General features: G+C 39.2%; 1 protein-coding gene across 3 annotated transcripts; it reads right to left on the bottom strand.

Annotated features, from left to right (window-relative positions):
- Window positions 1-16343: 16343 nt before the first annotated feature.
- On the bottom strand, window positions 16344-60943 carry LOC138114113 (vitellogenin-1-like). 3 transcript variants are annotated; one of them, XM_069023239.1, is made up of 35 exons: window positions 60743-60909; window positions 59296-59316; window positions 58919-59070; window positions 56228-56479; window positions 53913-54074; window positions 53070-53221; window positions 50234-50384; window positions 49976-50133; window positions 49712-49877; window positions 48502-48624; window positions 46719-46937; window positions 44439-44656; window positions 44261-44358; window positions 39822-39946; window positions 39634-39735; window positions 39430-39549; window positions 38988-39177; window positions 38806-38899; window positions 38508-38693; window positions 33312-33456; window positions 31556-31775; window positions 30493-30662; window positions 28906-29859; window positions 28767-28823; window positions 27724-27924; window positions 26513-26719; window positions 25207-25349; window positions 24545-24683; window positions 23232-23367; window positions 22342-22528; window positions 21844-21941; window positions 21165-21259; window positions 20900-21059; window positions 19566-19727; window positions 16344-16605 (listed from the first exon to the last, which is right to left on the bottom strand). In XM_069023239.1, exons 1-35 carry the CDS (start codon window positions 60789-60791, stop codon window positions 16487-16489), a joined length of 5931 nt encoding a protein of 1976 aa, XP_068879340.1. In that variant the 5' UTR covers window positions 60792-60909; the 3' UTR covers window positions 16344-16486. The 3 variants fall into 3 exon arrangements, with proteins under 3 accessions (XP_068879340.1, XP_068879342.1, XP_068879343.1); XM_069023241.1 differs by lacking the exon at window positions 58919-59070 and having other exon boundaries at window positions 60905-60943; XM_069023242.1 differs by lacking the exons at window positions 58919-59070; window positions 60743-60909 and adding an exon at window positions 60133-60200.
- Between the last annotated feature and the right edge of the window lie 11146 nt (window positions 60944-72089).

Here is a 72089-nt window from a genome sequence, read left to right as displayed (position 1 = left end):
ATGCTTGCAGTCAAGACATGTAACTCTTGATTGTCCTGATACTCCACAGGATCAGTAGGGCTTAAGGGTGGAATTCTTGGAAGCTGGTGTACTCAGAGCCACTTCAGTAGGCCAGGAGGAAATATCCTTTCCCCCACATAGGCACTTTGAGTGAGAGGTGGAAATCTTTGTATACCACAAGCTCCACCCAGGGAGGAGGACGAATGTAGCAGTGCCTCATGCTCCCTGATCTTGGGATGCTGACCTGCTGTCCAGAAAATCTCATCCCCATTTTAGGGAGGGTAAGATGTGTTAGAAAAGATAAGGGCAGGTGAGTTATAACATATTATTCCTTGTCAAATCATCTTTACTCTAAAATACTCGAGGATATTTATTCTAAAATCCTTTAGGTTATTCATTCCTGGATAGGGGATTGTCAATTTTGCTTTCCTTTTACTGCAACCTAATTAAATATTACTTGAAATGGGGGGTATGATGCCCCAATTAAATGGATGACTGCTGTATTGATAGAACATTTTTTAAATTTAGTGGAAAGGATTCCTGTTCCAGGTGCAGGCAGTACCATGGATACCAAGGATACCTACAGTCCCCAAAAGGAATGCCTAACGATAGTGAGGCTGCAGTAGTTACATTAATGTTACTATTACACATAACTTCTCTCTGACCCAGGAAATATAATAGCTTGTACCAAACTACTTCAGTGGAAGAGAAGAAAGTACGTCTGCACTGTGCCATGGAGGGGCAATGCAGAGACATTCAAGCTGCTGCAGAACTGAAATAATATAATTGCACTAGCACGTTGCAAATAAGGTCTGCCAAGAGGATTGGCATCATTATCTAACCTAGTGATTATGGAGCTTGGCCAAGAGTGAGGTATTCCTGGTCCCAGTCTCTATGTCCTTGATTATTTCTGGCTTGTATTTGTTTTTTAATCCAGATGCCATCTGATGTTAGACATTTGAACATCCCAGGGAGAGAAACTGGGTCCCAGGTCTCTTATACTCAAATCCAGGTTTGTCCTTCTTTGCAGGCTGTGCATTTTCCCCCAGGAAGTAGAAGCAGTAGTTTCAGCTCTCCTCAGCAGGGAAAAGCCTGGAATTCAGGTCTACCACTTCCTGAGCAAACACTCTATTCGGGTATTATGTAAAAGGCCATGTCTGTGAATAAAAACTTGGTATACATTAAGATTGCTCAAAGCATACCAAATAAATCAGGCTCTTCAGGAGGGACAGCTAGTTTGTAAATCCCAAGCAGCCTTTGTTGACAGAGAAGTGCTTAGATTGTCAGCTCAGCTTGGATTTTTCAGAAATCTAGTGCAAAATCCCTTTGTGTCTTCAGTTTTTATTACCCCCTGAGCTGTGAGGCGGAGTATTCGTGTTTGGCATTCAGGATGAGGTTCTTTGCCTGTCCTGTGCACCTATAGCAGCTGCACCCAGGGCCCCTTTCCTGTAAAAGGATTTGTGGCCAAAGAGCAGCAGTGCAGTGAGAGCAGGAGCAGTGCTGGACTGTTAGAGGGCACAAGCCTGGCAGAGGACAGCACCCAGTGAATCAAAATTCAGAACAGGAGACTGGTGAATGTATCAAGAGGGAAAGCACAAACAGATTCCCAGTCTGCTGACATGTTCAAAAGCTGCTTCTAAAAAAAAAAAAAAAAAAAAAGGAGAAAAAAGGTTATAGATAGAACAAAGAGGTTAATTTTAAAAGAACTGTATAAGCCCAAATTTTAATTCAGTTGTGAAAGGAAAGAGCCTTTTAATACACACTTGGGCAGTTAACGTCTCACCCTTGTTAGTTTCCCAAAAAGTGATGCTTTTTGCTTACAAACTGAGCACTAGGAGTAACTGTCCAGAGGCTGTGGCCCATACCTAAGCAGCCAGATAACTTAATAACAAGCAACAGCAAGTTCTTTTGTGCAGCTATGCTGCACTTGGCTAACTGCTCACGATGTCCTGGGAAATGATGTCTAATGCCAACAATATTTGTGTCTTGGTTCTTGTCTCAGACATGTGAAATTAGAAAGCCTGGGATGTCTGTCCTGGGTACTCAGAAATGTCTTACTACTCTGGCATCTTTTCTCAGACAGTATTAATTCTCCAACTGAGTTACACAATGGTTTACACATACTAAATCTATTTATGTGTTCATAGCATGAGGATTTCCAGGCCTTATTTACATATGTGGTTTATAAAACCTGAACATGATTTCCTGAATGCGTGCCAATGCCCTGTATCATCTCCTGATATGCTCTGAAAACCAACCTCCTAATGACTTTTAGCCTATTCCTGAGACTGCTTACGTTATTGTAAAGTTGTTGAGTTTAACAACTAACAGAACCAGCAGCTCACTACTGAGATTTCATTCCCTTGTGAGATGGTAAAGCAACTCTTTTTCTCAGCTGCATTAGTTGTCTCACTGCAGATAACTCAGCCCAGATTTGCATAGGTGTTGGATGTCACAGCTGCATGTCCCAGTGGCAACAAAAGGCACCCGGGAGTGCTCAGTGCTTGCTGAAAAATGACACTATTCGGATTTCAAATTTACCACTGCAAATTAGAGGAGTGGAAAGTATGAGGCAATGAAGGATAGGATTTATTTGCATTCTCCTGATTCCAGTATACTGGTGTGACTACTAAATATATTTTGAGATCCCCTGAGTCATAGTGAGAATGTAATATTTTTTTTTGTTTTAACAAAGAAAGGAAGAAAATGATGGATGAAATTGGATGTCACAAATTTTATTTAAACACGCTGTCATTGATTTGCATTTTATTTCTTGGTCCAACTGGAGTAGGAAAATCCTGCTTTTTCAGCTCTCCAAGTTCTATGATTACAAGAGAACCCCCTAAAGAGCTGATAAAACAAATGTGACAACTCAAGATAAATAATTGCTCCTGGCTAATTGTTTCCAAACTACAGATGCAGTCATATAGTCAAAAATCATCATTTCATGGAACATGGCCAGTTCATGGAACATCTGTTTCATATAGAAATGCTGTGATTCATTTTGTATTCCTGTCCATTATGTGCTCTTGGTGAATTTAGTGCAATTACGTGTAGAAAAAGGTTATTGCTTTTTTTGAGGAAGGCACTGTAAGCTGCCATTTTTCAGTGCTGTATTTCTGTGCTGTATTATTCCTCCCTACAAAAAGCAGACAGAAAGGTGTGTCAGAAAGACATTATCTTCAAAAACACATGAAAGGTGTCAGTCTGATTTCAACACAGTTTTGAGGAATTTATGATTGTTTTCTGTCACATTAACTGTTAACTCTCCTGTTTGGTAAAGACACATGTTGATAGTTAAAATCTTCAAATGAGAAATGGCAGGATTTTCTGAAGAAAATTGCTTGTGAGAAATTTTGCTGGGCTGTTCCTTCTAGTGCACCAAATAAACAAACTGCCGTACCAATAGAAGAGATTCTGCCCAAATTTGGCTCTCCACCCACGGGAACGGATGTGGAACTGAAGCCACAGTGATCCTGTCTGTTAATTTTTCTGGGTGTTTACTCTGTTATCTCACTTTCTTTCCTATAAAATGGGATATTAATCCTTCTTTCGTTCAGAGAATTAGTTGGGTTTTTGCAGTCCTTTGGTACTATTAATGTAGGATTTCCTCTGCAGTTTAACTCATCTCTCCCTCTTTGCACAGACACTCCTCACTACACCAGGAACCTTTCTTTTCAGAGTCAGATTTGCTGTTTTTCATTAGGAGCTGATGAATGTAAAGCTGAGATTTTCCCGAGAATCTGGAAGCGAAGCTGAAATCACTTCAGTGAGAAGTTAGCTGGCATGGTGAGTTTTATATCCCTAAATTAGCACTGGAGAGAAGGGGAAAACTTAAGAAGTAATTTCACAGTAAAGCCTCAGTGTGCTGGTGAGTAGGAAAATAAAGTATTCTTCATCCATGAATCATGCTCACTCCTGGGGAGGAGAGATAGATACTTATTGCTCTTGCCATTTACCCTCTAGCCAGCTGTCTGAAGAAGAGTCATGCACCTATAGCCACATGTTGAAAATATCTTCTCTGCTCTCTCAAGTTGTTATAATGGTTAGAACAGAGAGGAATTGTGAAGGACTTTCATTATTCTCCCCATTTAATTTTGCAGGATGCCCTTTGGTGCTTTGGCTCTGCAGTACAGCAGAGTCATTCTGATTGATGTATACATCTGGTGGACACCAAAATAAGGCTACCATTACTAAGAAATACTGACTTTGATGTCATGAATTACAAAAAGAAGAAAGAAAGCAGTAAGACCATTTTGAAAACATGAAGTAGCAATGCTTACTAATTTAGCAGATATAGCACAGAAGAAGAACACCTAAAAGCAAATAACCCCCCTCTAAAGTATGGGACTGTAGTGCTAGCAAGCACCAGTTCAGTCTTATCTCCTATGGATACAGTTGCATGCAACAGCAGGAGTGTTATTTTCTCCCTGCATGATACAAGTCACTTCCACAGGAGACAATATGCAATCCTAAGAGCTAAGTGCTAGGTGTTTCATATTTGCTGAATCTCTTGCTTTGAGTCATTGATTTCTTCACATCGAATCTCATCTCTGGCCCAGTTAGTGAGCCATTAAGTGAGGAGTCTACTGTGTTGATGAAATAATAATTCTGTTTACAGAGCACCTTCTCACCAAGGCACTGTAGGTGCAGCACAGTGGCTGCTTAATTCACACTCTTTTAATAATTAAAGCTTTTCTAACTAATGCCTTTGTGAAAAACTGAATTCTTGTGTGATCTTCGACCAGAAGCAATTGCTGAGAGGCTTCCTGGGGAGCAGTTCCTAGAAGGTTGCACATTTGTTTGGTGCCAGAGCATGCTTTCCTTTAGAATGAGGAAAACATTTCCTTCTTTTGATGAAGGTGCTCAGACCACACACTCAAGCACATCAGTTGAGAAGGACAATGCAGTTGTACTCTATTTCTGCCATACTTTTGTCCCCTTAGTGATCATCACCATACTCTGAATACATAAGTCATGTGACAATTCAAAGTCTTTTCTCACGTTCTAAAAAATTAAGATATGCTGAAATAATCCTTAAAGAATAAATTCTTCTGGTAGCAGAGAAAAAGACAAGCTTAGGAAAAGTAAAGGCTAGCATGTCTTGCTGCATCCAGCCCAATCAAGAATGGCAGGAATTTACCCATCCAGCTGAGGATTTCCCTAGAATGAACAAAATCTTGTTAAAATGTTTTTTTGGACAATCACATTCTAAAAAACTCCTTCTACTTTTTTTTTTTTTTTTTTTTTTTTTTTTTTTTTTTAAATTTTCATGTATAATTAAGGAAAGAACGAGAAGGAGTGAGGTGTGCTGGCTCTTAGATGATGTACTGTCTCATTGCCTAACATCTGCACACTGCTAGCTTAAATATAAGCATTCCCTCATGTTCCACTTAAGATTCATTAGGGGCACTTGCAAAACCTGTCTAGAGCTTTTCTTCCCTGGGCCACCAAAGCATATTTTGTATGCTGGGTGAATCTAATCCAGGAGAGTGTTAGTTACAAAGGCAAAGATTTTGCTTTAACCTGAAGGGCTTGTGCCTTCTCTTTTTCCCTTCTGTGGACATTCATGAAGTTTTTGTAAAAAGACACATTAGGGCTCGGTACATACCTTGCGTGGGTGTAAAAATGACACACAAAAAGAAGGATGTAAATGATCACTTGTCATAATCCTAAAGTGCACTCATTAGTGCTTTGCATCTCTAGACCTGCTCTTGGGCTAATACTGGGTGATTAATTAGTTGTAGTGGCTGGATACAGCTCTGGAGTGACCATCTACAGGGGGATAGCTGAGAAAGCAGCTGTGAAAAGTGGTGTCTCTCACATCTGACTGCCATGACCACCCTTTACCTGCGGGAAGGGCTCCCGGAAGCCGAAGCTCTTGTAGCACAGTTTAGACTTCAGATCACATTACTGCTTGCTTTTGAAGAACAGGAAGAAAACCTAGCAGGGAATAGATGAGAGTCCATGTTGGCAGGAATGAATTAATTTGCTTCTTACACTTGTGTGAACACTGGCTTCAGGAAGCAGTGTCTGTTCCCACTGCTGTGACATGTCCTTGGTGGCCATGTCAGGGGACCACTGACATACTCAACAGGTTACACTCATCAAGCTGAAATATCTTGAAAGTGCCCAGCTTTTATTTTTAATATTCTTGCATTTCTGTGCCTAAGTTTGGAGGGAGGGCTAAGGGACGGTGCAGAGAGAGTAATTTCAATTCTCATTGCATTAACCAAAACAACTTCTCTGAAGGTTATTGGCTGCTGTAGTAGATGAATAGTTCTGGTGGCATTAGCCCACCTGTGAGTAGCCTGTTTCCTGAAAGCTGCCATGTGTCCTGGTGTCTGGGTGCTGACAAAAGGCTGGAGCTTGTGTGGGTAGGGTCTCCAGACCCCCAGGAAGGGGGTGGTGGTTGAGAGCAAATGTCATCAGCCAAACTGCACCCAAGTGGCACCATTGCTGGTGTGAAGGCAAGGGAGCAGCTAACACAATCTCCTCAAACAATGCCTTTGAAAATATTTTCCTAAGATTTTTACTTTGCTTTTGCCACAAAAAGAACAGCTAGAGGATAGTTTGAGAGCTCTTTAAGATAAGTCCTTTTGTGCCTTTTCTACAGATGCAGGTAATTGCAGAGAGATTTGGGATCTGTCTAAGTCAGATCCTGCCCATTAAAAAATACATCTCAGTGTTGGATTTGACATACAGTGTTGACATCCTTCTTTCTATAGTAAGTCAGATGATATGTTTAGCAGACAGCTACTTTGACAACTTTCCTTCTGAGAAGCTGGAGGAAAATGCTGAAAATTTCTGTTGCTTTTGACATTTTATGTACTTCCTGGGCTAATCTTTGTAAAATTCTGATGTTGGTGGGTCACTTACTGATACCAGAGGCAAATGCAACTCCAGAGCCTGAATTTCATTGTAGTTAGGGAGCTGGACCTCCTGTTAACAAAAAATATTGCCTTGCTTACATTAAAGGGAAAACGGAGGCACCAGCTTCTGAACTTTGATACCAATTCTGCAGGATCTTTCTAAACCTATCATTTCTTTCCATTAGAAAAATCACCTGCACAAATCTTTCAAGAAATTATCAAACAAATACTGCTTCCTCTTCATAGTTTAAATTACGTCTTGAATGATTCCCTACACAGTGTTCTTTACTTTCTTCCTTTCACTTTGCTGCACCAGAAACTACCCTCTGTATCTCTAATAGTTGAATAGCTAAATGCCCATATTATGTGATAATGAATAACTCCACATACAGACCCTGAAGCCATTATGAAGAGTTATTGAACAAGACTTGAGCTGCCTATGTGCTCATTCAGAATGAGATAAAAGCCAGACAAGTGCCTTGTAGAGTGAGTCAGTCTGGATGTCTCATTGTATCACCCCTTACATTAATAAGAAACACTTAGAATGGGATCTCAACAATTTTCTGGAAGGTTTCTGACTAGTTACTGTGACTATATTTTTTCAGAATAATTCTCTTCCATAGGATGTACAATATCTAGTTTGTTTTCATTTACATTGGTTTGAAGAACATCAATACCTATACCACATTTTTACTTGAGTATTTGAGGAGGGTGTTTGGCTTGCTTGCAGTTATAAAGTTTTTTAGGAACACATGTAATGAAGTGTCAGTGTGTTTTGGGAGAGTTCCAACCATGAATATTTTTAGTGTGTCTGACATCAGCGTCTCTGGTAGAAGATACCATCACTGTATCTTTTCTGAAGGTACAGGTAGGCAAAGAGACTTCTTCTCACAAGATTAGCCATAATGAAAACTGATTATATATTAATGTACAGGGATTAATTTTGTTAAATGCTTGTTTTGCCCTCTAGTGGCAGTGAGTTTGCAGCTGATGGACCCGCCGGAAGCGGCCAAGAGGAGCTCAGAATATCACTAATGGATTTTATTTAACTCTGTTGTTTGTTTTATGGTTCTATTTATCAGCCTCTACTGTGAGCATATAACTGTACAGAGAAGGCTTCCTCTCACCTAGAGGTCAGGGCGAAGTGTGAGTAAACCTATTTCCTGCTGCTCCATTCCCTCAAGGGTGAAACCGTACAGGAGATCACCGAATCGCTTATCTAGAAGGTAAATGCAGCAGCAGCTGGTAGGAGCAGAGGGGGCTGCAGTTTGGTTTCCGGAGGGTTTGCTGTAGGAATCTGTTCGGCTTGTTGAGACACACTTGATTTTGTAGTGCTTTCCTGACAACCCCACTTAAAAACTAACAAGGGAAAAATAAGCCCTGCAAATAGCATAATGCAGAATTCGGGCAAAGAGAAGAACTTAAAGTGGGAAAGGTCTTTTCATATGAAGGAAATCTTCTGGGGAGGGAAGAGGCTGATGAAACCTAGTAGCTGTGAAATTGCTGTGTTGATCACCAAGCAAGAAAACTGCTTGGTTTGTCATTCAGAAAAATTATTGCAGTTTTCAGTCTTGAGACATTAGTATAGTAAGGCAGACTATGCCACACATTTTATTCCTCACATACTGCTTTAAAATATCTAGCAACATTTTTGCAACAGAAGAAACTTTTTCTCCTTTTTTTCCTTAAGTGCATATTGATGTGGAGATAAACAGCAAGGCTCGTGTTTTCAGTGTTAGTGCAACTATAGAGGAAATGGTTGACATTTAAGGATGATGTAATGAGGAAATTACCAGGTATCTTCCTGAGGGGGCTGACTCTGGGTGATCCCACTCCATCTCTATTCCAGACACCCATGACTCAGGGCCATTGGTTCTTAAAAAGTACTATTTATTACTGCCTTGATTGCCTTAGGATGAAGTGCTTGTAGAGCAGTGGAAGTGTAATGAGAGCCTTATTGGATGAGAGACTTCCCAAGCTAAAATATGAGTTTTGGCAGCTTGGCTAAACAAATATGTTTCCAGCTAGCAGTTGTGAAAATCTCACACTGTCTACAGCCCAGAGGTTATGCAAATGTAAGCTGTTGTGGCACTGCTTGCTTCTTCTGCTCCATATGGAGCTGCAGTTAAAAGGAGACTTGATGACTGGAACAATGGTGAAGGGATGGACACAATTACAGGAAATATTTCTATTGCTCTTACGGGGCCATTCAGGCATAGAGTCCTGATCATCTAATATCAAAAAAAATCAGATGCATATATAAATAATTAAAAAACTTATTTTAAAATGGAAATTTTAAGGAGGAACAAGCTCAGGAGGAGCAAAACTTACACATTTCAACTACTCTTCAGTACCATGCTGAAAACATGAGGCAGGTGAGTGAAGGTGACATTCAAATGTTTGTACCATAAAGGATTTACCCTTAGAATTGATAATAGAAGCTGTGAAAGCAATGAGAAATCCTTCTTAATTATTTTTATATTTATATTGACATGATATAGAGCCTTACTCTAGTCTGAGCTATGGTTCTGCTCGGCCAGGACAGGGTTCTCTCTGTAGGTGCTTGTTCATGTGAAGCTGCAGATTTGATAGAACACAGAGCACAGAGCTTTGCCTGTGCCTATAACCTAAACCATGACCTTTAATTCAGCCAGTCTGTGCCTACTCATTAAGAGAAAGCTGAAATGGGATGCCAAACAATGTGCAAAAATTTAGTGCTTTGAGGGCTTCAGATTCTTTGAGAAATGTAAAGGAAATAACTTCATCTCAGCACCCTTGAAAAGCTCCTCTGTCCCCTGCCTGAGTGAAGAAGGTGAGGCAGAGAGCAGCCTGCAGGTGCTGCAGAAAGAATCTGCTTCCCAGGGCAGTTTGGGGCTGTCACATTGTGCCTCGCTCTGTGCAGGAGCGGGACATCGGCATCCCAGCATTTCTCATGAGTGGAGCAATCCATTTTGTCAATCTACCAGCTGGCCAAAGGGTGGGGGCAGTGCCAGGTTCCCTGTCTGCCTGGTGCTAACCAGCTGGCCCTGGGCATGCTTAGGAGCCTGCAGAGCCAAGCTGAAGGCAGGAGGCAGCACGGGGGAGTTGGCTGGTAGCTGGACTTGGAGTTGGCAAGCTTACCCGGCCCAGGGAGCAGTGTAATCCGTATGGCTGCAGCTGGGGATCTGAGGACTTGGCAAAGGGGGCAACCTGCCTGCCAGATTTATTTTGGTCTGTCAGGCAAGGTCACCAATTAATTCCTCTGGAGCATTTCAGTTTGGTTGCATTAGGATTTTCCAATGTGAAGCTGTAGTGTTGTAGAGACTGATGCCCAGCTTCACAGAGGAAAGAAAAAGACTTAGGTACAATGCAGGTGCTTATACTCAAGACTGAAATCCTTAATACTCCCTTCTATACCTTTAAATAGCAAATTCTTTTAGTGCCTAACTTTCACAAGCTGTAGAGCTCTCCAGCATCCTAAAAAGCAGCCTTGCCTCTGCTCAGAAATGGTGGAAAATCTGCAGGGGTCAGCCCCTTCTCACATGTAAGACATGAAAAGGACCACACAACTTGCTCTTCTCTCTGTACCCCTTAATTTCTACCAGTAAACCCCACTAAAGCACAGCACCTGTGATTATGCTTATTCAGTGTTCCTGCCTATTTTCATTCAATGATTTAACAGGTTGAACAATCATCTGAGATGTGAGCGTCCTTCCCTGGCCCACCATCCCACGGCTCTGTTTCAGAATGGGCAGTGTAGGTGCCAAAACCTAGAAGGTGATGTCAGGTATGGAAACCTGTTCCCAGGGAGACCAGGACCCTGTGAAATAGGATGTGTATGACGACACCTTTAGCATTTCCTACTGAAGTCTTGATAGGTGTCAGGCTGGAAGGGAAGGTACCTTGGATCCCACCTTAAGTGCTTAGCTGTCCTTAATGACAGAATTCAGTACATTGCTCTGGGGAGAACCCTGAGCTCTGGCTTCAGACACATGAAAATCGGGTCTTGTGACTCCCAGTGCCAGAGACAATGGTGACTCATGGTGGAGATCAAAAGGAAGTGGTGTTATTTCTCAAAGGTGAAATGACATTCAGAGGTACTGATGTATCTGCATTGAGTCTGCAGTAATGTAGGCAGGGTAATGTCATGGTGAGACAAGCATTTGTCTGCCAGTTCTAGCCCCAGCCTGAGCCTCTGTTAATCTCTCATGCCCATAGTGAATCTAATCTGTATATCATCCCCCAAATCATGAACAGATCTTGAATATTAATAGTTTTGTTTTGACCACAGAAGCAGGAATCTGAGTAGAATTCTAGCATGTTAGCTTATTCAGCTCATATTCTTGGCTCTGTTTCTTTTGCTGTAATTATCTTTTTTATCAGCTGGCAAAAACAAAGCATCAAAGCAGCTCTAATTAGAGTAAATTCTCAACCACATAAGAGACAGATATGACCATGGTTACACAAGGCATTTAAAGATTGTTTCATATAATGTCTATAAGGAATGTTGAGTTACTTCTACTTGTGAAAATTAAATAGATACATGGAAGAAATAATGTAAAAAAAAAATGGAGATAAGTTTGAGAGGAGCTAGTTACAATATTTAATGTGTTTCTCACCATTTACTCTGTTTTGAAATGAATTTCATTCCCAAGAAGATTTTAAGAGTCATGCAAATGTCCTGACACTTTAGTATGAAAAGAAACTGTGATCATTTTTCCAAGTGAAACAAAACAGACATGTGGCAAAAGCCTGAGGATTATTATTTCAGCACCCTAGTTTAGCACTATACTTGTTATAGTGACCCTTGCAGAGTTTATGCAGGACTTGGGGTTTGATGGTGCAAGTCTCCAATTAGTATTTTTCTCCAAAGCACTCTCAAAAAGACCAAATACATCAAAGATGGTGGAGAATATGGCTTTTCATTAAGAGGACCCAAGTATACTTGGGTTAGCTGCTACTGTAGAGATTTTGAATTAATTTTGCCTATGGTATGTGGATGGCAGTTGGTGTCATCCACAGTAATCCACAGAAGTTTTGGATGTTCACACTTGGGTGTTCTGGGGCCTGAACTCCAACCTTGCATAACATCAACATCACCTTTACAACAACTACTGTGTCACAAGTGCCCTTGACTCAGCCTGTTTGTGATCACAGATCAGTGGAAGACACTGCAGAAAGAAAGTCCAGAGAGGAGAGGGAGCAAGCCTGTAAAGCTCCAAAATCGTCAGCTCACTGATATTTTAACCTGGGGTGCATTGTGAATTCTGAAGATGCCTGAACAGATGGGACACTGTGCACAGCTGTAGCACTGCCTGCTCTCCCAGGAGCAGGGTGAGGGTGTGTTGAGGTGCCTGCATTTGTCCTGACCTGACCAGGGGACACATAAATAGGGAAGGAAAACTGGGATGGCAGGAAGAAACAGGCTACAGATAATGAAGGGAAAGCTCTGTGTCAGATCTATTGATATAGATAATTAATTCCTGCTTCCCAAACCCCATCTGAAAGGCAACTTAGTAATGTTAGTCCAGAAGTGTTTGCTGTGAATTACAGCTAGAGTGAGCTGCAAGCAAAAAAAGAGGGATAACCAGATTTTTTTCTACATTAAGCATTTTCAGGTACCAAAATAACAACTTTTTCATATTGATTCATGATGAACTGTAAGTACTATTTTTGAAAAGCTCTGGATTTTCTTAGTAAACTGTTCTTCCAGTTCTTCTTGCAGCATAATTATCGCCTATCCAGCAATAACAGAAATAAGAATGTCTTCTGCAATGTCTTTTTCCTCTGGGGACAATGTGAAATGGTATTCAGAATGGTACCAAACTGTTATGTACTTTCAGGAAAAAAACCCACATAGTAATCAAGTGTGGAGATTAGAAGGAAAAACACCCCACCCCAAAGCTTGATTGGACTTTATGTAAAACTCCCTGGAATGTTTCAAACCTGTAAATAAACCTAAAGGAAAAAGGTTTAAACCATTGTATCTAAATAAAAGCGCCAGTAGATGGCATGAGAGACCTTGAGATTCGTCGTAAAGCTCAGATGGCCACTAATAGCTACTCCTGCAACCTTCTGAGCTGTCTCTGGTTTTAGCCCTAACTACCGTATTTGCTAGATTCCTGAGGTTTCTTATTCATCAGCTGCACTTAGATCCACACAGTACATTTATTTTTAGGGACAACTAAAGTTCATTTAATAACTCATTCAAACATGCTGAGTAAAAGCCTAGCTCTGTTGAGTTTAACCATTGGCTTCAGTGGGGTTAGAATTGTAGATGCTATTTTTTTTTAATGCTCACACTGTGGAGCTGGTATTTCATTTCCAGGAGGGGTCTGGTATTAGTGGTTTTGTCCTTTCCTATCACACTGCAGCTCCTTTCTCTGGAGCAGATATGATCATGCTTTCCTGAGAGTCACTGTGTCTTTTAAAATTAGTGAATCAAAAGAGCCAGATCTGATGGACAAAAGATTTGTTTTCTTTGTCTAGGATACAAAAGGCTGTCTCTCCAATAGCCTTTTGCCTATCTCTCTGTAATAGCACCATCCAGTTCTAGGCTTTTATGAATAATCCACTAAGGTTTAACCAAAGCTGACCGTGAACAAATTAAGAATATTGTTTTGATTTTTTCCAAATGTATATTTATTTTACAGTTGGATGAATCTGAAAATGAAAACCTTCAACTTAGCAATAAAATATACTCATGTGGTTAGGAGATCTAGTGGAAAAATTTACTTTTCATTTCTAGAATCACTGAAGAACTTGCAAAAGACATATGGGACTATAAATTCATAAGCGTTTCTGACTCCATCAAGTAGGTAAGTAGTCATATCTTTCTGATGCAGAAAATAAGACACAGAAGTCCCCAGGCTCATGCAAAACCACATTACAGAGCTGCAAGGGCAGGATTAGGACACAAGCCTGGCTTGTGCTTAGGTCTGCATCTTTTTTCTGACACTTTTATTTAAACAATACTAGAGTACCATAATTGCAAGATTATATTACTTGGTCACTGCAGTGAAGTCCAGAATTCATTAATACATATCATTGAGAAGCACTAGGAATGAAAAGTAGAATGCATAAAAGCTCAGTCCATGTAGTACACATTTTAACACTCAGTTGGGTACATAGCTTTGGTTTGCTTTAAAAGATAGGACAGGCATGATTTCCAAATGAGATTTAAGTCTGGACTGCAGATACTCTCCCAGATGGGTTGGAAATGTCTGTGTGGTGCATTAGAAATTCCAGAAGGGCTTTTTCACACTTGTACTGCTAATGTTCTTAATTCCTTTGGCAAAATGAGCTGGTTCTAAGTCTTTTGCTTTGCTGTGCTCACTGCCAACCTCAGGCTTTACCAACGTTCATTACATTGTGATTTTACAGCTGCAGTGAAGCCTTTCAGTCAGTCAAAGGCATTCAGCTGTCTCAGCAAGAGGGCACTAACGAACAGGAGCTGGACAGAAAGGAAAGCTGCCCCTACAAAATGGAAATAACGAGAGCTGTGTCCCACCTGTGCCCTGTGCAGACCAGAGAAAGGTCTGTGCTGTGACTGCTTTCCCCCTGGCTGAGCCTGCACCGCAGCTCAGGCTGCAGTGCTGGTGGGGTGATGGTGAGGGAATTCCCTGCCCTGTGAGCAGAATTTCTTCTCTTAAAGATGGCTCTTTGCTGTTACTAAATTCCTGTTCTAGTAGTTGAGCATGAAACTTCATTTTTCTTCTCTCCCTACTACCTTTGTCTTATCTGAAGTGGTTGACTGGCAAAAGTTTCTCTTTTGTAAACAAACGGATTAAAGAGAAAGGTGTTGGATTAAAGATGACAGTCTGATCCTATGAAAGTCAATGTCAAATCTCCCATAAGCCATAGTGAAAACAATACCAGGAAGAAAAGACTAGTGTGAGTTTAAAGGAAAGTGGAATGCAATATTCTTCATCTCCCCTCATGTTTGAGGCTATCTGTTTTGCAGTCTGGCACTTCTGATGAGCTAGTAAAACACAGCTTTTGTACAGGGAATTTGTGAATGCTTTATAACAAATAAAAGCACAGGGCAAGAATTCATGGTACTGGACTTAGTTTGAAGATACATGCATGAAAAAAGCTATTGAATACAGTGCTGGCTATTAGCATATATTTTCAAATATAATATATAGACTAAATTAAGGCTGGGGGATGAGAAAGAGGCAGGTAACCACCTTTTTCCTTTTGTAGGTTATCCTCAGGAGAAAGGTTTGGGGCAGAGGCAAATGCGCTTGCCCCAGGGTGTGCACCAGCCATCTGGTTTGAACAAACTTGTAATGGCTTACTTCTGGAAGTAATGATGTTGTGGCTGTACATGGAGAAAAACTGGGGCTTTTCTGACTTGAAGGTGGTGGCAAGCTGCAGCTCGAGAGAGAGTAAAAGGAGTACCACCATACATTACTTATGTTTCTGCTCTTTAAAAACAGCACTGTGAAATGTTATGCTGTAATTGTTCAACTATTTAGTCTTCAATCATCTTTCTGATAGATCAGTTTTTAGTTAGAAAGAAATGTATTTTCTTTAATGACAGTTTCCTGCCAGGGTTTGGGTTCAGCTGTACCTTGCCCATGCTAAGGCTTCTCTTGGAAGAGTGTGCTGGCTGCTATTGCCTGTCATGGAAAACATACCATGGTTTGGTGCATGGCTCATTTGTGACACAGGGTGAAGAGATATTGTGCCATTGCTCGGGGTTTGAAGGTGCCACCTATTTCTAGTCCCCTGGGGTGGGAGGGAATTACCTTTCTGCACAGTGAAAGCTAGCAGATTGACTCTTCACAGGTTAAACACAGTCTGACTGTCCTGCTTGTATTTTATTTTAACTTTATGATGCTATTGATCTTACATATCTTTCTATATATTGCTTTTTGGAGTATTTGGAATGCTACTTGATGTATTATTGTTCCCTGAAGTTTTTGAAGCCATCATTTTCATAAATATACAATAGGAGATGGTAAAGCAAAAAAAAAGTTCCTATTCACACTTTCAGTTAGTTCATGAAGCAACAGCACATCCATTGAAATTTAAATGAAAATGGGGACTGTGTCACACACTATAGCTCTCTGGAAAGCTACAGTGGGAGTCTAGCAGTCCAATTCATTCCTTTGTAGAATGTACTAAGGCTAATGGTCTTGCTGGGAGTAAAATATACTTTTTTGCAGAACGGTTCCAGGAACAGACGTTGCTCTTTACCAGAAAACATAAAAGAAAACAAATGCTTACTGTGTCTTTAGTATGCTAAATATGAAATTCTTTGCACAATGGAATGTTAGCAGTAGCCATAATCATGTTTTCCTTTCATCACCTAGTGAATGTAATTTTAAGAGAGGACTGCTGTAATTATATCACAGATAAAAGGGAGCAGAATTTCTGTATAATATTAGAGTCAGCCTGATTGTTTTGTTGATAGGGAAAAATAAAGAGAGACCACATGAATACTTATTTAATGAACATATTTATTAAGCAGTGCAGACTGTACATAATGCATTTGACTTTGCAATAGGCTTATTCTCTTCAAGCACCTTTCTTAATATTTTACTACAGCTATTATGTTCCCTTCTTATCTGTCCAGCTATTCAATTATTTGTGTGGTATGTCTATAGCACAAAGCCAAAGAGTTTAGCTTAACTACAGCTGCCAGTGCAGGTACAATCAGTGTCAGCATCCACAGACTCCACAACATCCTCAAATGCTGATTTCTTATCGCTGCTTTTCTGCCATTCCAACAGGCTTACAGCAGTTTCTGTCAGAGGAGTGAAGCCATTGTTAACTAACATCAAGCAAATTAACACATTTCAAAGAAATACAGTTTTGATGGCTGTCAGCTCCCTCATCAAGTAAAGAATGAAATCCTGCCCTCACGACTGACATCTAACTGACTCATTGACTTGGAACAAGATTTTCATCCATGATATAATTACTGTAATACTTCCCTAAAACCAAAATGAATTACATTTCATGAAGCACAAAGACAACAGGAGGCTGTGAAAGTGCTGGAGGTAGCCCCTGTCAATGTAAGACCACCACGTACCAATCCATGTCAGCAATCACTTTTTATGTTAGTGCTGCATATCACTGGGTATTTCAGCTGACTATTTGTCGAAGTTCAATTCTGAAGGGTAAGCCCTTTGGAGAATTTTCAGAGGTTCATAAACTTATAATTAAAGTTTCCCATATACTGTGAAGTCTGGCAGAGCATTGTCAGTTGCAGTATTAACCTTACCACACTGCTTTATCAACAGCAGCTTGAATAAGCCATATCCCTTAATGCTCAAATAATCTAAATGGAATAATGATATTCATCCTCCCAATAAATATTCTGAGCTAGTTGGAGGTTTATCATTGCATCTGAAAGAATGTTAGGACATCCATTTAGATTAAGTTTGTATAATGAGAGTGCATAAAGCTTTCATAATTTTACTTCCATTTGTTTTATTCCTTAGGTGGACAGTACATTTATAACATGCCATCTCTCATCACAGGGAAATATGGAGACTGCTGTATGAGTTCAGGTTGTATCAGTCACTTATCTTCTGAAAGGTTAACACTCTCCTTGGCTAAATTACTGTCCAACATTAAGCACAGGTTTTGCATAATAAAATGGATAATAAATATTTCCCAGAAAGATGCTGGAGATGCTTTTAAAATATATATATTATATTTTCAGGCTGTGAGATGAGAAATGCTATAAAATGTCTGAATTCTGTTTTTGATATACATTATGTCTCTTTCTCTTGGGCACACTGTGGGTCTCAGCACATTCATATCCATGTAGAAATAGTTTCCTCGCAAACTGGATCACGGCTGAGTAGCTGTGATCCCCATGGGTAGGCCTTGTGGCATGTTTGAAATATAAACCAATATGTGGACTTAAACTTGGAGTGATGCCTGCCTCAGTCAAGTTCCTAAGGCTACAGTCTTGCTGATTTGAGTACAACAGGAGAAATTCTGCATCCTTGTAGTTCATTTTATCCTTTCTCTGCTGGCGACAGTGATGGGGTGCTTCTATTTTGAAACATCAAACTATTGTGTCTGAGTTCTCATATAAAGAGCAGAGAAAAGTTCTTTGTCCAGTGTATGTATGTTCCTAGAGTGAGAAAGATGAGGACTTCTACTGCTTCTCCAAGTCATCAGGCAAAGACAGAACAGTTTTTAAGTGCTGGCCTTGTATTTCTATTGATCCTTAGCCTAAGAAGAAGCAATCAATTTACCAAGCTAAAGAACAATATATGGCATCTTTTTTCTTCCTTCTCTCCCTTCTCCTCTTTTTCTATCTCCTCCTCAGGATAAAGAGACAAATAAATAAATAAATAAGCCCTTGATTAGAAGTGTTGATAGCAGACTTCCCAGTCTCTGCTTTGGTAAATGAACCAGAGAAGCCTGCAGTTCCTCTAAAAGCAGCACTGTCTGCAACAACTAACATCTTTTTTTCTGATTTTCCTCTTTTCTCAAACAGTTTTGTGAGAGAATGAGACAGCTTTATTATAGCCTAATATTCTGAGGCAGTGAGTGGTCTAGGGTTATGACACTTCAGAGATACAGACTTGGATACACAATAGAAATCTGTGAAACATGGATATAACAAGATTTTGGAAGGGTTTTTTTGTTGAGGGTGGGTTTTTCTATTCATGAAAGAATACATCTATTCTCATTTCAGGGAGCCATCAGAAAACTATTAACACTATCACTGTGCTACTTGTTGAATAGGATGTTGCAGATGACTGTTATAGAGAGATCCTCTCTGCTTTTATGGCTGCTGATTCAGCACATTGCAGGTATTAATAACACAAGCAAAGTGCAAAGTTCTACACAGATGTTTAAATTCAGACATAAAATACCCTGTCCTCTCCAGTACTACTCAACACAGGGGTGCATTGGCTCCAGCGAAACTACACTGGATTATCCCAGCTAACAATGGATTTAGCCAACAATGGTTAACAGAGAAGAAACCACTTTGCTAGATACTTCCTAATGGTAGGTTTCGCTCTAAGCTATATAGGTATTTAATTGAAAGATTTGGAAAGAATGCACCAGAAATATCTGTAGGTTCCAGGCTGGATTCTCCTTCCATGATTATATAACTTCAATGTGAACCTGTGTTAGACAGTGCCTCATATCCTGATATAAATGAAAGGAGAAAAAGGCCTGTGGTTTTTTTTTTTTTTTTAAAGGTATGAGAATGTGTGTCTAAAGTACCTCAAAATACAAACCATTTTTTGGAACAAGCTAGAGAAACTTCCAGCAATGTGTTTTTGCTGATGTATTGCACAGTGGCATAGCATGGCAGTCCAATCACAGCAGTCATGTCACACTACTTGACTGACTTTGGATTGCTTTGCTTGCCCTGGTCTACACAAAATTGCAGGCTGTAATGTGCATAAAAGGACTCAGTGTTGCTTATCTCAACTTTATGGAGGTCCTGAAGACATGACAAATTTTATTTTGTGATTTTATTGATCGCTGCTGCCCCTTCTACCACCTCAAGTGTTTTTCTCAGATGATGCTACCTACCATCACCTAACCCAGCTTTTAGCTGGCCAGCACTGTCAGCAGTTATAGCAAATACTAATGGGATTAAAAACAGCAGCTCAGAGAGGAGCTGGAGCAATACAGGTCTGTGCATGGCTGTGCTGTGTTTTGTTCTTTTGAGTGCTCTGACAGCTCCTGCAGTACGTGGCATGCAGAGGGAGAAAAATACCATACCTTTTGGGAAGCAGTGGAAGCCAACCTTTACTGAAGCTTTTTCGATAGGAGTACAGTCTTTTATACATTTCAGTACTGGGTCAACAGAGTAGCACGTAGATTCCTCACCATCAATAGTGGGATTTCGATTCAGCTTCACATAGCTGCGCTGCAGCTTGCACCCTAAGAGGAAAAGCAAAGGTAGTTAAAAGTGTAGAAATAAATCCCAATCGATCCTTGCAATAATAAAAGTCCATATTTTCTCCTCAGCTTTTATTAAAACACAGGTATCTGACAAACCATTTTCACAGTAGTGAGATTATCGAGATAGGACAATAATAAGTTGAGGAAAGAGTCTGAAAGGGGAGCTATTTTTAAAATCTAATTGCACAATATAACCCAAATGGAATCATGTATACTCAGTTTTTTAGAACTACATAATACACAGAAAATAACCTCTCATGTCTGAAAGCCATTAAGAATAGATACTGCAAGCACAATGGCTACTTCATTGCATTAGGAAAAATGTCAACTGTAGTGAATGGATTAAAAAAAAGGCAGCATTTATATAATAACATCAAGAATAACTTTTGTATTGGATGATTTTTATAATGCTGCAATTATCTCACTAGAAAGGTATAATGTAACTTAACAGGATTCAGCTATGACTGTTTCCTGACACACAGATAAGTACAATTCTGCTGCCACTGAAGTCAAGGAGAAAGCAACCATTAACTTCAATAAAATTATTTCAGGTCCAAGGTAAATGGAGACCTACCAAACAAAACTGTATTGATCTTATGGGAGTCTAACATTGTTTTTCTAGCTACGTGTGAGATGAAGCTCTTTACTGTAGGAGTAGTTCTAAATATTTTCCTGAGGTTGCACCCTCATGTGGTGCAGAACAAAAGTGAAAATTTTTGCGCTTTGGAAATTTACAGTAATGTATGATCTGACACTGCATTCATAGTTTGCAACTTGTGTGGGTAAATTAAGTCTGCAGACAACAGCTGAAACAGTTTTGATACAATGGTGAAAATCGTACTTTTTTTCAGTGGGAGCAGGATTAGGGCTGATTTTGCCTCTCAAGAAAAAAGCTACTCAGTGTAAGAAATAAAAATCAATTATTTAACATTGAATTGCACAAGAGACAAAGACTTTTGCTGGAGTATATATTCACAAGCTGTGTTTTAAACAGTCAGTGGTTAATAAAGCTAAAATGGATACATATTGCAATTGAAATTTATAAGTAAAAGATACCTGCTCCTTAAAAAAAACCCTATTTTCTAGCTTTCAGCAGAGGAAAAGTGAAATTATAATCTATCCAAGCATAAAGTTTTTCCAGATACACTCACCACCAGAGCAGGTTTCTTCTAGCAATACCCACGAATGAACAAACGCAGAACAGCTGTGTGCCAGCCTATGGTTTGGCATGAGGAGTTCATTGGCCTTTTCCCTGTCATTATTACCACAAACTCCACAGGTCTTTCCTCTCATCCATGAAGCAACAGTAACCTGCAAAATAGCACATCTTTTTCGTGAATGCTGAAGTGCTGGTCTATCACACTGGCAAGGTACTAGGCAGAAAGAAAGTGGTAACCTTGAAAGTAAGTGCAGTACCTTAAGATTTACACCATCAAAAGTCACCTTCTTCAGTCCCAGTGCTGGAACTTCCACGGCAACGGTTGCTCCATTTTTATAAATTTTAACATTGTCTGTAAAAAGATGGTGAATCATACAGTGATCATCTTAAATTAATGGAGAAACCATGTAGCACAAAACTCACCACAAAGCGTTTTCCTTCACAATGATCATTTTGCTGCTACAGTTAAATATATATATCTAAGTGGAGAGGAAAAACAAAACAAAAATAGAAGAAATAACATATTTTCAAATATATTCTACTGCTGTTACTTATAGTTGGAACCGACTTCTGTATCCAGTGTGCTAAATTTTGAAATGATTATGACAGTGGTGGTGTTCCAGCTAAATGTCTGAACCAAAGCATCTCTCTATGACTAAAACATGAACATTTTTTCTGAACAATCACCAGCCTGGGTATATGATAAGAAAGGGCTTTATTTATTCACCTGTCACTTATGCTGGAGGAAGGTAAGAGTGTATATACCACAGGAAACATGAACATAAGTCAATACAAATCTTAAGAAAGTAGTCTTTAGTTTTTCTTTGAATTAATCCCAACTGTGTTTTCTTTACACTGAGATTTTTCTGTGAAATTTATAAAAACTTGATATTTAGTTCCCAGGTCAGTCCTGGAAAACTGGGTATCACACCTTACCTTTTTCATACTCAGAACCCCCACTGTGTGATAGAACTCGTTCTTCATTGCATGCCACAAGGAGAGATGAATTTGAGGCAGGACAGATTGTGATGTTCCTTCAGAAAAAGCAAAAATCAAAGAGGTTAAATTAGTGGTTAATTTAAAATGTGAAAAGTACAGATATTTGTGACTATCTGAATTTTGAATGGATGAACAAGCAGCTTTCTTTCCAAAGTGCAAAATTCATTGTTACTTTGGGCTTTAATATTCAACCTTTAAAGAAAAGACAGCGGGGGGACTTAGTGAGCAAGTTATCAGACATTGGTGGCTGTAGAATTCAAGACGAGCAACTACACCAAAGAGCCTCAGATGAGGATCCCTTCTGGAAATTCTGTCTTTCCCCAGATGTCTCATTGAAAACCAGCTTCACCTTGGAACTAGAAATCTCCCACTCCCAGACTAACTCCCTGAAACTTTATACCTCATTTCTGAGCCCTCAGTATAAACCACACTTACGCTGATGTTGTATTTATGTGAACCTCTCTTGAGAAAGACTGAGGATCAACCTTTCTTGTAGTAATGATGAATTTTGGGTGTTCAGTACAGTCTTGAACCACCACCAGGTTACAGCTTTTATTGAAAGAATATGAATGGCTCACATGATCAAATGTTTTGAAATCTCTCTCCCTGATTTCACAAGTAGCTGCAAAACAAAACCAGAAAAGAAATGGCAGATATGGCCACTGTTTATGCTGCTGTGAACTATTGAAAGACACCCCTATGAGGCTGAACTAGCCAGCAAACAGGAAGGAAACTTCCTCACCTTTTGGCAGAAGCCAGAGTCTGCAAGGACATGAGGGCACTACAAAATAACTACCTGCCATAGACTATACTAGTATTGATTTTGATTACGTGCCAAACAGAAAACTCCAGCTAACAGGGACTAAAATGTACGAAATTCTTGAGAAACTGGAAGCCGTAACAAACTGTGATAAAACCTCCCCATTTCCCACAGGAGTGCTAGGCACCAACCAGGTAAGACTCACACGGCTGCCTCCTTTTTGGATAAAATCAACTGGGCAGAAAAATACGGGACTCTCCGGTACCCATCATCTCATGCCTCTCAATGCAAAGTTGGTACCTTCTCAGGAGGGGCAAAAAACAACCTCTAGTCCCTGAAGATAGGAGTGACTTCCAAACTCTGAATGTTTACAGCAGTTTGAAGTCTCTTCCTTCACCTGCGAGAAAACCTGCTTCTCCATGAGGGAATGCACTGCTGAAAGCAGGGCTAGAGATGCTGTGTTTCCCTAAAAGACCATCACAAGAAAAGGCAAGGCCCAGCCATGGCAGAGTATGGATCTACACACGTTGCTTATTCATGAGACAAACATATAAGTAACATTTACATTGATCTTCTTGTGCTATTTGTGAAGCTATTTCAGGAAATAAATTCCAGGCAGTGATATCTCGAGTCTCGTAAGCTGAAGATGGGCCTAAGGGCAGAGTGAATGGCAGTCGGAATCCCTGACAATAAAGCGTTACCTGAAAAAGCAGAAATGAAAATACATTAAGATAAATTGAACCATATGCTCAAGATATGACTGCAAAAAAGCCCTACTCTTTTCTTGAAAAAAAAAACAAACTTGAAGATGTATTTCTATGATTGCAGTTGTGTTAGTCTCTGCAGAATGCAACCAAACCTTCACCTTCTGTGAGGAATCATTATCATCTATTCTAGTCATACTTCTTGACTTTTTGAGAAATTGTTAAGAACATGGAAGAGTAACTGATGGAGATGAGTTTAAGTGATATTTGAGTGACTTAAAAAATAAGGTAGTAAGTTGAGTAACTGAGATGATGGATGTGTTTGGAAAAATGAATTTCATCGATTAAGGGCTGAAAACCAGCATGTTCAGCATTGGGGTAAGATCCTTCACTGTAGCTACAAATTATATTTGCCAAGAGAATCAAATGAATGCCTAATGTGCCTACCTCTTCATTATCACACATTAAAGATCCTGCAATACTGAAGCACCATGGAGGGTTAAAGACACATTAATTTCTGTGTGTGAATAGCTAGCTGTTATTAATTTACCAGAGATCCATAGGGGAAATTTTTCAAAGAGGCGCAGAGGGATTTGGTAAAGAAAGACCAATTAATCAGTGGCAGTCTTCAGACCCTGCCTGTGCAAGCTGCTCTGAGAGGGTGTGTAACTACTCCAGTTTGGTTAGGGCAGATTTGTGTTTGTGGCTTTCTCAGACCAGTCAAATCAGGCATGGTTACTGCAAATGTAGGACTGGAGTGCCAACACACACAGATGCTGTTTGTGGGTGCAGCAGAGTGTGAAGTGTTCTCAAGGCCCCCACCATCTGCTCTGAGACCCTCATTCAAGAACTAGTCACACTGGGTAAAATGCATACAGGTGTGAGTACAGAGCAGTCATACTTGAGACAATTTGGGCCTCACTGCTGTTCTCAAAATGCAAATAAAGTATTTGACTACAGAGCCTGATTTTCAGCTCACTACTACACTGGACCAAAGCAGCACAAAATCAAGAGAACTGTTGTATGTATTTCAACACCCACCTAATGTAGTCAGGTATATAGCAGCTTCTCTAAAAGGGAGTATTTTGCTTTTTGTTTCTTTACATTAAGTGTCAAAACATTCTAAGTTGAAAATCATTCAAGGTAAGAATAGGAAAATATAAATTTAACGTACCTCAGGAGCTTTAATTACTGTATCAATTGTTCGTGGAGATGTTGCAGCTGCTCTTACTACAAATTCATGAGATGGATTTCTCTGATGTACTTCTGAGAAGCCCAACACAAGTGCTGCACCAGGAACGTATTGCATGAATCTAGAGATAAACAAGATGTGACAAACTCAAGTACATGAACAAAAGCACACATGGGATGGTAAGAACTACTGGCAGATCTGAAAAATCAGGAAAAAATGGAAGAACTGAAAAGTCAAGGAAATAATACTTTGGGTCAAATTAAGTGCTTGATTTTATCCAGAAGAAATACATTGGTTTTATTTTGCCTGTTTAAAATGGTTATTTTTTGGGACTGAATAGAAGAACGTTTTAAAACAAAAAGGCATTTTGAACTGAGATGTGAAATGATTAAATAAGGAAAATGAAATCAAGCGTACCAAGCTTTTAAATATTTGGAGGCTATCATTTAATATGAAACATGTGGACAAAGTAGAACACATTCATAAAAGACTTGTGTGCCACTGAACTTGTGGTTTCCATCCAAACACTGCCCGGACAAGTATGTTTGGGTTAAGAAATTTCATCCCGTTCTTTCAGTGTTTTTTCAAATGCCAAGTACAGTAAAAAAGTAAAATAAACACTTATGAAAGAGTGAGTTACATACACTGAGCTTGTCTTTTTTATCCAGGATGGAAGCTTTCCCCATTGCACCTTCAGCTGTGCAGCTGGCTTCCTTGCCAGTTGTCCTGTGGTAGCCATGGCTGCTATCCTGTAATCCCGGCACTCCTTGCCCCACCTCAGTCTGGCCTTTATAAACAGGGAAACAGTCAGCCAAATTTCAGAAAAGAATCTCAGAACAAACCTTGACCATTTTGAAACACAAAATTTTCTTTCACCAATTTGTGCATTGATGCTTAATATTTCCAATCTTTCTTTTGCTCAAAACAGGCTGACAGAGAAATTTTGACTTCTTCATGCAAAATCTGAGGCATAGTAGGAAAAAGGTTTTGTGGTCTCTGCAGAAGTACATATACATGTTCCTGTCTCAAAACAGCCACTGAAACATGCTGAGATTTCCATAGATGTGGTAACTTCTTAATCAATATGTATTTTTTCCTAGAAGAGGGCTGCACTAAAATTTTCTTCACCTTCCCCAAGACCTCCTGATTTGAACCCACCCCACTTTCTTCAATACTGAATATCATGCTGAATTTGTTAATTACAGCTGCAAAGAGCAAAGGTTTGTAAATTTCTGCTCAAAGATCTCTTACTCTAAAAGGGTCATGGGAAGCACAGGGATATGCAAAAAAAGGAAAGACCTGTTCCTTCATTTATGATGCTCTCTCAGGCATCAACCCATTATCCAGCTTTGCTTTTTCCATCTTTTCATAGAAATCCTAAGAAATGCAATGCTGTAAATGCATTTGCATTATGAGTCTTTTGAAATCACAGTATAGTCTGACTTGGAAGGGACTGAGGAGGATCATACAACTCCATCCAGAAGGAGTTAAACTCCTAAGTGAACGGCCCATACAGGGATCAAATCCAGGGTCCTTGTTATTAACACCATGCTCTAACCAACTGAGCTAATCCAGAAGTCAACAAATTATATACAGAAAAACAGGCAGATTCCTGGACAAGAAAACTCATAGTAGAGCAAATAATAAATAGTGGTGAAGAAGTCAATTTTTCAAATATTTTTATGCTTCCACTGGTTATATTTTGATTTATCTTGAAAATCAATATTTTTTGCCAGATTTTAAAGTGTCTGAGTAATTTTTTTTTACTCTTATCTATTTTTAATTCAAAAGAATGGTGAAAGTGAGGAACATTTTCTGAAACTTCACCAACTTTGTGAAACATTTAAAACAAGTATGCCTTTCCTGTTTAATACTCCTAATCAGCAGGTTCTCTGTGCTTACTCTGGGCTTTGTAGATGTCTCTCTGTGCAAAGCTGCCTGTGCACTTACCTGTGCTTTCAGAGGCAGTATCACAGCATCAGCACACGCTTTCCAATTGGTTTCAGCCAGCTGAACCACAACTAGTTGCACATCAACTTTGGCAGCATCAGAACGAACATATGCTGTAGCTTGATAACCTCGATTTTTGTTGTCACTCCTTACTGCCTGTGCCACAATCGTAATGCCGGGTGGAATTACATCTCCCAGGAAGCTGCGCTGAAAAACAGCCCCCAACCATCTGTGCTTAAGTATTTCTGTGTATTCACTGGAGAGCCTGCAGTCCAGTTAATGTGTGCTGATCGCAGGCAGCAGCCCTTGTCCTTCTTCAGTTTAGTTTGCAGCACATATTTCCATATCCCCAACAGTTAAGGATAAATATGGTTGGAAACTTAATTATTTAAAGATATGATTATTTTGATGAGGGATCCAAGACTCTTCTAAGCTATCTTCATGCATAGTAAGATGTTGTTCATTACTCTAATGTTTCAAATAGCTGCCTACAGTGTGTACTAGAGACATTCAGAGCAGTATACACATTCCCAGCTTATTTTACTATGCTACAGTTTCTTCAAGCCAATCAAATATTTTGAAATCCTTCTCAGTACCAGCATTCCCCTAGACATTTCCTGCATTTGCAAAGCTATTTGTTCTATTATTATGCAGATACCTTTGTGCAGTACAATTATAGAATACTAAGTGCATAATAAAGGTAAAGATGATCTGTGCATAATGGGCCTTCACATTTACCAACCAGTAATGTCCATGGAAAGTCTGATTTTAGTTATACTCTGCATGCACTCATGACCCCCAATCTACATTTAGAAATAATTAGGCAGACTTATTTATTTCCTCCTCCTTTTTACCTAAAGCAACTGATTTTGCATTCTGGGCTTTCATGGGAAAAATAACATTCTTTTCCCTCACAGCTACATTCCCTTCAACTTTTATAATTTCCAAATCCAGGCTTTCACATAGTGCAAGCACCTTCAGAAATGAAGGAAAAGAAACCCCCAAACAAAAACCGGAACACAAGGGAACTTGACAATTTTTTTGGGGGGAGGGGAAATATCTCAATGAACTTTGACTTTCAATTTACAGACTTGACTTTTAGTGTCCCTCCTGAGCCTAACCTCCTCAGCTGGTTAGTGCCAGCATCTACAGCTCCCACTCAGCAGCCAGCTAAGCCTGGCTACTCTTGGCTACCACACACAGAGCTGTACCTCATGTGTCAGGCTGGAGCCATGCCTGTGGTGGTGGATGCTGACTCTTTTGCTCCTCCTTGAGTTGTGGGCAGAATTTTCTCCATGATGGTAGCTGCTGCTGCCACTGCTGCTGCTACTGCTACTGCTGCTGTTTCTCTGGCTGCTTCCTGACTCAGAGGAAGATGATGATGAACTGCTTGATCCTTTATGATCTGGATGCTATGAAATAAAAATAGGTTAAAAATGTATGAGATGGCCTCTAGTTTTACAGTGTAACTATCAAAATCAGAGATGTCAGCCTCCCTTTGTAGGTGACAGACTTAGACATATCTAGAGTGTTACTTTTATTTTCATATATAGACATGAAATATGTTGGCTTGGAATGTGCCTTGGATCCACCTCAACATTTCTGCTGAAAGAAAGACTGCATAGACACTGATTGCAGATGGCAACATCACACTGTTCAGGTCTAATGCTAGGGACAATGAAAAGTGGCATTCAGTAAGTGGTCAAACATATCCATACCCAGAAAAAAAAAGAGACTACAATTTTATGAAAAACACTATAAGTCATCATATTCCTCTTTCACACGCAGGATATGTAATAGATGTAACAGGTAGCACCTACAAAAGCCACTCCATTATCACCCTTCTAATATATGTTGAAAATAACTTGTGCCATAATGCATACTGAACTTGGTTTCTGAAAAAATCCATGTAATGATTTTGCCATGGTTGCCTAAGAACTGTGGACATAACTATTTGCATTGGAAGGTCCAGCTGTTTTATCATTTCCCCATGGTCTTTGTTAACCTGGCTTTGACTGCATTGAACTTTTGTGTGTCCTGACCCAAATTTGAGGATTGCAAGTGCTGCGACACCAAAAAAATGTAGTGTAATAGCATTTTAGTAATAAATCTGCTTTTTTTGTTCATCATCAATATTGATATTGGGCATTATGGAGTGGTCAAGGGAAATGGCCCAAACAAGGCCCTTCAGCAACAGGCTTGATCACATCGACTGTAGCTACCATGGCAATGTGCACTTGAATTAGGCACCTACCCAATGGATGTGAGCAGACCTGAAGCGGAGACTGTAGACTTTTGGAAGGTGAATGTCCTGCAAAATTCCAAAAGAAGTTATTACCTACAGCTCAGTCAAGATCACCTCCTAGTAGAAGTCAAAGTATTAGACATTTTACCCATTCTGTAGAAATGTCATGACCGCTGCCACTGTTCACTTGGGACTTGACGTGTTTTGTCTCAGCTCGTCTGTCAGATTTGCTGTGACGATGGGAAGCACCAGAGCTTTCGCTGCTGCTGCTCCTGCTGCTACTCTGTGTTTTAGGCTTCTGCTCACGGACACTTCTCTCTCCTTCAGCAGCACTGGTAAGTGGAAATGATGTGGTCTTGGACTGCTTCTTAGCTTTATGCTTTATACCAGATGCTTTGCTGCTGCTACCTGCACTACCTCTGGTACTGCCTTTGCTGCTGCTCTTACTGCTGCTGCTGCTGCCCTGGCTGCTGTCACTCCTGCTGCTGCTGCTCCTACTGCTGCTTCTCCTACTGCTGCTATGCTTGCTGCTGCTATTCTTACTACTACTGCTTTTGCTACTGCTACTACTACTGCTTTTGCTACTGCTACTACTGCTCTTACTACTACTGCTGCTGCTCTTACTGCTACTACTGCTGCTCTTACTACTACTGCTGCTGCTCTTGCTGCTACTACTGCTACTCTTGCTGCCACTACTGCTACTCTTGCTGCTACTACTGCTGCTCTTACTACTACTGCTGCTGCTCTTGCTGCTACTACTGCTACTCTTGCTGCCACTACTGCTACTCTTGCTGCTACTACTGCTGCTCTTGCTGCTACTACTACCACTACTACTGCTGCTGCTACTACTACTACTATCACTACTACTGCCACTGCTACTGCTTTTGCTGCTGCTACTGCTGCTACTGCTGCTACTGCCACTGTCCCCAAAGGGGTAGAACTTCTTTTCTTTGGCTTTGGACTGCCCTGTTTTCAGATTTATCTGGGTGCCTCCCTGTGATGCTCTGTCATCAGAGTCGCTGCTGGAGGGGCTGCTCGTTGTACTCTCGGCACTTCCACTAGCGCTGCTGGCACTGGATGAGCTTCTGGATTTTCTTGTCCCCTAGTCAAGGGTAACATTGGAAAAACAAAATTATTTTCCTGTGTTCCTGCAGAACGGCATAAGTAAAATCAGATGCAGACACCTCTGAATCTCTGCTGCCTTAGAAGACAAGGTGTATGCTTGATAATCTTCTTGCAGCACATCACAATCATTCAAAGGCAATTTCATAATAATGTGTTAAACCCACGCATAAGCAGACCAATACTCCAAACACTTTTGTGATAAGCACATGCAGCAGTTGTTGACCACACAAGTACATGTAACTGGTATCAGTAATGACAATGTTGTAGCTATCACTGTCTCAGGGCAGGCTGTATAGCTGGTGTCAGAGCATTTTGCTGCAGTTGCAGTAGCTGGAAATAACAGACTACTTTTTGGCCACACAACAGCTATTTAATCTCTTACAAGAGATTTTCAGAAAAGCATAAAAAACCAACCTGCTCTTTCTAATGTCTTTCACTCTCAGAAAGGATGAGTGCAAACAAAAGACCTGCAGAAAGACTTGTGTACCCAAAACTCGGTCTTTATTTTCCATTTTGGCATAATACCTAAACAAAGGAAGCTACTTAGTAAAAGAAATAAACTTTGTGTAATGTCTCCCACAAATCCAGAAGTGGAATTTTGCAGCAGTACCTGATCATCAGTGTCACCAAGGATTTTCTTCACTTTTTTAATTGCTTCTTTTCTGGAAGATGCTTGTGCCTCTGGATCTTCAAATGTTACTAGACGTACCATTTTTGTAGGAGCTTGATCTCCTGCTTGAATTGTGACTTGTATTTTTTCAACAGGTGCCTCTGTGTAAACTGAAATTGCATGACAATTAATATTACTGTTACTATTAGCAACTGAATGAGAGAATAAGCCAATTTAACCAACATTTATTTAGCCATTTTTTCCTCAAATATAAGTGTTCAAGGATTATTATTGGTATTGAGCAACTTTGTTATAAAATTTTCTCTAATAGCTAAAGCACATACTGGCAACCAAATTTTAAAATATTACCATGATACTGGATTCTTTTCAAGTCAATAAACAGAATGATCTTGCAGATTTAAGTTGACCGAATTGGATTGCTTAAAGAGATAAACCATGGGTTAGAGAAGTAAACGTCAGTGAGGAATTGAGGCTCAACAGTTGAACTCTAAAGAATGGCCCAATGGTTAGGCCGTTGGTTTGATACTTAGGAGACCCAGATTCAGTGGCCTGCTGTGCTTTTATTTCTTATGATCGTGGATTAAGACATTAAGGACTAGATCCTGGCAGGGTTAATCCATAATTCCCTTTTAGAGTCTGGGTTTTAGAATGTAGCTACAGGACACTGCATCAGATCTGTTGCCCATGTCCAATTGCTTCATGCTTGCATCCCAAATCCGATGATTCAGGACGCATCAGACACACTCTGCAGGCACAGATCAGCTCTGCTTGACACTGGCCACGCTGAGCGACATTGCTGGGAGAGCTGGGAAATTGCTGCTCAGGCAAGTGGGGGAGAAATGGATTTCTGCTGTGAACATAGTCTGTTGGCCAGTACTGGCAGGCCTGGTACTTCCAATGGTAGATTTAGTGGTACTTAAGATGCAAAAAATACATATGTATATATACATCTATATCTATCTATCTATATATATCTGTGTGCGTATACACACGCCTCTACCACCCACGCATTATTTTCTTTTTTGTGCCCGGTTGTATTTACCTGGCTTGAAGCTCATTTTCAGGGCATGCTCTCCAACTAGGTAATAAAGAGGCACATTTTTGATAAATGCTGCGTGTACACTTTTCTTCTCAATGCACACTTGAATTCCAAATGTACTTGCATTGAAGCACACGGACTGAACAAATGGCTCTTTTCGGGAAGAAGAGTGTCCAGAAGAAAAGAGATTTCCTGATGACACATCTGCTGCAGACTGTCTGTCCTGTTAGATAGCACATATGTCAAGTTAATTCAGACAACAGAGAGAAGAATACCTGGATGTTATGCATCATATTTTGGTAATCATTATATGTACTCTGCAGATGGAATTAACCAGTTTATTCGAGATAGCAAGGCCATGACATAGGACAATTTGGTTTCAAATTGGACAAAATTATCATCTGAATGGGTCGATTAGACTACCTACTGTAAAAAGAGCTTCAGGCTATAAGAATGGAAAATTATATCACAAATTAATTCTAAATATTTAATTTTGTTTTCCTGGAATGTTAGACAGTGTTAACATGTTCTTTATAAAACTGAGTGTGCTTTAGACTGACTGGAGTCTTTCTTTTGATTTTTAATGTGTCAGACAACAGAACTTTCAACTACATCCACAAAAATTCTGACTCAGATGAGGTCTGACATGAATGTGATACTATATCAATTAAACGGTCAAAACATATCATATATTAAAACTTTCCTCTAAAAACTATGTAATTTACATGTACTAAGCAATGCTTGCAGAAGAACAAATTGAAATTAATTAAAATCGGAATCAAATCCATGAAATGAAAACTATGATTTCCTGAAGCAATGAAGCAAATACCTAAAGACACATAATCATAAGCTTTCATTTCACATGTAATTCAGGTTTGCAATTAATTTTTTATGCAGTTTATAATGTCTCACAAGATTCCAGCCTTGCATGAGCCCTACCAAAACCCCTGTAATTTCTAGTGATACTGGGAAATTCTCCACTCAGTGCCATTTTTCAGTTGCTGTTCATTTAAGAATAACTGCAGAGTGCAGAGTTTTCAGGAAGGGCAGCACAGACACAAAGCAGGAGAAAGCTTGTTCCAGGATATTGGAAACAGCTATCACTGATAGCACATTTTTCTATTGACTTCTCCATAGGAAAGTGCTGCTCTTGTCCTCTGTGCATCTCCTATTATATCTGAAAACCCTTCAGAGTTGCAGGACGACAACAAAACCAGAACAAGACAGTGTATTCCTCGCTTCTGTCAGTCTTTCACTGAACGAATGGTCACAGCGACGCCTTCACAACGCTGCCCATCTTAGAAAGCCTATCCTGGCTTTTATGGAAACCTGGCTCAGGAAGTTGTGACACAAACTGCAATCCGTCCTTGAATCAGGATACTTATAAGCATTAAATTCAGCTCTACAAGTTGAGCAGTGGAGCATCTTGTGGAACATTTGTGACTGCTGCAGGAATGTGATGCTTGCATAATGGTTGCAAAGTCCTTTAAAGATCGTGAGCCTGTAGATGGCAGTGCAAAATTAATTACCAAAGAAAATGCTTTTGCTCCAGAAAAAGTGTTGCAAGTCTGATGTATTACACTCCAGATTTTAAAATAATGTTACTATAGGGCTATTTGTGTTATTAGATTGAACTTGACTTATTTTGAGTGAAGCAGCATTGGTCAGAGATGAATTGTGTCCTTTCCTGGAGAGAAAAGAAATGGTTCCCTCCTGTTTAAAAGCCCAAAAAAGAGTAGTCAAACACTACATCAGTTACCCTGATGTTATCAGTCTCGCCTGATGCAGAATCTGAATTGAAGGACGTCTTCATTATGTCAGGCACTGCTTCAGGTAAAAGAACTGGAGTCATCTTACTAGCAGTCAAATCCCCAATATTTCGTGTAACAGCAAATGTCTTAGACCTGCAGAATAAACATTAGAGGAAACGTGTTGATAAAGCACTGCTGAGGAAAAGACCTGAATAATGCCTTGTAGCCTGCACTCAGCACAAAGTATCATACCTTGCAAATTGCATTACAGATATTTACAGTATCCTTCCTGTTAGCTGTGGTTTCAAGGACTGCTAAGAGTAAATAAAGACCCAGACCAATCTCAGGGGCAGATAGCTCAGTTAGGCTTTTAGAACCATGCGTGCAGGTTAAAAACATTGCAGTTGGTCAGATCTTCATACCCTAATTCCATGAAAAACAGCACACTTAGAAGCCTGGCTATGGATTACATTATTAAATTTTTGAGTCTCCTATTTTGATCTCCCGGACTTTTAAATTTTTAAACTCATCTTCTGTGTGTTCGCTGTACTAGCCTTAGTTCTAATTTAACATTATATTTGGAAAAATACTACCATAACTTCAAAAACAGTCTGGGGACTGGTGGCTACTGAAAGCTGTTTCCTGTACAATTTTTATTGAAGAAAGGAGCATGAAATCATTAAGTGTCTCCAGCTTGATTTAAATTCATGGTACTCATGGCTTGGCCATGACTTGGCAAGACATCATGGAGAGTTGTGCAGGAAGGTTAAAGAGCCTATTTTATGTAAATACATTCAGTACATTGTTTCCAGTGTTGTAAACTCCAAGTGTATTAGTCAGGATCCAGGATAAGTGATAAAAAGTACAGCATGAGACCGAGGCTCTCACAGCAAAATATCCTGAACCCCTGGCTTCATACCCACATTCTTCATGGAACTTGTTCCAGTGCCGTGAACTACGAGTTTTGTTTTGGGACAGAGAAACATCTGAATGCTGTGTGCTTTTGAGAGACAAAAGCCTATTTCCCTCAGCTATTAACACTGTGCTAGCTCTATCTTATTAGCCATTTATCAGTTAACATCCATCTCGAAATTCCCCATGTGCTCTTTCTCAAGGATGAAGTTGATCTCTTTGCCCTGGGGCTTTTGTGGTCTGCCAATGGAGGTGGCTGCTGTGACAGTGAATGGAAAGATGGTCTCAAAATGGTCTCTATTTTAATATGGTCCACACTGTACTAGCCTGAGCAATTCCGATCTAACCTATTTGAAAGATGAATTTGTATTCATTTGATAGCCCTCTCTTCCTCTTGAAGGCTCCTACCGTGCTGTGTGCAGTGTAAAGCACACAATTGCTCTTCATGTGGAACACCTCAATAAAACGTGTGTCACCTGTGGGCTTTGTTTTCTTTTCCATCTCTCTCTTTTTTTAGATAAGGACATGACAGCAACGCTCCACGCTGGGTGATAGGAGAACCTTGAAGAATGGAATCTGAAATAAAATATTCTCCCTAACAAGCTGAGGGATAAAAGAAAATACAAATCAACTTGCATTTCAGGTGGTTCATCTGGGTAAAGAGACAAAAAGGGAAATGGTTTTATTTTAATACCATTCAATAATTCAAATGACCACTGAACTGTGGGCTGGAGCCCCAAGCAGAAAGCCCTGGGGTTTCTCTTCCAATTTTTTTTAGTATTTTTATGCCAATAGTCTACTCCTGCCACCTAATGAAAGTGGAGGATCGATTCCTCCCTGTTGAGCACAGAGAGCCGACAAATGTAGCTGCATCACAGGTGACACATGTCAGAATCACACGGCACAGTAAAAATAGGCTACAAGAGTCAGCTCTGGTGCTTTAACAAGAAAAAACAGTCACAAAGAAGGCCTAAAGCTATGGTATGAAAGAATCTGTTCTCTCTGATCCCACACAAGGGAGAAAAAATAAAAAAGAAGATTTTCCAATATGTATTAGTGAATTTTTTGGATGAGAGAAGAAGCTGTGCTATAATATAAGCCAAACTCACTGCAGGGGTAAGGGACAAGCAACTCAGCTATGTTGGACCCACTGACATTTCAGAGAGTGTGGCCTTACATGCATCCCTAACATGGGGACAGAAGACCTCAAATGTCTGTTTAATACAAAAAACAATCAACAAAAAACTATTTTCCCAGGTTTTAAAACACAGCATGACATCACATCTAAATAAGTGAGATGCAAGAGAAAATCAGCCAGCCAGATCTTTAGCTCTCTTTCTGCTGTGGTGAAACAAAACCTTCTGCCTTTCCTACGCATCTTCCTTCCAACTTTAGTGCAAAGGTGTTACAAAAACAGAGACTTGGAGGCCCAGGCGTTTCCCTTTTCTGCCCCCCAAACACACCTTGCTGCCTCACAAGATCACAGTGTACACTGCCTCTTCTGCATTTTCTGCTACACGTGGTGTAGACATGTTGGACAAAGAATTTTCTAATTTCCTGGTTCATCTTATTTATAAGATGCCTATGTGAAGCAATTTCTGGTTATCCTACAGTTAAAACAAGCAAAAAACCTTATGATACAAGCTCTATTCAAGATTATGTATATACTTCCATAGCCTGTCATTATGAATATGTGCATATGTCATTATGAATATTAGCAAAGTGCATTCTCTGGCAATTCTCCATATTTATACTTTAATCACAAAGCTCTAATTTCCCCTGAAATTTATTTGATTTTTACTTTTTGTAAATTTTGTTTAAAAGTATGTCGAAGTAACCATCTGTAATATACTAAATAATTATGTTAAAAGAACCTTAAAAATAACCATTATTTTTAATTAAATTTAACTTTGATAGGATTGAATTGAAACACATGCTATATATTCTCTCCATAGTACGATTAATTACTTTGCTCTGATTTTTGCTACAGAGAGAGCTGAGCCCATAATGTGCTGATTTGTCTTGGGAATGCAATCTCTCTATCACCAAAGTTTTCTTTTTTTTCCCTTTTGAGTCTGTGATTACTTACCTGAATTTCTCTTTGGCTCTTGAAAATTTATATAAATCCCACTGCTGTGACAGGTTATAACCTGTATGGTGTGTAGGATATAAATGAACTTAATGCTATTGAAAACTGTTTGCTTCCTGTGTCTGAATGTGAGAGATGATGGGGAAAATAATATCACATCCTACCTAGCTTTAATGACATGGGACTGTAGAAGGTAACCCGCTGACCATCAAGACAGTGCCCAATACTAAAGTATTGTGAACAGAGCTCACAAACACATGAAAGATCAATAGCTTTCTAGAACTATTTCTTTAAATGGTGAATTTAAAGCTAACAAGGGAAAATGTCACAATATCTCTAAAATATTGCCTTCAATTGGATCTTTATTATTTGTTAGATCTATGCAAAAGGAAGAAAAAGACTATGTTCCACTAAAATTTTTAACTCACTCTATACAGCACATCCCTCTCTCTCTCTATATATATATATCTCCTTTCTCTCTACCATGCCTTCACACCTTTAAGATTTTACTTTGCTTGGTCTTTGACCTCCTCAGTGATGTGCTTTGATGTTACATTCTCTAGTTATTGCTTTGCCTTCACTTGCACTCATTGCTGTTTCATTGCTCTGTGTGGTTTCCACTGGCCATTTGTTTTGTAACAGTGAATGGGAATGCTTTTTGGAGAGAAATTGATGGTGCTAGAAGTCATCTAGGGAGTATTAGCTTTCTCATATACTTGGCATTATGGAGCTATTTCCAAGTGACTACTTCGCTTTATAAATGGTAATGCTGCAGGGTCTAGAGCAGGGCTTGTGCTGGAACTCATGGGCTTTTCTGCTGTAATAGCTTGTTTCTGATACTGACTTGCTTTCTGCTTTATGGCAATGCATTTAACCCTTTTTTGTGTCTCATTTGATCTCCCCTAAAGTCAAAGGAGGAAAATATTTTTTATTTGTTTGCAGGGAAGATCCTCCTTCTAATATTTCTAGCTCTGCTTGAGGCTCTAAACTCCCTATCAGTATTCAATATTCTCATTTCAGTTCAGTGTCCTTATTGAGTTCATTAATATCTGCCTCACCCTCTCTAACAGTGAGAACTAGTGAGAGTTGGTGCCTGCTGTCCCTGATGACCTTAGAAGCTGACTGTCCTGGCCTCCATAAGAAACTGAACCAAAAAAACCCATGCAGCTAACTTTTGATCTCTGAAATGCTGAGACACTCCCTACTCTGCATGGAGAGGACCTTATTACAATCACACTTGACGGAGTGGAGGAATTGTCTAGGGAGGAGGATGAGATGTCAAATGCACGTCAAATGGTCTGTGACTATCAAAGGGCAAGGGAAAATAATGATTAGCCTAACTGGTGGCTAAATTGAGGAGACCTGCAGAGCATCTCTGGGCCAGCAGCCATGAATGCTAATTGCAGCTGGATCAAGCAACTGAGCTCTTTTGTTACAGCTGTATTCCTAGAGTAGAAACTTGTTAACATTTCAGTGGTTTGTATAATCGCCGATTTCTGTTGTCAGTGAAGCTTTTTCCTTGGTGATGAATTTTCAGCTTCTCTTTCTCAGTTTTTTTTTTTTTCACGTGTGTGCGTGTAAAGGTTTTCTAAGTTTGGTCTGCTGCTTTGATTCCTTGGACTTTCTGTTTCCTCCCACTCTTTGCACTTGTATTTCCATCTGTTTTCATTTGTTTGGCATCTGGCTACAACAGTTTTCCAGAGTGTATTGTAATTGCATGCACTGATAATAAATCAAGGAGACCTAACAGGTAAGAAAACCAAATGGCAGCCACAGGGGAACAAGGTAAAACCATAAGAAACACCAAACCCTATATGCTTCAAGGCATCAAATGCAAATATAGACAGGTTAACTGTTCTAACTGATTCAGTTAGATTCAGCTGGCTTATATCTTACCTAGTGTTTCCAGTTCAAATAATTGTATCAAGATAGAAATTTTATGTCATTTGTGTTTCAGATAGCTTATGGATCTCCACAACTGAGATATAGCCCAAAGGAGGATTTTCAGGTGAAGACTGCAGAAAGTAACACATATTTTCAAGCAAAGCTTTAGTGCATGCCACTTCATTTAAAATAAACAAACTATACCAATCAACACCACTTATCCAAGCTGTAAGTCAAAGACAAGATTCCTAAATGTATTTCAGTTTATTTAGAAGACTCTGCTTTGCTACATAGAAAGATACTAAGTGCTATGTCTTACCTTATGCTAATTATGTTTGTCTCATCTTTACATGGTGGCATTTCAATTTTGACATTTTTTTCCCTCATCTGGATAGTGGCAACAACATTCACAGGTACATGAGCATTCATTTTGGTGTGTGCTTCCAGCCCTGCCTGGACTGTGTGTGTGTTGATTCCCATTACAAAGGTCATCTCCTTGGCCATGCTGAAAAGGTAGAGTGAGGGTATAATTATGTTCATGCAGCGAACAGCTGTTGAATTTTTATGGCCTCTGTCACTTGAAAATATTATTCTTTTATTTTATACTAAATACTTACCTTAGACTAATTTTTGATCTCAGCCTAAGGTTGGCATTTAGTAACTCGGTCAATTTGAAATCAGACTTTGGAGAAGGTGTACTCTGTGCCTGAACTATTACAAAGAAAGCAAAGAAAGGGTTAAAAATGCCCTCTGGTCCTAGAAAGTACATTTGTATTGCTCAAGAAATGAGATATGTTACCATTTCCTGCCACTTTTGTGATAGAAGAGTAATAGAAGCTGGTCTCTGTTGGGAAGCCGGTGCAGGTGGGCACAATGCGACGGATCTCAGAGGACAGGAGAGCCTTGGTCCACTGCCTCCCTACACCACTTTGGAGGCTACTGATTATTCTCTTTAGTGAAGGGATTTTTTCATCAGATCCATACCATGCCTGCAATTACAGAGTTCAACATGTCTAAATAAGCAGAACTTGAATGTCATGATCCGTGTCATTAACTATGCCTCAGGGGAAATTCTGCCTGCAATGATTGTAAATAACCCTGATCAAAGCTTGACCTTATTTGCCTTGATTAATACTAGAGACAAAAAACTCAACCATGAATTTAAAAAAGGAGAGAATGTATGAAAGTAACAGTATTTTAGAGCTTTTGATGCTTGGGTAGTGGTGCTTTAAAAATGATACCTGCAGTACATTTTGGATGGCGTTTTTATCAAGTCCACCAAAAAACAACTCTTGGCCAAATATCTTCAAGTAACCTGATGCAAAAGGTTTATCACTGGAGATTGCCTTCCAGTCAGAGAGCTGTGTGAAAAGATGAAAAAAGCCTGATTCTTCATAGCATTTGAGAAAGCAATATCAGAGATTTTCTTTTCCCCCAGAATTTACCGTTTTCAGGATTTTCTTGAAGTCATAGTCTGTCTCCCAGTCCCTGTCAGGAGAGTAACCTTTAGCAAACATCTCCTGCAGTCCTTCAACTGTTATTCCCACCTGTGAGAAGAAGTAAAGTACAAATACCAGTTGGATGATGGTTGTAAAAAGGGATTAGAGGGAAAACTGTGGGTAGACTGAATTACCTCCCAAGGATCAGCCACTCTTCCAAGGAAATGTGTCCTCAGCTGAGACATTGCCATAGTTGGAATTAAGGTACCCGCATTATTAAATACCAAATACTTAGCTGCCAGCCCACTCATAAGGAACTCTGCAGAGAAATAGGCAGTAAGACACAGCACAGTTAGTTTCTAGGTCAAAGTGTGCAGGTCATATCTGTTTACTAATTTAATAATCAGCATCATATGAGCAAGGCCAGAAAACCCAGCTATAAAGCTGATGTTATATAACAGTTATAAACAGAATATTCTGCATTTTTTAACTAATAATGGGCAAAGCTATAATCTCACTGATCATTGTATGGTGGTTATGCCATTTTCCAGTTGCTTCTGCTGTATCATAGAATCTTATTATGGTTTGGGTTGGAAGGGACCTCAAGGATAATCTAGTTCCAACCCCCTGCCATGGGCATGGGCTCCCTCCAGTAAACCAATTTGCTCAAAGCTGCATCCAACTTGGTCTTGAACACTTCCAGAACTGGGGTGTCCACAACTTCTCTGGGCAACCTCTGCCAGTGTCTCATCACCCTCACAGTAAAGAATTTTTTCCTAATATCTAATATAAACCTACTCCCTTTGAGTTTGAATCCATTCCCCCTTATCCTGTCACTCCATGCCTCTGTGTAAAGCCCCTCTCCAGGTCTCTTGCATGCTCCCTTCAGGTGCTGGAAGGCCACAGTTAGGTCACCCCAAAGCTGCCTCTTCTCCAGGCTGAGCAATCCCAGTTCTCTTAGCCTTTCTCATAGGAGAGGTGTTCAATCCATCTGATCATCTTGCTAGTCTTCCTTAAGACTTGCTCCAACAGGTTTATGTCCTTGCTGTGCTGGGGACCCCAGAGCTGGATGCAGCACTGCAGGTGGGGTCTCACAAGAATGGAGGAGAAGCGCAGAATCCCCTCCCTTGTCAGGCTTCTTTTGCTGCAACCCTGGACATGATTGCCTTTCTGGGCTGCAAGTGCACACGGCTGGCTCAGGATCAGACTCTCCCTCTCCAGCACCCTGAGTCCTTCTTGGCAAGGCTCTTTTGATCTGTTCATCCTCAGCCTGGATTGATGTGGAGGGCTGCCCTGACCCACGTGCAGCATCTTGCACTTGGTCTTGTTAAACCTCCTGAGATTCCTATGGGCCCATCTCTTGGGCTCATCCAAGTACAGAAAATATGCCTGTCCATATCATTTACATCCCGTCACACTCTGTAAAATCAGCTTATGAAATGCTTTTATGAGACATCGTTTAGGGCACCTTGACAAAGGAGATGAGAAATGAAAACAGATTTGCCATCCTTTGCTAATAGTTTAGGGAAAGTGATACAGATGTCCTATAAGGACAGATGGTGAGCTATAGATTTGTCTCTCAAATGACTCAGAAGCAATTTAATACATCTAGTTCCAAATGCTGTAACCCTCACATGAAATGCACCAATTGTTAAATTATTGTTAACTATTGAGTGAACTTTGAGCAAACAGTTTGTTTCTCTTTATGTCTCTACTTAGATTTATCATCTATAATGTTCTTAGGTACAGATAATCAGTGCAGAGCACAGTCAGGAATTCTTCCGGGTCTTGGCACAGTTATATCCTGTCCTGTTTTATGAGTTAAAGTAATCCTACAGCTTTTCTAAGGTTCCTTAGGTTTCAAGAGGAACAAGTCTGACAGGAAATGTAGGCACCCTTGCTGTGCATCCGTCTAGACCTCCTCTCCTGTTCCTACACCATTTGGAGGATAAGGAAGTATGTATGAACTGTAATTTTACTACAATGCCTTCACTGTTTTGCTGTAGGAATCTGCTGGTCTATCCAAAACACTGGGCACTATCTACCTACAACATGTGAGGTTCAGAAACAGCTCATGCAATCAAGACACAGGTACCCCACTTTGGACAGAGGAATAAGTGGAGAACATTCGGTAGATAGTAATGGTGATCCTATAAAAAATAAAAAAGAAAAATGATGCCACACTGGGACATTACTAGTGAGTTGACAGGAAACTTGGCAATGTGAACACTAGTTTTTCTCTGAATGAGCTTAGCCAGAGCAATCGTAGGTGCTTCATGGACAGGACACTAAAACTAAGGCACAATACTTTTACTGAAGTCGTTAAAGCTATCTTTTATGTTCTAACCACAAAAACTGTTAGTTAAAAACTCCATGGTACTTCCTGATACTTAATAAGAAGCATTGCTTATAAATGATTAAATGATTGTATAGAATTCATTGACTTGAAGACAGCAGCAATATTTTCCATACCTCAGGCATTACACAGTGCTAATGGTCTAAGAATATATTTGCTGCATCACTGTGAGAATTTGATGACACCTGCATATATCTGATTAAGTGTCTTGCCCCAAAGATGAGGGAAAGAAAACTTAGTGAGCAAAGAAAGCAGTCTTTGGTAAATATAAGTATTAGTCCACATTTAATTATATGAATCTGTGCATACTGAGAGTCAGATTCTCTCAGTCCTCACACTGAGAAGAACTTGGGTCACCCCTTTGATTTCAGTAGCAATATGTAGAGCATGAAGCACTATTTGTGGTGGTCGTGTGTGACAAATTCCAGATTAGAGGTAGATTCAGCTGACATTATTGCCTGCCATTAAAAATTCAGCATCTAGCACCACAAAGATCTGTGATGCTGAGGGCAGATTTTTGTTTTTATCAAGGAGGTAGGTACTGCATTAGAACCGTCACTATGGTAACTCCTCCAGAATGGACTCACTGAAACACATTTTACCTGTGGCTAGTGGAAACAAATCAAATCAGAAAGCTGGAGGATGGGTCCTCTTCCCATACCAGTGTAGTAGGAGATTGACTTAATTTAGCTGAGTTATCCAAGTCTAAGTTTAGCATGTGTGAGAAAAAGATCTTGTTTCTTATTCTTCAGGATGAGGACCTACCTAGGTGTGGTAGCCAAATTTCTGACAATGGGCTTCACCAGGAAGTAACAGCAATTCCCTGATGTACTGCATTTCCAGGCTACAGCCAGAATAAAGTATTCCATTTCACATAGCCCCCCGCCAGCATCCCTCATGCATATTGCACCTTCTTTCTCACTGTGTGAAAATTTAGATGGCTTAATTTTATGAGCAAAAATAAGAAGACAAAATGAGTACCTAAACCAAGAAACACATATCTTCATATTAATGGAAAATGTATCTATCCCTGAATGTATTCTAAGTAGTACAAAATTCACATGGTGTATATTAGTGACTGTATTTCTTTGGGCACTTGCTGTCTCCATCACTGAGGCAGTGAGCATGTGTATAGCATTTTACTGTGATACTTGCAGTATGTATTATATTTATATTATAGAGCACATTAAATGGTCAAGTAAAACCCATGAAACTGGGGCAGGACAATAATAAGATTTACAGAAGTCCTTCAAACCACACCCCTGTCTCTACAAAGGAGGCAGAAGTACTTCTACACTCAAGCCCTGTGGATTTCAGACATTTCAGAGTCTCTTAATATCGATTACTTTGAAAAGAATCTTAACACATACTGGTGAATAACAAAAGTGCTAAAAACATCCAAGTCCTGATAGATAAACAGCATGTGTAAGGAAACTGTGTTTGGAGATTTAATCTCCCTAGTCTGCCAGCTACATATGCCAAATCTCTGAGGCTGTCATGGTCATTTACATAAAGGAGTTGCTTAAAAAAATCTACTGAGAAAAATAACACACATGGAAAATAGCAAAAACTACAATGCGGCCCAGCAAGAATCTGTCTTCTAATCTGGTCCTTCCCTGCTTTCACTACATTTTTATGTGCAACTCCCTCTGATGTAGCTGGCCAGTCTCCAGATATCATGCATGGATCTGCTCATTCTAGTAAAGAATCTTGGTAGGAAGATGCAAGAAAAATCTTTAGACAGTAATCCTGACGTAGCTGCTCATGGGTGCAATGAATTGTCACGTCTGAATGTTTTCAGAGTTGTCTGTTTCACTGGGCACAGTTGTTAGGGTGAAGAGTATTTAGCATCACATTTGAATGCAGCAGAAGTTGTAGGTGTTCAACACCAGCAGAAATTAATCCACTTCAGCAGTAATTTAGGTCCCTTCTGTTTGTTTGGTACTGAACAATAGTATGAAATTGTTAAGCACCACTGAGACTATGGTGTTTGATACAGGAGCATGTGCCTCCCCGACTAATGAAAACAGAGGGTTAGAGCCCCACAACCCCTCTGGTAATTTCATGCTGGCAGTGTACAATGCAAAACACACAGGGACCTAAACACTCTTCAAATGGAGAGCCTGAGATTATACTTTTTTCACTGAAGATAGGTAAATATGGAGGAAAAGCATGCAGCCTAACAGCTGGATAGGAGAACTGGGCTCTCATATTGTACAATTTTTTTTTCACACATTCACCAGTATATATTTCTCTACAAAATCTTCTGGATCTTACCTTTAAAGATACTGAAGCGGAAAACCTTGCTGAACTGATACCCAGATCTGTCAAATTTGGGACTTAGTGCTCTGATAGCCATTCTGCAGGCAGAAGCCCTGAAAAAGTTTAGTGAGCACATTAATGTTTCAATTAGTTTGCAACAAGTTTTTTCTTCTAGGAAAGGAATTGTCCTTACATCACTTGAAGATCTGGAGCTGTGCTTCTACCCAGGGCCCTCAGGTGAGAGTAGATGAAACTTGCCACTTGCATGCTAGGTTCCTTCAGCACAGCATCAGCTAATGTCATCACTATTGGAAGACCTGGCTTGGTTTCAAGCAAAACCACTGCAGCTAACATTCGGATTCGAGGATGAATTTTGTGATTCAGGAAAATCTCAAGGGTAATAGCCTGGACCTGAAAACAATAGATATATTCAGTTTTACTGTATGTTTGAACATTTTGCTAATAACCACTCAACACCAACGAATGATCTGTTTCATCACTAGCGCAGTAAAAATTTGGATTATTTAATTATTATGGCAACACTGTTCCTGGTTTCATAGTCTGAGGCTGGAAGCGACATTATGGTGATGTAGTCTGACTTCCTACACAATCAGAGCTGAGGAACTTCACTGGATAACTTCTACATCAAGTCTTTTACACCTCTTTGAGCTATTCGACTCTAGGTAAAAGATTTCATGAATCCATTCCCTACCTGAGAAGTGATTTCAGTGATCACTTATCCCTACTCATAAAGGTATAACTTATTTCTAATAATTTGATCTTCTGGGGAATCTTCTGCTAAATAATAGAATTAGAATGAAGCAAACAAAACGTGATTTATTACCAGAAATCTCTATGCCATATAGGCAGCTTAAACCAAAATTTAATGCAAGAAATGTAAGTTCTTCAGTACTCCTTGTGGTTGATGTGTTTGACCTCAGCAATATTCACTACCAAGACTAATTTTGAACTGGAACATTTGCAGTTTCCAGGGCGGGGACTGAGGCCTTTGGTCCTAAACTTCAAAATGGGTGTGGATGATGTGCCACTGTTTGTGGCAAACCATCTGCACAGCCCTATCCTGCCAGGGAGAGTGCACATCCATGAACTGTAATGAAGAATGATCCAGAAAACTTCAGCAAACTTTGGAAAAACCCTGATTGGTTTTATTAATTTGAATATGGTGATCAAATACCAATGTATAAGAGGTGACAAAGATGCAGTAGGCCACTTCCTAAATGAGGCTTTTCAAATTAAACAGTAAAAAAGGCCATGAATTAAGTATGTTTAATCCAAATACGGGTATGTACCTAGCTTCAAACCAGGTATTAGATTGATTTTTTGAGCGATGAAAAAAGTGGTCACAATCATTAACTTGCTGCAGATCAATTTTCTCCAAAGAAAATGCATAGAAAATGAAACTGAGTGGTCTGGGGCACATGTGGAAAGCCAGGCCAAAGAGCAATCAGAGATGCAGTGTTGTTCTCAAACACAAAATTGGTTTTTTTTTTCTTCCCCAGCAAATACCTTAGCTCCTACCTTTGCAATTCTCTCCCCTCCCTCCCCTGCATTTCCCCATTCAGCTCCTGCACTCTACTAAATTGTTTCTTTATTCTTTTTGTTAAAAGCATATCCTGGCGCACTATTGTCTGTGGATCAATATGTGCACTCAAACTGGGAGTCACATGCAAAAAATGAGTGTAATGGAAACCCTGATACTGATTAGTAGGTGAATAGTTAATGAAAGCTTTTATTTTACTTTTTATATTAAGATTTTACTTATATAAACCAAAAAATTTCAACATCAGGACCAAAATCTTGGAAACCTTGAAAAGGTTTCCTTTTAAAAGCAGACTGCTTTAAAGTGAAAATGATTGTAAAGTGATGTCTTTGGTAGATGAGAGTATGCTGGTGTAGCCATTGTATGTGGGATCTAATAACTATCCCAGTGAGGGACACAAGTCACATTTAGTAAATGCTCTGTTTATGACTTAAACCCACACAATGTCTGTAAATTTGTAATTAGGATGCAAGCCCTTGGTGTCTATTTACAATAAAATCTGGTCTTGAATTACGATTAGATGTGGCACTCAGTATTCAATGTCAATTCCCTGAAAACCTTGTTTTGTGGTTCTCTCACATACCAAAGGTGAAGTAGTACTAAACACATTTGGATCAATAATTTAGTTTTCTGTCTAATGTCCTTGGAAACGAAATGTTTGCAATGGAAATGCTGATTTGTCTTCAACAACAATGAATGTATCCTTTTAATGGGATTTTTTTGTTGCAGTCTGAAATATTGGAGGTTAATGTCAAAAGAAACAAGACATGCCAAACAAGGAACGGCTACATATTTTTTTTTTTAAAAATAATGCGATATTTGAAAAAAGACCTGTTTTTCCTTCATCACCCATTATTAGCAGCCTTGTGAGTGCAAGTCACAAGGGCAAAGGAGGAAGCTTTGTTTTCTTACCATTTTGGGGTCTTTTAGGCCTATGTTTTTCAGGGCCATCACAGCAGTTGCATGGACCCTGAGTGGCAAATCCGAGGCACCAGTTGCGTATCCTGGCAAAAACTTCTTGATGTGCTTGATGCTGGCTGGATGTCCTACATTCCCAAGGGCTTTCAAAGCCAGGCAAATTTCTTCTGTGCTAGACTTGCTCAACGCCTCTCCTGCAAAGCCATGAAGAAGCTGAAAAATGAAAACAAATCTGTTGAGTTCAATTCCAGCTCTTATCTATATTCCATCCACCAGCCTATTCAGGGGTTTGACTTCCATAATTTCAGTTTGTTCAATTCATTTATTTTAAATATTTTCAAAGTCTTTTTTTCCCTCATGAATAGAACATTTTATTCATAGAACCAGTATAGCCAAGACAGCTGCAATGAACAGCTTCTTCATCACTCTACCTTATAGTTATCAGGTAAGATTTTTAAAGGAAAAAATAATGGCTAGGACCTAGTTCTCACTGCCTTTCAGGGTTAATTGGGAACCCTGAAACAGTGGTACTTGAGCATCTCTGTCTCATGGTTGAAGACAGGTGCAAAAATACAGATACAATTAAACCTTCAGACCCTTAAAAAAGATCCCTGAATATATGGCTAGTGGTGGTGCCCTTAACCAGCTATGACAGCCTCTTTTCAGTGTGGATTAATAGATGGAAAATGAGATCATTGCCAAAAAATCAGGTCTTTTTACAGCCTTCATTGTAAGCAACTGGATCACACTTCCATTAGCGTGGCAAGATTAGAAGTAGTTGTCTGAAGGCTGAATAAGAGAAAAGAACTACATCCTGATAGATAACAGTTTAAAATGATAGCAAATGGCTCTAAAAAAGAAACGGCGATATTAGAGAATAATTTAAATACAGATTCTGTACTTTAAAAGCACACATTTGAGATCCCTTGATGGTGCAGAAACAGGCTACTTGATATTGCTAATCAAATGAAGGGACATTTGAATTCATTGAATAAGCCTATACAATCACTTGCTTCGGGAAAGGATTTTCACTCTCTGACATAGGGCTTCTCAGATTTAATTAGCTCAAGAGCATTGGTGGCACTTGTAACACAGGCGACATATGTAGGAATGTTGCCCATGCCTATGTACTACAGGAAAAAAAATCATGTCAGGCACACAGTGTTTCTGGAACACCCTGCTCTCACTGGGGATGGTGCATTGATGGGTGCCAAAGACTGAACACACATTTCTCTTTCCCTTCTTGTTACTGGCTAAGTGGTTGGCCTCTGTAAACCACGACATGCGTTTTTAGAACTGGGAAATGCTATTTAATGACTACTCAAATTGTTTTGAGGCCTGCTGATTAAAAGCAGTGCAGAACAGGGAGGATATTACTGTTGTAACAACCTTATAGTCTGTGTTGATGACTGGGCTCTGCTTCTGGCTGGGATACATTAATTCTGACAAAAACCTAGGCTTTTGTGTCACTTAGTTAATTTAGAAATATGCATAATACCTGTATTTAAAGTATTTTCGAGCAATGTCATGGGACTTCATTAATAATTGGCAATAAAGCACTCAGAGATACTCAGATAGAAAGTGTTATGAATTGTTTGCTTCTTCCTCTCACTCTCTTTTGTGTGCTAATCTAAAGATAAAAATGCTGTATTTAACCAACTGGGGTTCCTTTCCCCAAAGGAAACACTGCAGTGAAGTGAAATACAGCTTTCTGAATAATGAAGAAAGAACTCAAGGCTTAATTTTTCTTTTAAATGATAAATAACAGTGTGATTACCTGGAGACACTCGGAGCAGGAGTCAGATGAGGAGCACTGTTTGTGGCACAGTGAGGCGTAGCTGAGATGGCAAACCTTCCCAAGCACAGAGGTCGAGCGCGGGCAATGCTTTTTTACAATGAGCTGGGGAGAAGGCAGTTGTTCGTTACTCCCGTTAATGAAGAGAAACATTATTGAAAAATATGTTTCTGCCCAATGAAAGACAAAACCAGGTTTTTGATATTTTTTTTGTTGATGGATTTTCTGTTAATCAGTGGATAGTACTGTATTTGACAGTGTAATTGTAAAGTAATTCCAAGTAACATCTGGAAGGCAGTTCTGTTGCTTTTATAGTGTTTCAGATTTAAATTTGGCATAGGCTATAATCCAAAGGGAGGAAATCACCCCGTTATGGAACAGAAGAATGCACATTATTGAAGAAACATTCATCCTGTTTTATGATTGCCTCAGCTGTAGATACAATGAATTTGAGATTTGTTGTGAATGAACCTCAGTGCTTTGGGCAGACAGGAATACTTTGTATAAATGTAGGAGCTGACAGGAGGCATCAGCCCACTGCTTTCTCGTGTGGGAAGCAGAGCACCACCACACAGTAACAGCCAGGCTGTCATGGCTTTCACTGAGGGTAAAACTCTAGTCAGAGGTTCCTTGTGTCTACCTAAGGTAGGCAGAGATAAATTCTTGCATCTGAGACTGGGATGAAACCCTGCATATAGGGTTTCATATAGAAAAAATTGCAAAAATAATTAAACTTTCTCCTACGTGGCCTTCACATTGACACAATTCCCTTGGTTTTGACAGATCTTCTCAAATTCATACCCATCCTTCTAGGTCAATTAGGACAAACACACAGATATAACAAATATGTATTTCTTGCTCCCTTGTCTTTGTAGACAGTCAGAGAACTAATTTGATGTAACTATAAAGCACATTTGGAAAAAGAGCAACTATAAGCCACTGTATGCAGCAATACCCCTCAGAGACAGGGGTTATTTTGCTCTTTATTTCCTGTTTCATTCTGGAGTAATTTTTGCCCTTTTGATTTGCATTCTCCTCCCCTTAAGACAGCCAGGAAACAAAGCCCTTTCAACCTCGCTAGAGGATATAAAACCTTTGTATTTTCAAAGCCTTTACTATCTTGTCAAAGGAATAAATACAACAGATGTTAGAATCAGCAAAGAGTGATTTGAGAGTGTTTAGAGAATCCTACCGTTGCTTCCTCCATCACATCCTGAGCTGGAGTGCTGGAGTGCAGAGCCACAAGCACTGTTTGAGTCACTTCCCAGTTGGTGAGCTCTTGCCTCTCCATTTTATGCCGCAGGAACCTGAGTGCACGGTGACTGGCCACTGCAGGGATTATATCCAAAATGTGGCGCCTGTAATGGGAAAGGCAAGCAGCATTTTCCAGATCTGCCTCTGGAGACAGGCTTTCCAGAGGTTCTCCAGCAGCAAAGCACCACCTTGTTGCCTGTACCTGTATGCTGGCCGACTGGAGAATTGCTTCCACACCGACTCGTAATTCTCCTCATTTGCTGCACGGAAGAGGTGCAGAAGCTTGAGGGCTTTTGCGGGTGCATCACTGGGAAGCTGGTCAGAGGTCACCTCTACTAATTCTTGCAGGCTTTCCTCTATCTGCAGAAAGATGAAAATGCAGGAAGCTCAAAATGCATTGTATCCCACATGCACAGATTTTAACCTCCAACAAAGAATCTGTCCAGTGGCTGAGCTTTACCTGGCTTTCCACATCTTTTATTTTGAATAAGTGGACAGGAAGCTGAAGCAGTTCACTGCCAAACTGGTACTGAAGGGACCCACGATTCTGGTACTCTTTTGGTGGGACCTCTGCCCTCAGCTTCTGCACATCAGTCAAAGCAAGTCTCTGCCTGGAATGGAGAACCCCAGGAAGAAAACATCACAAGATGCAGGGTACAAACTAAAAAAAAACCCAGTAATTGTACTTCCCCCCAACTACAAAAGGTTTTGTTATTGTCAGGGCAAAGATATTTACAAAGAGATGCATTTGGATGTGATGCTCAGAACCATACTCTGAGGAGGTATGCACTGCACAGTGGGGCTCCGATCAGAGCCAGCCTTTGCCTTCCTTTGGGAATAACCTGGCTTGAGAGTTTATGGAAGAAGAGGGAGGTGAGAAGCTGTGGCCTGAAGAATATCACAGGAAGGATGTGTTACGTCTTAAGGAATAAATTATGGACTGTAGAAAAACACAGATGGGAAACTTGCTCAGAAATTGTAATTTAATTTAAACATTTTAAGAAGTTCATAAAAGCTGTTATGTGTCTGTGTCTCCTGGAAGCTTCAAATGGAAAGTTTTTAGATACAATAAGAAATGCTACAATCGTTTTACTTGCACTATTACAATTCCCTCCCCATTTTGTTTGGTAAGCTGAATATCCTCGGGACTACAAAAGAAGGTTCTCATGAAGCTTTAAATTGGATTTACCAAACAAAAAGGGCCACATGCATTCAGGATTAGTCTTTCGAAAAGTGCTCAACCTTTTGAAAACTTTTTAAGAAGCAACAAACCTTCATCATTTGTTATTAAGGATAATTCCATTGAGAGACTGTCTTTACAAATATTTGCTATCTTTTTACATTTTCAGCTAAAGATATGCAACCTATCCAACCAATTATGTTTAAAATGGGTCATTTAGGACACTATAATAAAGTCAGGCATTTGTACTGAACAACTGAAAACATTCCAAAAGCAATATCACTGTACTACAGAGTATCTCAAAATCTCTGCAGAAAATTGGTGTGTTTATTTTGGAATCTCTATGATCTTCTGTATCATTTCTATTCACTCCTTCCATATGGATTGCAGAGAACGGCTGCAGAAAAATAGCATATAACTGCTTTACAGACAAGCAACTGGAATTTGAATAGAAATCACTACAGAATCAGCAGAGATGTTTTATCTCTTGACATTTTGTACAATATTATTGAAAGGGCATTTGGGTCAGAAAGTATAACATCAGGTACACTTGGACAGATTTAACTTCCCCTTCAAATCATGATGCATCTATTACGTCTTCATTTTCGTTGTTTTGGGAAGAGATACAGCTGCCTAGAATAGATGGGAAAATGTTATATTCTGAAGAGAAGAGAAAATGAGTGCTAAAGATAGGATTAAAGTGGTGAAACAATAGCAAAACCTCTCTTGGCCTTGAAATGGGCTACAAGAGTCTTATGCTGAACAGGCCTGAAAACTCAGATCCAGGTGTTTTAAGGCCTTGATAGGTTATTTTTTTTTAACAGAGAATGCATTGTGGAAATAACTCCTGAAGACCTGAGTGAGATATTCACATCTTCCCAACTATCTTATATTTGTCCCCTTCAGCTGGGTAATGATAAAAATGCAGAGAAAATGGGAAAAGTAAAGGTACTACCCTTCTGAAAACTGAGAAAGAACTTATGGAAGACATTGTCTACAGGCTGCAGAAGAGGAGGGTAAAACTTCATAAGTCCATTGTCTCCATATTATAGGTGACTCACAACAACCTATAATTCAGTAAGAGCACTGCAGTTGTGTCTATCTACACCTTGATTGCAAAAGATAATAAAGCCACTTTTCACTGTTCGCTGTTTGTTTTTTTCTTTGCTTGGTTAGCCAAATTGAACATGATCATTATATAAATGAAGTTATTCAGTGAGTTATTGACATGAACTTTCTGATGTTGCTGTTTCCAAAACCATATATTATACCAACAGATCCTTGCAGAAGCTAATGGAGCAATGAAGATTACAGGAGCTGTAGGGTAGGATTGAAGAACACCTTCTTCACAGTGACATTTATGCAAAAAACCTCTCCCTTCAGTAGGGTACTCCTATTTATAGAGTTCACAATTAAACGGGTAACTGAAATTTTTTTCAATAGATGAATTTTATAGATGAAAAAATTTTCAAATACTAAAAGTTTGAGTGCTTGAGCTAGGAGCACAATTTCATAGACAATCATATTCTTGTTTTGCCCCAAATTTCTTTAAGAAGTATGCAAAATTTGCTGTAAGAAAGCAAATGCATTTAACATGCTTTGTGCCCAATTGTTTTGCAATAAAACCCAATTTCCTATCAAGAAACCGTTTTGATGGCAGATTTGCAGGCAGCCCATGGTATTTAGGAATCCAAAGTCCTATCTAGGTTTCTTGTGAACTAGTCTCCAAGGACCTCTTACTGCATTATTGTTTTCCAGGGAATTCTCTTTCTTGAGTAACTGTCTTTCAAAGTATTTTACTTCAAATATATTAGTTCACAATTTCTCAGATGGAATTACATTTGTTTTGGCTTTTACGGCGTAAATCAAATATCCCTGAGAAATAAAATAGTCAAGTCCTGCCAAGTTTAGCTAACAAACTTTGGATAGTGATGTGCATGTTTCAGATTTATAACTAACAGTGAAGGTTGTTTTTATGAGCTGTTTGGGATTTTATGTAATTAAATACTGGCAAACAATAGGCTGTGGAAGTAAAGGATTTATTTCACTTATGGAGTTTTACTCAGATTTCTGGGTTGCTGAATTAGTTGCTGAATTAAAGGAATATGTATGGTACCTTGCTTCTACAATAGCATTCCCTCCTGTTATCTCATTGAAGGGTGCAAACTGGTGGATTTCTTCGACATCAGCTTGTGTAATTACAGCTTCACTACGTGCATATTTAATTTTGTAATTGTAAGTAGCAGTTGCCCGGGAATTCTTGTTCCTCTTTACAATATAAAAAAAGGAAAGAAACAAAGAAAATAAGAAGTTATTGAACTTTGAAATTCCGTGACTAGAGGATGTTACCTCACCCACTTCAACCCATTTATTATCCAGGGCTGTTTTGTTCATTGGCCATAAGAGCAATCAGTGTGAATTCTGTGCACTCACTTCCATGGGAGAGGTCAGGCATGCTGCCTTTCTCCATTACTTCTACTGCTAAGAAGTGTTAGCTGCTTTTTCCTTTTCCCAAATATAAGTAATTGGTCATTCCCTTGAGAAGGAGACACATTTTCTAAGGAGGATAGCAGCTGCATAAACCACACAATTTTTTATTTCAAAGATAGGATTATAGTAAAATGCAGCAGCACCTGTCTTGAATAGCAGAAAATGGACATTGTGGGTATTTTTTTCACTCAACAGAGTAGGTGAATTAACTCATGCTGATAATTAACAGTTTCCAAGCCAGCTAGTTTGAGCTAGCTCAAGTGTGCTTGCAGTACATGACAGTGTGCAGCACAGACCTCTGCTTCTCTGTGGGATCATGTTCATCCAGAAAGAAAATATTGACAACTGGATACAGCAGATCTGATTCTTCCCTCATTTTTAGTATTTCAAACGAAGAGATTATGTGGATATCAAATGGTGTTCTGCCTAAGAATATAAAATACATGTACATAATACCACTCTGATTTACCTGCTGGCAGGTCTTGCATGGATGAGTGTATGCTGAACCTGTGACAATTTGAACTTTCTTTTCACAGCTGTTCAGGTCCTTGGATTTGGTCACATAGACTAGGTTTGCTCTCTTGTTTTCCTGAATTGCATATGTTGTATTACAAATACCTCCAATCCCAGCCTGGCAAAAATGAGAACAGGATCAGAAAAGTTATGCAAAGCTTCACTTCACCACATGAAATTCCCTGTTTAATTCTGCATTTTCAAAATCACCAGTAGAAATGAATACCTTTTTTTTTCATTATACCCTCCAGAAGCAAAATCAGGATGATCATTACTTTAATCTTTTTTTTACATGTACAGGTTTTCAGTAAGCCAAATCAGAGTCACACTGAGAGAACTAAATCTCCCCAAAGTTTCACTTGGAGCCTCAGGAAAGGGGAGTAACAGTTTTCAGTTAGAGCTGTTGATGATGAAATATGATTTGAGGAATATTAATAAAAAAGTGCCAAAATAATTTGACCAGTCAGAATGAAATCTTAAAAGCGAAGTATTTCAAGGTTGGAGATAACATTGTGCCCTCCAAACTTGCTTTCATAGGCAGCTTACAAATGTCTATGGAACAGGCCTTGCAATATCAGGTGATCTGTCACAATATGACCAGCAATAATTAAAAAGAATTTCAGGATAACAGAGTTTTGATTGTGGGTTTTCTTGAGTTCACAGTTTCAGCTGAGCTCTTCAATAATATTTTTAGAATATACATTTATAAGAGCTTTTAAGTCTCTACAGTCAGTGAGATTTTTGTAGAGAAAAAATGCTTGATTGCATTTTAGGAGGAAGAGTTATTTTCCTGATTTTTTTTATTGTTATGGATAGCATAGCTAGTGCAGGGATCAGCTCTGGGCTATGTGAGAGCAGTGAAATGGTCATGTGGTGTTTAGAAGATAAGACATACCCACTTCATCTTCAGCTTAACAGAATTCCCTGAGACACTGTCTTTGGTAATGGCTAGAAATAGGAATTGCCCAAGCTTTCTGAAAGACTTGTACTCTGCAAATACAACTGTAGGGCTCTGCACACTGCAGGGTGTGGTAGAGACATCTAGACTTTAAATGGGAATGTCCAGCCCAGAGAATTTAGTGGGATGAAGCACACTCCTGCCTAAGTGAACTTTCTGGCTGCAGTTTATGGCTAGCTCAGATAGGCTAACCCTGAACCCACAGGATGGGATGTACACTTTCCCAGGTTTGTCCTTTAAACCTTTCTGCATCTCAGATTTTTGGGACTTCCAGTGTTTATCTTCCTTTGCAGAGTGACTCGAGATTGTCGAGCAAGGGTGCCAAAACTCATTAATCAGTTGTCTGAGAAAAGCAAAGAAAACTTGGAAATTATTCTAGGAGGTGAAGTCACATCTATTGCCTAGCAGTGAGAGTAGTATATACTGCTAACTGAATTAAAAAGAATTAAGATGTGAAACTAGATATGAGAAAAAAGTGCCACAGAATATCCAACAACACCACACAGATTTTTATGTGTGGCAAACAGCGTGAAAAAAATTAAATCATACAGTTCCTTTCCCAGAAACAACTCTACTTACATAAAAATAAATTAAAAAAATTTAGGGTTACTCTGGTCTACAGTTTCAATAAAAGTAACATAAAAGTATAATAATTTCAAGGTTTTTGCTGATCTCTGAATTGAATGTAGTCTAATCAATGTAAATATGGTTTCACAAAAACTAAACACATTGCAATTTCTGTGGTGAATAGTAATATCAGATGATTGACCTTGACTAATATATTAAAACTTGAAAAACAGTGGAAATTCCAACAGAGCATCAACTGCAACTGTCAAAGCTGTTACAGTAATGTTATGACATATATACTATTTTCTTCCTAAAAGAGGAGCTAGAAGAGATTAAAGTATATATGATTGGTAGAAAAAGTCAAATTACTGTTATTTTTAAAGTTAATATTAAACTGTATTGTTAAGCTTGTTTTATACAGTGTTCACATTTTAAGTAAGCTTCATCTTTCACATTTTACTTTCTCTGAAATCAGAAGCCAGATTTTCCAAGGGTTTAATTCTGCAAATACATTTTCTGAAATACTTTCATCAACCAGTTTAAAAATCTGCTGTTCTGTTGTCCTGTTTAACCACATCTCTATCAAATGTTGTCCCATATGAAACTTAATCATGATTTCCCACACTTAGGTCTTTCTTATAAGTGAAGTTCATATCAAGGATGAATTCAGAAAATGCGGTAGAAGACTCTGAAGTGAAATTTTATGTATTTACAGATCCACCACCATGGCCAAACCCAAAACTCACCTCCTGTAAACTGTATGAATTCTGCATCTTCTTTATGCTCAACTCCAGCACGTTCATAATCCCTCTGTAGATGTTCAGACCATCATCTGAGACAGAATTGGGAGCCATAATGTTTCCCACGTGGCCATTGCTGTACTCAAACTTGACAGGGATACTGAGCTGCCCAGTCAGGGCCTGGGTGAGTTTGAGTGATCGAGAGAAGGAGCTCGTGGGCCAGACACCATTGTACTCTGCAGCTTCGATTGAGTGAATCTAGAACAAGGGGGAAATACAATTCCTCTTTCTTTTCCACAGTTAACTTTTTTTCAATACAAATAAGCATCTAGAGCTTTAATCACATCAAAAATACATGTCTATAGAACACAAAAACTCCTCAAAGGGGAAACTTAGAAGTTGTCATTTAGCATAACTAGTGTTAATATATGTATTTCCATATATGAAAGGAAAGGGAGCACTGCAAATGGCTGATATTTCTACAGCCACTGCACTCTATTCTGTTTCATAGACAATCCATATTGCCAAAGGTTGACTTTACGAAGAAATGAGCCAGAGAAGAACCACATGAAGCAGGTTGCTACCCAAAAGTGGTGTGGAAGGTCTGCAGGAAATTGCAGGAGAAAGTTAATGTTGCATAATGCATCATTAACTCCTGTTGTGAACTCTGCCATTTCCCTCACTGGGGTCACAGAGCACAGGCAGTAATCTGAAACTAATAAACATGTGGCCTCTGGACCAGGCAGACATGTGGAATTAGTTTGAGCAGTGGACAGCAGGCTACAGAAATTGTCCTTCCCTACATGTTTTGCTGTGGAACCAAAGGCTGAGGCACTGTCTCCAACCCCACTCTGCACTTCATGCTCCAGCCTCAAACTGGGGCACATCCAAACAAGTAGAAAGTTGTGCTAAACTATGCATAGCTTGAATAATTCCTACCCCATGGGAACAGGCATGTTTAGCTTAGTTTCTCAGAGGACCCTTCCCTTCTATACATTTTGACAATTTAAAGAGACTTTTCTCTGACACCTCAGGCTGGCAATGTGGTGCAAGATGCGGATTAGTTTCTCAAAAAGCCACACAAACTAAATCCTCATACAGCAAATCGCTGGAGACGGCACTTTCATATTTATTTTTGTTATTGTTGGTGGAGATCACTGCCAACCTCAGTAACTGAAGCTTACAGGGAAGGCTGTTACAGAGCAAATCCCTCATGCTGCCTCTTGGACATGCTTCTGGCATATTGCATACAGGCAGGTTTGGGACTGCTCTGCAGGGTCAGGGCGAGGTAGTTTTCCCCAGCCCTCGGGGCCCAGGCAGGACTTAGGCTGTCTGCTTGGTTTTGAACACAGCTGGCAATTCTTACTTGTAGGTTTGTGATGAAAAAATTGTCAGCTGGAAACTGCCCAGGGAACAGAGCTTTTTGTTTGGGCTGAATGTGAACTAGTAGGCTGCAGATGAAAGTTTAATTCCCTGAACCATCCCTCCAAACTGTCTAATTTAAATATAACAGCAGCAAAATAAACTTTTTCCCAGAGAAGAAGGGAATAAATGTACTATTACCTTTAGCTTAGAACTTGCCCTGAAAGTTGTTATGTTTTTTTCCTTTTCTCTTTTTCTTGCCCAAAATTATTTCTGAAATGGAAACTTTTCACAAATGCAGTAGGGCCAGTAAAATCATGTTAGCAGGTTTTAGAGAACAGGAGTCAATTTTTGGTGAAGACTCGCTCTGGCCCACCAAAAGCTGTTTAGGCAGGACTGAAGGAGGATCTGGGGTAAGGACAAGAATGCTTCTGCCTCTTTTCTGATGGGGAAGCTTTCTAGTCACCACTTCATATGTATGACTCTTATTTCTGTGTTTTTTATGTTTTGAAATCCATCCCCTTACAAATGTAATGGAAAAACTGTTTCCCATCTAGCTCTATTATAATTTGAACTTACAAAAATGCCTAGTAACAGCAGGCTAATTCAGGCTGGAAGGCTACAATATTTACAAGCATTTATCAGACAGTCACTGCACTTTTTAATCTAAAGTTTTCAATTTGCCAAATTAAAGTTTTTAGAATGATCATTTTTCTTCCCTGTATACAGAAGACTAAGTGGAGTTTGTGTAAAGCAGTTGAGGTGTGCATTTCTATACACTCATTATAAGTGGGGATAGGCTCCTATTAAAGGCAAAAGTATATTTCACATAATCAAAACCCTTAGTAACTACTCAGCATACAGTAAAAATATACAACTGAGGATGAAAAGAATGTCACTCAGGACCCTTCAGAAAAAGAAGCTACCAGATGACATTAATTATGCTAAATATTGAATCATATGCAACTACTGGGGCATGTTTTATTGACTTTTGTCTGCTGGTTATGAAATCAGTTGATTAAATAATCCTAGGTTGTATAGTTTGGAACAATTTGATTGATCCAGTAATAAATTATTGTGCATTTCAAATTACATTCCATTGTCTCCCTGACCACAAAGCAGAAGAAATCCTTCAAGCCCAAGGTTGGCTTGAGCTGAGAATTACCTGGCAAAGTGCAAATAGAATTTAGGGCACTGTATAAAAAATAACAGTGTTAGTTACATTATCCCTTAGTAAGCATAACACACGATGAAACCTAATTACTTCACAAAAGCTTAAAAAAGAAGCTAAGTATGATGAGAATTTTACCTTTCAAATTGAATACATTTTCTTACCCTAATAAGACAAAGTTTTGGCCCAATACCACTAATTTCCACTTTACTTTTTATTCTTATTCCAGCTCTTGCAAGTCCTTTCTCTGGAAGTCCACTGAGAAGCATGGTTTCATAATTAAATGTATAAACCTTGTTTTCACTGAAATCGGGTTCTGCAAAGAAATGGTTCCCATAAAATATTATACAGAAGGTACAGAACATATTAAACTACCTATATTAGAATGTATGGAACAAAAAAAGATGAATTTGTTCATTTTTGCATTGCACCTGAACAAAATTAGCTGTTGTAAAGCTATATTAAACATTGATATACTTTTCAGATTCTATTTTTAATTTCACTCATTATAATTATATTAGTTGATAGGAAAATTACTTACGGTAATTAAGATGCTGGCTCCCTGAAAGAGAAAAAAAAATAGAGGCATGAAATGACAAAAAAACCCCAAACCAACTCCAAAATGTTAATGTATTGTGGTATAAAAGGCTAGGTCTCATCTTGCACATATAGCATAACCCTTTCTAATTAACTTCTATTTCAGCACTAGCCAAATGCCTTTTGTTCCCTAAACAACAAAAGAATTAATAAAGTGTTTTTCCTACAACATTTTAAAGTTCATGTCTGCGAGTGAACTGTATTCAGATTCTGAAACCTTTTCCTGAATATACAATTTTAAATTCATCAAAGCAGATAAGTTGCATACTTACCCACCAGGGTTAAAACCAGGGCTAATATCAAGCCCCTCATGATGGGGATAAAGTAAAGGTGAACGTGATGGGTTTCTCTTTTATAAAGGCATGTGATATCACATGTTTCTTTTGGCACATTAGTTTGACAAATAAGTGTATTCTAGAATGCATATTGATCAATCAAAAAATAAACATTTCTGAGGTCACAAATGCTGACAACTTCAAATCACCTCATGATTTCAGCTACCTTACTTTCTGTGTAGTTCACCATATTTGCAAGCCCTGTGAAATTCAGCAGCATACCTTGGCAGGTATGTGCTGAAAACAGGTTTTATTTTCAAAATATCCTGCTTGCTACTTTTCCTCATTTCTCTACATTTTATTTATACAGTAAAAATCCCCTAAAATTTAAATTATGCAAATATAGTTCCTCCATCATAACTGAAATAATTTAGCTTTTTTTCCAGTCATGTCTTCAATCTCCTGATATTTTACTCTTCATAAGGGTCACTGCTTTGGAGACAAACCTTGCTCATATTGAAACTTTACTTTTAGAGGAGAATTTCTGGTTGATTTATAGATGTAGGCTTGAGACCCCTTACAGCTCATAGCCATGCAATGAGAAACTGTCTTTCCATGGTATCTACCATGTCTGTCTTTGCAAGCATATCTTATTACCCACACCTGGAAAGACAAAGCTTGTCAGTACGACCATCACATTAGCCTGTGGCTAATAGTGGAAGCTTATACTATGAAAACAGGAGGGAAATTAATCTCTTTGTTTTTAAGGAGAATCTAATAAAAAGTGAGTTACATTTCCAGCAGGACCTCAGTGAGTTGGGAGCATTGGAAGCTTCTCAGTAGGCTCTCATGGGGTTTTTGCTGCTGTCACTCTTGGGGAGATATATCCAGAATTTCCCCTTTGTAGCAATAACATTTAGATCAATCCTTAGCAAAATTATGTCAGGAGGGAGTTTGCTCCCTAACGTCAGTTATACGTAATTTTTGCAAGTGTTTAACATTTACTTTGAATTTAAGCTTGTCTTTTGGTCAAATGATAAATTAAATATCATGTAAAAAACCACCTGCTTACAAAGGTTACGGAGGGGACAGGAAGGAGAGCTCAGGAATGTATACCTGGTATTTCCCTGAGGCTGTGGAAGGTGCAACACAGCAAATACTGCATTAAGTCAGGCAACTAGACTTTATCCTCCAGGAGGGGAACAAGGATTTCTCTGCTAGTACTATTCTTCAGGGAGGAGAAGGGTGAAACCTAAACTCAGGTACTAAGGTCTTCACCTTTAGGCCTGAAGGTACATTTACTGCAGGCCCCATCAACAGTCCTTTACATGATTGCTTCATTTACTTGGAGTGGTGCCACCTGACTGAGGAATAATGAAGTGTGTTATTGTGGTGCCAGGGCACCTGAGCTGGAGCCAGGGATGGAGCTGCATGGTCCCTCTACTCCATCATTGCTCCACCAGGAGTCAAGTGAGGGCTCCCTTTCTTAGGTTCCTTCGCTACTCAAACCTCTTGAAATCCTGAGGATTTTAATATCACAGGTTTCCTTCATGAAGGGAATGATTACAGAACTGGATGGGTAGTCAGACCTTCCCTGAAATTAAATCTCTCTAGTAAAATATTAAAATATATGGTAGACATATGAACCAATTCAAGAGATTAATAATTGTGTTGTTGGTTCAATGTGAGCTCAGGTGGTGAAAATTAAGTGCACACAGATTTGCCTCGATGTTTTCTCCTAGGGTGCTGAGTTCTGTGAGCTGCGACAAGACACACCATGTTAGCGAGCCCTGTGAAATCCAGCAGCACACCTTGGTGCTGTCAGATGTAGTCAGACATCCCTTACAAACAGTTACATTTTTTGCAGCCAGAATGGAAGTAAATGCACAGCAGCAAAGTAATACTGTAAGTGGTAACATGCAAAACTCCTGCTTCGATCACCCTGCTTTTATGACACTGCTCATCAATGCCACAGCTTGACCTCTGCAGTAATATTGTGCTATCATACCGAGCTCAACTAGCTCAATTCCACAGGACAGAATATATAAGTTTTTATTTTATACAGAACTGTATGAGAGAGAATATTTACTTAAGCATTGTTATTAATAGCACGTTGAAATACTGTGTGAGGGACACATACATATTAAAACAGAACTACAGCATTTTTCAAGTCTAATAAAAGGTTTTATAATTAAGGTGTAACATTAATAGATTTGTTCTAAATGGGTAGTGAAAATACTGCATTTCTTTTTTCTAATGAAGCACACTGAGTCCAAGCTTACAATCAGCATGTGGATACCCGATTGCTAAAATAACAACTACAATAATTAAGATGCTGCAGGCTGCCATTTTCTCTTCATCTGCAGGATGTACTCTCTCTTTTAAATAACTCCTCTCTACCCAGGCTTTTTTTTTCTTGGGGGAGAAGAGAAAGTGATCTCAGAACTGTTTTACCCATTATTACTTTAAAGGAACTACCTAATAAATTCAGTAAGCATAGAGGAGACACAGCTAGAGTTTGAGGGTCACAGCACTGGGCTCTAATCCTTTCTTCAAAGTGGACACCTCATTCCAGCTAGTTCTGAGGGAATAAACAGGAGATTTATCACTTTAAGGAAATGGACAAAAGGAGGAAAGGTAAGAGCCATACTTTTTAAAGGAAATACAATTTTTCTTACACGTTCAACAGGTCATGTTAATGAACAAGAAAATATGTGAAAAATAAATAAGCCACAGTTAAACAGGCCCTCCAGAAACAACTTCCAAGTGCCTAATTTGGTTGCAGAGGAAGACAATTTAATGTGGGTATAGGCTTTATACATAACCAGTGTCCTTTTTTTCTTCTTTTAGGCATAAACAATGCAGACGAGGAATTGTTAAAAAGCAATGGGGAATATCTTGGGATTTTTTTCTTTTAAAGAAGAAAATATATGGTGTTGAGTGTTATGGAGAATGTGATGGCTGTATAAGGAGTGCAGTAAGAGGAGGTAGACTGCTTTGAATTTACAGGGCACTTGCACCATAGATGAAACATGAATACAGCATAATTAACCTGATTAGAGCTATTGCTTCTACACAGCAATTGTCTTTACATAACACATTCTGCTTGAGTAACAGAGTCTTATTACCTGCTGCTGTACTGCCACAGATAGCTCTGCACTCTCCTTGTTCTGTATTCACATTGCTGAATTATGGTGCAGTGATGCCATTTCCATCCTGCTAATGGATAGCCTAACTACAAAGCAGAGATTAGCCAAACAGCTCCCAAGCAACCATAGCAGGATAAAATAGATATAATCAGTTGGCTAAGCAAAGTGATTTTTAGCCTTCAGTTTTCCTCATTTCAAAAGATTTTTAAAAGAAAGCTTCACACCTATTTCATATTTAACATTCACTCCTTGAATGTTTTGCACTAAACATTCAGCATTTGTAAGTGTGGCATAGCCTCCAAGATAATGTTTGATATTCTCTCCAGAGACATTGTCTAATGAATAAGAATGTGTTCTAGGTTGGGCTAAATTGCCTTATGCTTATTCTAGTACATTCACAAAGGGATTTTTTAAACATTAGATTGCTTTAAAAGGTACTTTTTGGTTTTTTTTGAATGTTATCCCAGTTTGATGTTGGCACACCACCAATGGAGTGATAACTGTGGGAATTGGATACAAGGTTTGAAACCTAAATCAGGTAGGAATGCTATTTATATATTGTCTAGCTTTTGGTGTATGCATGTTTTGAAAGATACTGTTGGTCTAGATTTATAGAATAGCTGCAGAATTTAATTTTGATAAATTTTCTTTTTGCTATTATATGCTGTTAAGATAAAGCCACATCTTCATGCATTTTGTGAAGTAGTTGGTGGGATTCTTCCTAATGTGTCGTGTGCATTGCCTGTCATTTCCAGATAAAAGAATGAAATTAAGAAGAGGAGTGTAGAATCTGACATTCTCAATCTGAAAACAGATTATTTTGACACAACTTAGTTTTACTAAGAAGCTCAAAGGGCTTTATTTGTATTCAGATATGGAAAACACATTCTGAAACCTTACAGTCCACCACTGCAACTATAATCATTGGCTCATCAGTCAGCATACTGTTTTCAGTGGCTTCAGGATTTCCCCTTCCCTTTGAGGACATACTATTTCCCAAGTCATTCAGTAGGGTTAAATGTTAGACAACTTGCATCTGAGATTTGAGTCACTTCATATTTGAGGACTGGTGTTTGCTATGTAATTCCATTGCACTAGAAGATAACTAATAAGTTTATCTTAACCCTTAGACTTCATGGTCACAGAGTGATTAGCTCCTGTGGCGTTGGTGCTGACAGGAAACCAGGTAGCCCTGAAATTTAGCTGTGTCATGACTCCAGCTCAGTCAGTTTGGGGATGAAATGGTGACACCACAGATAGGACATGGCGAGCTCTGTGCCCTGCACTGATTAGGCCTTGCTCTGTAGGCTGAGGTACTGCTGGTGATTGCATGCTTGGCTACAGCTGTCATGGCTGCTAACTTATCTGAAGGGGAGAATACTTGTCTAATGTTTATTGTGATGAACTATGACTGTATAAAGTGTGGGCACTGCTGCAGGGAAGTGAGGAGAACCCAGACCACCCCATGTGCCTCAGGATTGAAAGCAGGAAGAGGGAACACACCTGGTTTAGCGGACTCAGCATCCCAACCCTTTTTCAGGAGGCACTGTGAACACACAAAACAGCTGCTACTTCAGAAAATGACCCATGATCCTCTGTCATATTGTATCAGGATGCCTTTCTATCGCTGGAGGAACAATGCCCAAGTCAGTGGTGGAAGAATTTTAAAAAGAAGAAAATTCTCAAGGCTTTTTTCTTTACAACAGTCCAAGTGTATTACACTGCAAAACTTCAGATTCTCCCAAAAAAGGAATTGGGCTTACTATTTTTTTTTTCAAAGTGTGGAGTTACAAAAATATATAATGATTTCTCAACATTGCTACTTATATTATGTATAATGACGATTATTTGTTTGTTTCATGGACCTTCGTCTATGTAACTTATTCTGTTACATCACAGAACCACTGCAAGAACAGGACAGGTCTGGATCATCCCTTTCTAGAGTCAGAGTAACAGATAGATTTATGGTGTCAGGAGGAAGCTCAGTATGAACTTACCCTCAGTACAGAATATATGAGGTGTGTGATACCTTCGTTTCAGAGCACTGGGTCACTGTGACATTAGGTCATGGGTCAGATAAGATAAGCAGTGTATTATTCCTGAGGAAGGAGCAGATAATACCCAGCCAGTTCAAACAACAGGCATTGACTTTACCCTCACATTAAAAGGTAAAAAAGGCAAAATCATCTACCAGTATTTAATGAATGACTATGACTTCCAAAGTATAAAAGGCCTATTCATATACAAATAGGACCACATTTTGTTTTTAAGTTAGTGTGAAAGTTAGTTCAGTAATAAATTGAGCACCATGTTTCATCACTTTAAAAGAAAGTTGTTACACGGTTATTCCCACAACAATATGTATTAATCATCGTAATATTTTCTGTATATGACAGTTAGAGTTTAAAATATTAAATGGAGCACTGATATTCATATCTGCTTATCAAAGACTGCAGCACTGGGGTTCAACATTGCCCATAAAAATCAGAGGACAAACTAACTCTTGAACACACCTTTGGCTAAAACCATGAAGATTTAATTTAATCCCCCTAGCATAAAGAATGAAGGCTGAACAAATTTGTATATCCAGGGGAAGTGGGATCTGAGTGCAGATCCAGGCTTGCTGTCTTACAGACACAACTGCATTTTCTCCCATCATGCAGCAAATCTCTTAACCATTTGACAGGGAACAGTTCTAACACTTATGATAAAGACTGTCTTTTCCCCCAAGAAGAACATACATCACTAAAATGCTCTTCTCCAGTGTGGAATGTGCAGCCCTGATGTGTAACTACTCAAATTCTATTTTCAAGACTTTTAAATATGAATATAGGAAAAAGTTAAAGGCAGGCCCCTGCTCTCTACTCTCTCTACCCTGCACTGAAGTTAATGGTATCTGTTCATGGAGTTTAACTGGAGCTATATCTAGTGTATGCTGACACTAATTTGCTCTTTGAGAATTCACTGTAACTTCAGTGCAAACAGTCAAGGAATAAAATAGTTCTCAGTATGAATAGGGCTTGAAAGTCTGCTCTAGCATAGGTATGTCTCAGAACATTAAAAATGTTCCATGAGACTTTATTTCAGAAACCATCCAATTTTTAAACTGTTCAATTTTTTTTTTTTATAATAATACCTAAATTAATTTTGTTATGTTAATCTTTGGAGAAAACACTAGGAACATTGTTGTTTTCTTGGTTTTAAAAGACAAATGACTGAGAAAGAAACTTTTGAATTAAATTTTCAAGAAATGCTTGCACTGATCAACAAACAATATCTCTCAAAACTTAAATAGGACATAATTATCCATTTTTAATTCTTCAGAGAAGGCAATAGAATGAAGCCAGAGAGATCCCATGGATACTTTCTGCAGTTTTGTCTTGTTGGATTTCCTTTGCCCTCGGAAAATTTATTTGTTCATTCACTGGCTGAATTTCTTCTGGAATAAATTGATGTAGCTCCAATTAAATGGAATTGGGTCAGTTTACTCCAGCTGTGTATTTAGTATTTTACAGTTTTCAACATAGGAAAATGTTGGTTGATACTACTTGTTTTTCTAGAGACTTTCTAAGAGCCAACTAAGTTCCCTGGAACTGATTATTAGTGCATAAACCCTCTAATTGAGGACTTATACTGCAAAATACAAAGAACCATAAGTACTATCTAGTAAATGATTCAAGCATTCCTATTCATTTTCCCAGAATTTCTGGACACTGTGACACAAGTGAATGGAAATTTGTCTTCCTCTTGATTTAAAGATTGATTTAAGATCTTTCCTACAACAAATAAAACTATTTGAATTCATATATCTGTGAGTTTTCAGAAGTGAATGTTTATTTTCCACTCCATTCTGTACTTGTGCACTTCTAAATATATGCAGCATATACCACTATCAGGTGTAATAAATATGTGCATTTAAGCATATATATATTTTTTAAACTCCAGATTAGTTTTACAAACATTGTATACCACTTGTGGTCTTGGTCCAGCCACCATGGGCTTCTACTCCTCATTGCAGGTGCCAGTGGCTGCCACCTCACACAGAGTCACAGCAGAACTGCCTATTAACACAGCCAAGACACTTAACACAAGATTTTCGTGTTTATAAAGCTCAACTATCTTTCTTAGTGTAACTATTACTTATAAGCATTACAGATTTTTTCAAATCTGCCCATGTTTAGCCTCTCTAGACAGCTCCTGGGCTTTCTCTAGCAGCAGAGTGCTTCAGCAGATGATGGCAGTGCCACTGTTGAATTTGGAGTTAAAGATGCTATCATTTTAGGTAGAAGTGGTGATGCTAAATAATTTAGTGTTTTTCTGGATGGTAGCAGCCCTATAACCTTTCAGCTCTCCTCACCAACCAATCTACAAAGAAAGGTTGCTAGGAGAAACTATGGAGGAGTGTGGGAACAGCTTGTCTTCCAGGCATAAAAGTAACCGCTGGTATCAACAAAGGAAAATTAAAATATGAGACATACATCTGTAAAAGAAAATACTCTCTACATGAAAGCACATCAGCAGCTCCCTCCCTAAATTTCCACTCACTCAACATGTTGGGAAATGTATAGAAAAAAAAGGGGGTGACAACAGTGCATGTACCCAGACTTAGGCAATGTCTGAAGAGAGGGTAACAAATGTTCTGTCTTAATGAAGCAAATAAAAGAAACAAATCTCACAGTACACTTTGAAAAGCCAGGCCAGTCACCTGGCAAACAAGAAAAAAAGGCAAACCAAGAAAATAGGCTATCAGTCTAAGCCTCACAAAGCATTCATAAAATAAAAGTACCATAGACTTTTAAGTTAGTGGTTAATAGGCTCTAAAATTATAGAACTCTCTATAGCACACATGGAACCACAGGTATGTGAGCCAACCTTATAATTGAAGATTATTGGAGCAGGAAGTTCAAAGCACATTGAAATGAAGACCATTATAGGCATTTCTAGATACAGTTCTCTGACTCCAAGGAGCAGTTTAGCAATGGGTTTGAAACTGTCTGCCTTTCCATCCTGAAGTTACAGCAAATAAGAGTTCATTGCCATTTAATGGGTGAATTTTCTCTTGTAAGAACAGTTAGACCTGTGGACAGATCCTTAAAAGGGACCTGGACTGAGCTGGTGAACCTCCAGCTATGAGAAATAAGGTGCAAGGACCACAACCAAAGGCAAAAGGAGGCAATGTGCTTTTCCAGAAGCAGCGGGAAGAATAATTCTGAAATAGGCTTGAGCTGCCTGCCATGAAAGGTGGCGAAAGGTGGAAAAAGGTGTGAGAAGATTGTGACAACTCTATGGAAGTGCAGCTTCAGAGAAGCAACCAGTTTTTTCATGAGGGCATTCCCTGACCCCAAGAGATAAGAGGAGTGTATGGTGCTAAAAAGCATGAGACACACAAGATGCTGACAACAGCTTCAGATTGATCTGGAGAGCGGGAAGGGACGACGGACTTCTCAGGGAAGGAGTTCGATTTCTCATCAGAGCACTTCGCCCTCACTGTCACTCATTTTGCTCTGGAGCCTTATAAGATCTTTAACCCAAAACAGGTACTTCTGTCTCACTAATGATACTTAATTGGAAACCTATTGTTTTTACAGAGAGACTCTTAGGTCTCCTCAATAGGTGGATCGAAATAGCATGAGGTAAAAAGGGATTTAAACTGAAAGACACGGGTGACATTTTGTCCATGTTATTACCTCAGTATTAAGTAGTTTATTTTTGTCTCTCTGTCTTGGGGAAAAACGATTTGGATTTGTCCTTGAATATGAAAGACGATAGAGAGGTTTTAAACAGTTTAGATAAATACACAGTAAAAATTACTCTGGAAGCGAATGAGAAAAATTTGAAGCTACACAATAAAAAAGATAGAGATATATAGAAAATTCTATTTTTCCATTTTGAATTCCATTTAATATACTTCAGATTAGAAGGCTGGAAAAAGGTGTCTACTTCAGTCTCTTATCTGAATCCAGGAGCAAGTGTACAATGCAGAAAAAAAGGAACCAGAAAACCCCCTTTATTTTTCTCTTTGATCCCTTCACAGATCCTTCAGAAAAATATAAGAGAGCTTCAGATATTTTCTTTTTCTTAGTCTTGCACTTCTGGAAGACCCCTGAATTTTATATATTCTTTTTATTTCCAGTTAGCTTTTCTTTCTTATCTAGAAAATGTATTTTAACATCTGCCACCATTTTTAGCTTGTCTCTTGCTTTGTCACACTCTATACACAGTGACTCTGTCTCAAAGTCAAATGAGACCAACAGTATTCCTCAGATGGCTTTTTGCTCTCTTAAGCAGCCCATTCTGCAGTTCTCTAAACCTCTCACTAATATACATTGCTTCATGGGGGCTTCAAGGAAAACTGAGTAAAACTAGAGAGAGATAGGTGCTCCTGTTAGATATCCAGAGAGCGGAAGGGAAGTTCCATTTAAGTCATCCTTTAGGTGCTGCTGCCTCCTTTTGTGGTGCTCTGACTATTTCACTGTTACAGAGTTGGACACTGACCTTGCCACTTCCCCTCCCTCCTTTATGAGCTCACACAAGATGTGGGAACTCTGTCTTCCCAGCCTGCTCACAAAACTGGACTTGTGCTCACCATAGGCATCGCTAACAAATGAATAAGCAAAAAAAACCCCAAACCCCCTCAAAACCAGACCCCAAAACCCAACCAAAGAACCCCAGAAAGACCAAAGCAGAGTTGCCTTCCTTGTGTGTGTGCTGTGTTGATTACCATGGATGTTAACAGCTGCCACAGGGATGCCAAAAGGCAAAAAACCCCAACTTCACCTCAGCATTATAGCACAAGGGATAAACAGAAAGTGAGCAATAGCCAATATATAAGAAGAGAGTCCAAAGACCTGATTCATTTCCTTGTGGTAATTCATGTGTTGCAGTGGGAGGAAGATGCTCTTTGCAGGGGTGTAAGGACAGAGAATAGAATTCTGACTTATGAGCTCCACTCCTCCAAATACATTACTGTTTGCTTGTAAAGTACCAGAGACAACACTACTTGAGGTGTATCTGCTTGAAGGAGGTTAACAGGAATGCCATCTCCCCTCATATTTCTGTTTCTCACTCTATTTCATTAGGTAAGATCTCTCCAGCAACAATTAATCATAACCTCATTAGCAATCTCTGACAACTGCTTTCTCTCCAGCTTTGCTTTCCCTCAATTCTTATGATGAAGAAAGACACAGTTCACAGTTTTCTTCTTCCTGATATTCTTCAGTTTGTTTGGTTTTTTTTTTTTTTTTTTTTTTATGAAAGTCTGCAGTATGTAATGAATGGCTGCTGCCAGGAGCACACTGCAAAGTGTCTGTATGATGATTATGTGAGTGGTTCACAGACTTTCACGTTCCATAGTATAGAAGTGAGCCTTTGGGGCAACTCAAAAAGTTTTAAAACACTTGATTTCATTCAGGGAAGAATCAAAGAGTTTCACTAGAAGAAATTGTCTTTACACACATAAAAAATGAAGGTTTCTAAAGGCATCTTTTGGTTAGATGACAGAAAACCTGCATTTTGTAATACCGCAGGGGTTCTTTTAATAAGTCACTGAAAAGTTCCATTTGACAAGCCAAACCTTGAATTTTTTTTTCATACTTATTATAGCCAAGGAGGTGCTAACCTAATACAATGGGCAAAGGAATGTCATCACAATACAATAGACCAGACAGAGTTAGTACAATGCTGGGCAATAAGGGATCTCACTATAATGAGTGAGAGAAGCAGCGTCTGCAGCATAAGAAGCATGTTTCAGAAAAGTGAAAAGAAATGTGTTTGGTTTGTTACTGGTCATTTTATACCTGCAATTGTAACCCAATGCAATGACCTCTAGATGTTTAAGAGTCTTTAAAAAGCAGAATGATCATTTCAAAGGTTCACAGGCCAAAAGAAACCATTATGGTACCTAACTGGGGGCCTCAGCAACACAGGCTTATAGATTTCTGCACAATGTTTCCTCTATCTAACTTGATAATTCAGAGTTACATCAGTGGTGTTAGGCTGAGTTTCAGTTTGGCCCTCTATATTGCTCACATGGATGCACTGTGAGAGCTACAGAAGTATTAGAGGATGAGGTGAGAGTTTTCTCTTCCATTTAATTATATTTGACAAAAATTTGCATAAATTAAGTCAGAAATCTCTTTTTTCCTGTAGGTTTTTTGTATTTGTTTCCAAAATCTTTATTATATTCTTGGCCCTCAAATCACTTTATTCCATTTATACTCACTTCCCAGCTCATGCTCAAATTTCAAGGCACACTAGCTCTGGCATCAGGACAATCCTATAGAAAGTATGAAGGGTGTTTGGCTAGAAGAACATTCCCATCCACCACATCATTCTAAAGCACAACACGGACAAAGGATGCTCAGAACAAATCCATACAATATGCTATATGTAAATCTCCACAGGTTTTCAGCAAACTACACTCTGAAAATTTATGCGACCTACTTTTTCAGATTGCTTAGTGCATAATAGCATCCTTGCTGTCAATCACATGGCAGCTGCAAGTATAATATATGCCCTTGATGTGGAAAGAAGAGAACGAGGCATAACTTGAATAAAACTTGGGCAAGATGTAGAAGAAAATGACAAAGGTATGAGTTCAGATTTACAGCACAACAATACAAATGCTTGGTTGGGGGAAAAGAGCTGTTCATTTGCTTGAGGCCAGAATGAAATATGTGGGGTAGAATGGAGTAATTGTAGTATACAGAGGTACAGTTTGGATCGCTTAGATATGCATATGACAGGTACCTGAAGGTCCAAGCAGCACCTTTCCTGATTACCCAGAAGCTCTAATGCAAATCTTCATGCAAAAGAGTGACATCACAGAATCACAGAATAAGCTGTGTGGGAAGGTACCCTCAAGGATCACAGAGTCCCACTCCTGGCCCTGCACAGCACCATCCCCAAGAGTAACCCCATGTTCCCGAGAGCATTGTCCAAAAGCTTCTTGAGCTCTGTCAGGCTGGTGCTGGGACCACTGCCCTGGGGAGCTGTTCCAGTGCCCAACCTCCCTCTGGGTGAAGAACTTTTTCCTGTTATCCAGCCTAAACTTTTCTGATGCAGATTTGAAGAGAAGGCAAACAAAATATATTGGAGTTACTTGGTGCAGCACAGTTTAAGGAGGAGTGCATTTCTGGACCTAATTTTTTAAACATTTTTAATAGTTTGGTACTGATGAAAAATGGCATTCTTATTTAGCACAGAAAAGTTATAGTGGTGTATAAGCTTTGATTCAAACATGGCAAAACACAGCCAAGCTACAAACATCGCTAGAATGAAACAACACTTTTGACTTCAGTGAGACCCAATTTACA

The sequence above is a fragment of the Aphelocoma coerulescens genome, chromosome 8 (assembly GCF_041296385.1).
Source record: "Aphelocoma coerulescens isolate FSJ_1873_10779 chromosome 8, UR_Acoe_1.0, whole genome shotgun sequence".
Lineage (NCBI taxonomy): Eukaryota > Metazoa > Chordata > Aves > Passeriformes > Corvidae > Aphelocoma > Aphelocoma coerulescens.
The sequence above is the reverse complement of the archived record's forward strand: the minus strand, read 5'-3'. Positions and strand labels throughout refer to the sequence as shown.

Coding starts and splice junctions, on each gene's coding strand:
- LOC138114113 (XM_069023239.1), bottom strand. CDS start 60,791: ATGCAGTATTTGCTGTGTTGCACCTTCCACAGCCTCAGGGAAATACCA. Junction 46,938..48,501: donor CCTGCTCCGAGTGTCTCCAG/GTAATCACACTG, acceptor TTCATTTTTCAG/CTTCTTCATGGCTTTGCAGG. Junction 29,860..30,492: donor TTGGTGACACTGATGATCAG/GTACTGCTGCAA, acceptor ACCCTTGACTAG/GGGACAAGAAAATCCAGAAG.